Consider the following 72,089-nt stretch of genomic DNA (forward strand, 5'->3'; position numbering starts at 1 on the left):
TTTTTTCTTTTTTTTTTTATTTATTTATTTTTTTTAATATTATTTTATTAGTTGGAGGCCAATCACTTTACAACATTTCAGTGGGTTTTGTCATACATTGACATGAATCAGCCATATAGTTACACGTATTCCCCATCCCGATCCCCCCTCCCACCTCCCTCCCCACCCGACTCCTCAGGGTCCTCCCAGTGCACCAGGCAAGAGCACCTGACTCATGCATCCCACCTGGGCTGGTGGTCCGTTTCACCATAGATAGTATACATGCTGTTCTTCTATCCCTTCTTAATAAGAGTAATAAGAATAATTTTTTCTGTTATTTCTGTTGGTTCTAATTCACTTTAGGTTTGTTTCACACAAGTAGAAATGAATTTTTTTATAGAATGTTGAAAATCCATTTAAATAGGTTGAAAATACATTCCTGTGTTTGGGAGCTCTCTCTCTCTGTTTTGTTCTATTGATCTTCTTTCTCTCTTTCATTATCAACCTCTTACTTTCTTTTGACTCCTTATTATTTGAAACAAATAAACCTGCTCAAATCTCATCTATCTTTTAAATTCCCTTCAAGGACCCATCTCCTCTCCCAATTACTACTCTAGGTCTCTTCCTATTTACAACCAATCTCCTGACATACTCATCTATAATCTCTCCATTTTATTAACTTTCACTCATTCTGCAACCCACAGTGATATTCTCTACCTAAGATTAACTTTGAGCTTCATATTGCTAAACCAAATGGGCATTTGCAATCTTTATATAATCAGAATGATGAGATTTCTTGGTTTGCTCTGGAGAGACTTGACTTATGCTTGCTGTTACAGTGTCATATTCCACGACTTAGTGACCAAACAACAACAACAAATTGTGTCAAATCCAGTTCTATATTTGCCCAAGACTTTTCATCTTCTGGCCAAATCTAACTATTAACTCTTGAATTAAGTATGGCAAGTTGCATTTGGTAAACTGCTCTTGTGAAATGTCCAGCTTCTGCTATCATCTCACCTAGCAGGTGAAAAACATGGGCAATGCACAGACTTCTCATGTTAATAATACTTTAAACATTGTTATTATGATATTGTCATATTAATATATCACTGGACAAGGTCTCATATAGGCTGTAGATTAAATTTATATTCACAAGATATTTGAACAGACCAAAAGATAGAGAGTGCAGCACTTTCATAGCATCATCTTTTAGGATTTGAAATAGTTCATCTGGAATTCCATCACCTCCAACTAGCTTTGTTCCTAGTGATGCTTCCTAAGGCTCTCTTAACTTCTCATTCCAGGATGTCTGGCTCTAGGTGAGTGATCACATCATCATGTTTATCTGGGTCATGAAGATTTTTTTGGTATAGTTCTTAAGTGTATTCTTGCCAACTCTTCTTAATATCTTCTGTTTCTGTTAGGTCCATACCATTTCTGTCCTTTATTGAGCCCATCTTTGTATGAAAAATTCCCTTGGTATCTCTCATTTTCTTGAAGTGATCTCTAGTTTTTCCTATTCTATTGTTTTCCTCTATTTCTTTGCACTGATCACTGAAGAAGGCTTTCTTATCTCTTCTTGCTGTTTTTTGGAACTCTGAATTCAAATGGGTATATCTTTCCTTTTCTTCTTTGCTTTTCACATCTGTTCTTTTCTCAGCTATTTGTTAGGCCTCTGCAGATAGCCATTTTGCTTTTTTGAATTTCTTTTTCTTGGGGATGGTCTTGATCCCTGTCTCCTGTGGTGGTGGTGGTGGTGGTGGTGTCCAGTACAATGTCAAAAACCTCCGTCCATAGTATATCAGACACCCTGTCTATCAGATCTAATCCCTTGAATCTATTTCTCATTTCTACTGTGTAATCATAAAGGATTTGATTTAGGTCATACATCCATCCTAAAGGAGATCAGTCCTGGGTGTTCATTGGAAGGACTGGTATTGAAGCTGAAACTCCAGTACTTTGGCCACCTGATACAAAGAGCTGACTCATTGGAAAAGACCCTGATGCTGGGAAAGATTGAGAGCAGGAGGAGAAGGGGATTACAGAGGATGAGATGATTGGATGGCATCACTGACTCAATGACATGGATTTGGGTGGACTCTGGGAGTTGCTGATGAACAGGGAAGCCTGGCATGCTGTGGTTCATGGGGTTGTGAAGAGTCAGACATGACTGAGTGACTGAACTGAACTGAACTGATACCTAAATGGTCTAATGGTTTTCCCTACTTTCTTCAATTTAAGTCTGAATTTTGCAATAAGGAGTTCATTATCTGAGCCATAGTCAGCTCCCAGTCTTTTGTTTTTGCTGACTGTATAGAGCTTCTCCATTTTTGGCTACAAAGAATATAATCAATCAGATTTTGGTATTGACCATCACGTGATGTCTATGTGTAGAATCTTCTCTTGTGTTGTTGGAAGACGGTGTTTGCTAGGACCAGTACATTTTCTTGGCAAAACTCAATTAGCGTTTGCCCTGCTTCATTCTGTACTCCAAAGTCAAATTTGCCTATTACTCCAGGTATCTCTTGATTTCCTACTTTTGCCTTCCAGTCCCCTGTAATGAAAATGACATCTTTTTTTGGGTGTTAGTCAATATGCAACCCAATTTGGAAAATTCAGCAATAGCCACAGGACTGGAAAAGGTCAGTTTTTATTCCAATCCCAAAAAAGGCAATGCCAAAAAATGTTCAAACTTCTGCACAATTGCACTCATCTCACACGCTAGTAAAGTAATGCTCAAAATTCTCCAAGCCAGGCTTCAACAGTACATGAATCGTGAACTTCCAGATTCAACTTGACTTAAGAAAAGCCAGAGGAATCAGAGATCAAATTGTCAATATCCGTTGCATCCTCGATAAAGCAAGAGAGTTCCAGAAAAACATCTACTTCTGCTTTATTGACTACGCCAAAGCCTTTGACTGTGTGGATCACAACAAACTGAAGAACCAAGAGATGGGAATACCAGACCACCTGACCTCCCTCTTGAGAAACCTGTATGCAGGTCAGGAAGCAACAGTTAGAACTGGACATGAAACAACAAACTGGTTCCAAATAGGAAAAGGAGTACATCAAGGCTGTATATTGTCACCGTGCTTATTTAACTTATACGCAGAGTACATCATGAGAAATGCTGGGCTGGAAGAAGCACAAGCTGGAATCAAGATTTCCGGGAGAAATATCAATAACCTCAGATATGCAGATGACACCACCCTTATGGCAGAAAGTGAAGAAGAACTAAAGAGCCTCTTATGAAAGTGAAAGAGGAGAGTGAAAAAGTTGGCTTAAAGCTCAACATTCAGAAAACTAAGATCACAGCATCCAGTCCCATCACTTCAAGGCAAATAGACAGAGAAACAGTGGAAACCCTGAGAGACTTTAGTTTTTGGGCTCCAAAATCACTGCAGATGGTGACTAAAGCTCTGAAATTAAAAGACCCTTGCTCCTTGGAAGGAAAGCTGTGACCAACATAGCATATTAAAAAGCAGAGACATTACTTTGCCAACACAAGGTTTGTCTAGTCAAGGCTATGGTTTTTCCAGTGGTCATGTATGGATATGAGTTGGACTATAAAGAAATCTGAGTGCTGAAGAATTGATGCTTTTGAACTGTGGTTTTGGAGAAGACTCTTGAGCATCCCTTGGACTGTAAGGAGATCCAATCAGTCAATCCTAAAGGAAATCAGACCTGAATATTCACTGGAAGGACTGATGCTGAAACTGAAACTCCAAATTTTGGCCACCTGATACAAAGAACTGACTCATTTGAAAAACTCTGATGCTGGGAAAGATTGAGGGCAGGACGAGAAGGGGACAACAGAGGATGAGATGGTTGGATGGCATCACCGACTCAATGAACATGACTTTGAGTAAACTCCAGGAGTTGGTGATGGACAGGGAGGCCTGGCATGCTGCAGTCCATGGGGTCACAAAGAGTCGGACATGACTGAGTGACTGAACTGCACTTACTGAAAAGATAGAGATAACATAATTAAGTCTTAATTATTTCTATACCTTCCCCAAATATGATGTTTAAACTCTTCAGAAATGTAATATTAATGAAAATCTTGGAATATTTGCTTTGAAATTCACAATACTTTATAGCACTTAAAAAAGTCATCTCTAGTTTTGTTTTTTTTAACCTCAATTGTTCATCTGTACTCAATGTTTTTTTTTCCCCCCTTATACACACAGAGAGAGGGAGAGAGAGCAAGAGAGGGTAAAAGACTCTCTATTTTACTTGTTCTTGGCTTCTTATACTTTACCGGTGATATCCTGTAGTTGAAGAGCTGAATCTCCACCCATCCACTCATGGCAATACTTCTTAAGAATACTCACTTTCTTGTCAGAAATGCTGGTAGATATATCACGAACTTGCATAGGTCATCTTTATTAGAATTGATGATAAACAAGACATGCTTGTCAGCTTTGGCATTTGTCCTTGAAGATGCTGTCTCTGAATCACTTTTAATACTCAGAGAATACTTATTCTTCTCAGTGTTGGAGTTTACAGTCCTAGAAACTCCAGTGTCTTTCTGTAAAGACTTATGAAACCATTTTAATGTTACACTGATGCACTAAAGAAGCTGAATTGAGATATAGGGGGAAATGTTACTGTTTTCTCTATTGCCCAGAATCTTCAAGGCCCCATTTCAAATGCTTCATATTAATTTCTTAAACAAAATCCAGATCCTTCACACTTCTGTTGTCTTTCCTACCGAGAAACATAATTATTCTGACTTGACTTCTAATTCTGGCTTAACCTCATCTAACATCTCTAAATGATTTGAAAATAGGGACATCTTAAATGATCTTTTAAATTTAATTCTCAGAAAAAGCCTCCAATAATATGTGAATATTATATAGCCTTGGAAAAAATAAAATATTTGTGAAAAATATCTTCAGGAACTTAGGAAAGAGACAAAAATTTTCAGTAGAAAATGTATGTGACTGTACTTTGACAACTTCAAGGTAGTAAGCAAACAGAGAACAATACAGTCATTATGTTACTCTATGAGGCACAAGAATTAGTCTCTCTTTTCAATATCTGTATGTGGAAGCCTAAGAGGAAAGGGATGGCTCAGAATTTAGAGGAGAGCAAACACGAGGTACATTCTGTAGATATTGCATACCCTGGGGAAATGGTCTGGATAGAGCCCTGCGTGGCCTCCCTCAGTTCTGCAGCTAAGCTTCATGCTTCAGTTGCCGCAGTTACTTTGGCCCCATTTTATTAAATTCAACACTAGCACCAGGGTGTGAAGTTGCTAGGGATAAATTTTGGAAAGATACTTATTCATAGCCCCAGTTGGTTTTCTATGGATTAATAAGTAGCTCAGTGCAATTTAATTCATTTCAAATCAATGATGCTACCCATCTCTCTGTGGAAGAAAATTACACTTATCTCTGTGTACCATTTGGTGAGCGAATTACCTATTTGTGCTGCTTGCTGCCCTCAGTACTTAAACGCTAATTTTAACGTAAACAGAATTATCTTTCTGTACAATTCCGGCCTTTAACACCTTGTTAGATTTTTGCAGTAGCTTTCTAACTTTCCACAGCCCCAGCTACTGTCTTGGGGCCGCTGTTGTCAAGAGAACCTGCCTAAGACAAGAATTTCACTGTGGTGTTTTTGGCTCAGAAAAGGTCACTAGATTAAGAATGTCATTGAATCTTTTTCTTGGGCTTCTAAAATTCCCTAGTCACCATCCCTATTGATCATTTTGCGAAATTATGTACTGTATTCTAAAAACTGATTGTGTGTATGCGTGGCATATTTCCAGTTATATTCTAAGCTACTTAAGGACAGAGAAATTAAATTTTACTTTTAACTTCTAGCTATCATTTAAATCATACCTGCAGTATTCTAAGAGCATTGTATATGTCATATATCTAATTACACAGCACCTCCTGCGAGGTGTTGTTATCACCATTTTATATTAGGGAAACTGAGTCACAGAAGATATGTGACTTGACTAAGTCCACACTCCCAAGTAAATGATAAAGCCACTTTTAAGCCACTTCATTAAAGCCACTTCATTCTACAACATATGCATTTAGTAATTTGTTTTTGTTTTTAATGATATTTGGCCTCAAGAGAACAAAATTGTCAACCAGGTGATACATGCTGGATGAAAGAAAAACCACTGAGATTGCTGATACCTTTCTGTTTGCTTATTGGAGTCAGATCAAAGAAGCAAAGTGAAGAATCATGAAACAGATGTCAGGGCAAACATTCAGCAGGACTGGGGACACACCACATTGATCTTGTATGACACAGTTCCCCTCATTCAGTAAAATATACAGAAATAGTAATGTCCTCCTTATTTAAACACCAAGGCAAACTAAAAAGAAAAAAAAAATATGATGAGAATTGGCACCTGTTCATTAACATTCTTTCTGGACTAATGAAAAAAGAATCTTTAGGCCACCTTCCTTGAGTGTTGAAATGCATGCAAAGTAACTTTTCTGAGCCACTGGTTGCTGGGAATTTTTGGTAATCATGGTCCATAGACATGTAGAAGGCAGTATATACAGTAATAGTACTTTCCTGAGACATACGTCCATTCCCGTTGTGTATATTGAATGTTTTGCCTGATTTCATGTGCACTCCATTAGGAAAAAAAAAAAATCTCTTTATCCCAGTGGCAAAACAGTAGAAATCTTTTTCATTCTGGAAAGTTGTAGATATGAATTCCTTAATTTAGAAAAAGGAATTTTTTTAGTACTCAGTTTCTGTGCTACCTAATCAGCTCTTGACAGCAAGACAAAGACAAAAAAAACGTTTTTTTGGTAGAAGACATAACATAAAATGAGTTATCTGTCATTTTAAAAATGTTGGAATTACATTTAAAGTTCATGACTTTGAAAATCTCCATTGAAAACCTAAACAACGTATTCCATCGAGAGTCTTTCTTTGACAACCAGGTTCTCAATGAAAATCATCTTTTTCACCTGGCCATGCACTGATTTTCCACAATTAGCTCAGTTCTCCTCGACAATAATTTTAGCAATAAGTGTGTGTGTTCCTTTGTGAATGTACGTTACAAGGATTTTACATGCGTACAAAATTGTAAACATCTTAAAATTCTTTGATGGTAATTTTAGGTGAAAGTCTTTTATGAGAAGGAAGGCAAGCGTTATCTACCAGGGACAGTGCTTCAGTAAATTTTATCCGTTTCTAGACCTATAGAAAAGAAAACATAAGAGAATCAAGTGGAAGAGGGAAGATTAGGGATACACCATAATAAAATACAATTTTTAAACATAAAAGTACTGATAGTTCCCTTTGAAGGTGCAGCATTCATTTTTTTCAAAAAGAAATGTCAATATAAAAGATAGGCAATTCTTACTATTACTGTTTAGTCTGATCAGTATTCTTTGCTGGACACAGTAAAACACACTGCCTCTTAAGTTAAATTATGTAAATTGAGAGGAAAAAGCAAGGAGGTCAAATAAGTAGGTCAAACAAGTAGGTCAAATAAGACAAATCCTACTTTGTAAATATTGATACTAAATAGCAAGTGACCTTCTAATTAAATGTGATTTAATAACAATATGAATATGATGTAGCAAAAAAGAACTAATTATCAAAGGTAAGCCCAAATCAAATATGTTCTAGGATAATTCTCACATGTCTACATTTTAGAGAAGTATAGTAGACTGGAAATATGACATAATTTTATTTTTGTAATGAATACATTGCTGTAGAGCTAGAAATCATTTTTTATTGTTTACTGAAAATGCAACTGAAAAATATTAATAGCACATTTAACTGTGCAGATATTAAGTTAGAACTGCAAACGCAATATTGTTCCCATGGTCATCGTCTCATTTATTTTTCCCATCCTGGGTAAGAATGTTTACCCTTCCCCAAAGTAGATACAATTCTAGAAAGCAATAATTGCAGTGTACATTTTACTGAAAATGGTAATTTATTGCAACCATATAGCAGAACTTCCGAAAAGTCTTTCTAATCACCTTCTATTCCTTGTCCCCCTTGAACAGGAGCTCTCCTTTCCACACAGGCCTCTCCAGCATCAAGACTAGCGCTCTTCAACCTCTGGAATCCACTCTCGGGGTCTTCTTATTTCACAGCTCTTCTTCAGCAGAAAACAGCTACCCCTCATCTCCTCAAGTCTTGCAATTTCCTCATTCTTATCACCCAGTTCAGCAAGCAACACATGTTCTTTATAAAGCTTTGGTGTCTTGAAATATTTTAATATTTTCCTGCCATGAATGTGTTTTTATTCACAAGTAAAATAGATATCTGAAAATCAAATATATTTAGGGATGGGAACAGGAGAATAAAGGGAATTTGTAGCACAGATTTACAGGAATTTATGGGCATGAATTGGTTAAATAGGCAGTCAGAAAAGGAAAGGGGAGGAGGAAATACTGACGAATGAGACAGGAACAGTCCTATAGAAATTTTTATTAAGTTCTGCTGCATGGTAGTAATATCCAGTTGCAATGCATTTTTTTAAAAAATTACTTATCAAAAGGCACTATGTAAAGCCAAGCTTCCTAGAGATGATGTTTGTAATACTTGTAACTAAAGAGAACTTTCATTCAGAATATTTCAAATTCAAAAATCCAGCAATAAAGAAATAGATGACCCTTTCAAAATCAAAACAAAAAATGATAGACAAATGATTTGATCAGGCTCTTCACAAAAGGGGAAATCCAAATTGCCTTTAAATGTATAAAGTAGTGTTTCACATCCTTAATCCTCAGGGAAAAGTAAAATGAAAACCAATAACGAGATATGACCCTACACCCAAAAGATGGCCTTAAAAATAGTAGGCATAGCTGGCAATGCTGTGTCCTTGAGAATGAGGAAAAATTTGAACTCTCATATACTGCAACTGGGGTATAAATTGGTACAATCTTCTTGGAAAACTGTTTTGTAGTTTCTAAAAAAACAGACTGTAATCATCTCTTCAATTCCATCCCCAGGTAGATATAACATACAATACACAGTAGAATTGTGACGAGAACCATGTAATATGAATATGGTGCTGTATATTTATAACAGCACTCTTCATAATAACACTCAGCTGGAAAAGAACAAATAATCATCAGCAATAGATTAAGCAAATAGTGTTAGATACTTAAAATGGAGTACTACAGAGCAATAAAAAAAATCATTGTCACACACAATGGCACGGGTCATGTCAGATGTATTATGTCCTACAAAATTAATACAAGCAAAAAACAAGCTCTATGATTCCACTTCTCCCATAAAATGCAAGTTCAGTTCAGTTCAGTTACTCAGTAGGTCTCACTCTTTGTGACCCATGAACCACAGCCCACCAGGCCTCCCTGTCTATCACCAACTCCCAGAGTCCACCCAAACTCATAGCCATTGAGTCAGTGATGCCATCCAGCCATCTCATCCTCTGTCATCCCCTTCTCCTCTCACTTTCAATCTTTCCCAGCATCAGGGTCTTTTCAAATGAATCAGCTCTTCTCATCAGGTGGCCAAAGTATTGGCGTTTCAGTTTCAAAACCAGTCCTTCCAATGAACGCCCAGGACTGATTTCCTTTAGGATGGACTGGCTGGATATCCTTGCAGCCCAAGGGACTCTCAAGAGTCTTCTCCAAGACCACAGTTCAAAAACATCAATTCTTCAGGGCTTAGCTTTCTTTATAGTCCAACTCTCACATCCATACATGACCACTGGAAAAACCATAGTCTTGACTAGATGGACCTTTGTTGGCAAAGTAAAATCTCTGCTTTTTAATATGCTATCTAGGTTGGTCATTACTTTCCTTCCAAGGAGTAAGCGTCTTCAAATTTCATGGCTGCAATCACCATCTGCAGTGATTTTGGAGTCCAGAAAAATAAAGTCAGCCACTGTTTCCACTGTTTCCCCATCTATTTGCCATGCAGTGATGGGACCAGATGCCATGATCTTAGTTTTCTGAATGTTGAGCTTTAAGCCAACTTTTTCACTCTCCTCTTTCACTTTCATCAAGAGGCTCTTTAGTTCCTCTTCACTTTCTGCCATAAGGGTGGTGTCATCTGCATATCTGAGGTTATTGATATTTCTCCCAGAAATTTTGATTCCAGCTTGTGCTTCTTCCAGCCCAGCATTTCTCATGATGTGCTTGCTCTGCATATCAGTTAAATAAGCAGGGTGGCAATATCCAGCCTTGACGTACTCCTTTTCCTATTTGGAACCAGTCTGTTGTTCCATGTCCAGTTCTAACTGTTGCTTCCTGACCTACATACAGGTTTCTCAAGAGGGAGGTCAGGTGGTCTGGTATTCCCATCTCTTGAAGAATTTCTTCAGTTAATTGTGATCCACACAGTCATAGGCTTTGGCATAGTCAGTAAAGCAGAAATAGATGTTTTTCTGGAACTGCTGCTTTTTTGATGATCCAGCGGATGTTGGCAATTTGATCTCTGGTTCCTCTGCTTTTTCTAAAACCAGCTTGAACATCTGGAAGTTCACAGTTCATGTACTGTTGAAGCCTGGTTTGGAGAATTTTGAACATTACTTTACTAGCATGTGAGATGAGTGCAATTGTGCGGTAGTTTGAGCATTCTTTGGCATTGCCTTTCTTTGGGATTGGAATGAAAACTGACCTTTTCCAGTCGTGTGGCCACTGCTGACTTTTCCAAATTTGCTGACATATTGAGTGCAGCACCTTCACAACATCATCTTTCAGGATTTGAAATAGCTCCACTGGAATTCCATCACCTACACTAGCTTTGTTCATCATAATGCTTCCTAAGGCCCACTTGACTTCACATTCTAGGATATCTGGCTCTAGGTGAGTGTTCACACCATCGTGATTATCTGCATCATGAAGATCTTTTTTGTACAGCTCTTCTGTGTGTTCTTGCCACCTCTTCTTAAAGACTAGAGGTCTCTTCAAGAAAATTAGAGATACCAAGAGAATATTTCACGCAAAGATGGGCTCAATAAAGGATAGAAATGGTAAAATGCAAAAAAGCAACAATAATAGTTTTTGGTGAGTCAAGTCAGAGTAGTGGTGATCTGTGGAGTGAACATTGGAGGGTGATATGGCAGAGTCTTTTCAGAGTGCAGAGTCTCTAGTGTATGCTGGTATAGATGGTGGTTACATAGGTGTGCTTATTTTACTACTTAAGCTAGACAGTTTGATTTGTGTACTTTTAGGTATGTACCATATCGTTTGGTTGTAAAAGTTAAAAAAAAAATAATGAATTCAGTGACCTTTTGAATTTTTTTCCAATCTTTTCATTCCAACAAAAGCAAATGTAAAATGTCTACTGGTTCAGTTTCTGTGTTTTTGAGACATAAATGCTTAAATTTATTTACTTGTTATTGGCCGTGATGTCCATATCCTAGGATCCATGTGAAATTTAATTGTAAGGGAGAGATTACTTATATCGGTGCTTTCTTTACCTAGAAGTATTACAGAGCAGAGTAATTTGTAGAGGTTTGTCCAAGCAACAGAATAAGATGCTGCATCTTGAGGGATAATAAACATGAAATATTTTAAGTCATGACCTAAACAATATACCCACAGAGACTACATGAAGGATCATTTCTTTTTTTTTAATATTTGTGACTAATATGAAACTTTCATGAGGAAGTCATCAAGGAATGATGATGTATCAAAACCCATTTTTTAACTGTAATTAATAGAATGTGTTGGGGCTGGCAGTCAGGAAAATTATGGACAGTTGATCCCCTGTTGGTCACTTATTCTACAGAATCATAGCTCTTCCCTACTAAGACTTGCCTTCATTGGGGCCACCCATGTGGTACATTAAGCCTGTGTCCATGCTGATGAAGGGAACAGGGTTATCAAAATGCTGAGAGGGAACGAATAGCATTGTCAAGTAAGTATGAGTTATTAAGTTTATTCGAAGTAGAGGCTTAGGAAAAGACATTGAGTCTCGTAAGATCAAGATCAAGGAAGTCAATTGGGCTCAGATCTTGGAAGATCTAAATATAATGGCCATGAAAGAAACTGGGCTTCCCAAGTGGTGCTAGTGGCAAAGAATCCACCTACCAGTGCAGGAAACATAAGAGACATGGGTTTGATCCCTGTATTGGGAAGATCTCCTGGAAGAGAAAATGGCAACCCACTCTAGTATTCTTACCTGGGAAATTCCATGGACAGAGGAGCCTGGCGGGCTACAGTCTGTGAGGTCACAGAGAGTTGGACACAATTTTGTGACTACTAAACACTACCAAACCAACTTAGCATGCATCCATGAAAGAAATTTTATTTTTAAAAATAACCGTGATTGGAATAAAGAAAGACAAGCCATTCCTAAAGTCGCTGATTTTGCCAGAAAGGAAAAAAGGTTTCATTCTCCACCCACGTCTCTATACACACAAATGCTGTTTGAAAAGATATATTATAGGACTTTCAAAACAAATGTGCTAATAAATGCATAGTCACATCCTGAGAGTAATCATTTGATGGTGGAAGGATTAGATTGATGGTTTCTCTCCACCACTATATTATTTGGAAATCCAAAGTCTAATTTCTAATTTTAAGAAGATGGTATATAACATTTAAAGGGCCTCTTAAGGGAGATGATTAATATCACGAGTGTACTTAATAGCGCTTGAAGCTTGTGTGGAGGAGTACAGAAATCTGTGGTCCCCACACAACCCCAAACAACCAAGGTACTTTCAACTCTCCCCGTGGTGGAGAGCTCTTTGTTTTTACATCTTGAAAACTTACCAGCTTTTTACACTCCCCTATGAAAATGAAAAGGAAGTACTATATGTGTATATATTATATGTAATTAAGTAAATATAATTATACTATATTTAGTTAACTAAAATCTCCCTAACAGCAGAAGAGGAACAAGGAACCCAAAGTTTGTAGAGGTATATACTAAAGTGGTCATGCCAAAGACATCTCTTTGTATTATCAAGCTCAAACAAACCATGATATTTTTACTTTGTACCATTCAGTACATCATATTCATGTTTCTTTTAATGTGTACTTTAGTTTTCTAAATTACTTAAAATTGCCTACCAAAAATTTAGAGCAAACGTTTAAAATTGTGTAAAACTGATGCCATAAAAGAGGTATCCATGAGTTTTGGACTCAGATGTTGCCTACTCACTTGATTCTTTCCTTCTGTCTTACATCACAACTCTGATTTTGTTTTTAATAGCAATATTTCAATAGACATATTCTCCACGCTAGACCTTTTCCCAGTCATGAGAGGCCATGTGACCCATTTCAGTTTCATGTGCTATAAAGAGTCTAGTAGCTGGAGGTTCTGGAAAAGCTACTATTTTTCTGGAAAAAAAAATGAGGCTAGAATCAGCTGTAATCAGCTTTTTGGCACTTACTCTTTCCCTTTTTCCTGCCTGGAGCATTGACAGGAGGCCTGAAGGTGAGACAGCCACTCTGAGCTGTGGAGTCATGGACAGGTGTACACAGCCTGGTAAGAGTCTCGTAGGAGCCCGAGTGCCACCCGTGCTGACTGCCGTTGTCCATTGGAGATTTCTGCTCGGTTAGGCGCTGTCCAGTACTTCAGCCATTGTCCTCCTGGAGTTACAGAGTGTCTGAAGTGCACCTCGTAAGACCGAAGAGTCAAGTTTTAATCTAGTGCATTTTAAAATTTAAATAAAAGCCACATATATCTAGTGGCCACTATATTAGATAGCACAACTAGACTATATCTCTATTTAGTTGAGTAGATAGGCAGGTTCTTTAACATGAAATTAACTTCACTCCTAATTATGTTTATTCTGGAGCTTCATATTCTCTCTTTTTCCTCTTGGTGCACACACACACATACATACATACTTGTAGTCTGAAAATCTGTCCTTTAAATTACTCTCGGATCAACACCTTAGTGGGACTGACCTACAAATAACTGAGATTTTCTTTATAGTGGGACACAGGATGGAGAAAAAAAAATGGAGATGTGCAATACTGAAAAGAGAATGATTTACCACAAGCAAACTCCAATCCCTGAAGAAAATGTCCCTGATTCCGAATGTAATCAAGTTTCTTATCTGTACTACTCAATGAAGACAACTACATCACACAGAAGGACATTTGTTCCTTGCAGGTTAAGCCTTTCCTTCTCAAGGAAAATGGGCTCTGCCTCTCCTCAAGGGATATGTCACACCCTGCATGTTCTGCTGCTCTAATTGTCTCAGTTCATATTCAGACATGGTACCTCTTCTGACGTGGGCTTGTTTTACATTAGGGCAGAAAAGGAAAATGAATAGACGGAATGCCCTGACTGATGGCTAGCAGTACACGTATGTTCAATTTCTTGTGTCTGAATCATTCACACAGACCCGAGAAAGAGTGGCGATCAGTGTGACAGCCAGCAGAAGGAACAGAACGCCAGCTTTGGACAACTGGAAGGATTAGCTGCTGCTACCAGCAGGCAGGAAACAGTGTAGGAAAGGTCTTGTCTTTGAAGACTGTGAAAAACAGAAAGATCTGAGTCTTGGAATCCCAATCATAACCGTAAATAAGACTTTCTGTGAACAGAAAGTATTAAGAACATTGCTGTGGTTGTCATTTTCACCCTAGGTTGCTAATGGAAATACAGCCTGATAGTGTTTCATACAGAGAAACTGTTAGGCACCCTCTGTAAAAACTGTCTTTGGGAAATGAATTATTATACACTTCCATTTTAAACATTAGAAGATTTAGAAATTACCTTTACCCAATTATGGCCTTAATGTGTGCCTGGTACTAACTGAAGCCATGTTGTTACACAGCAATTGCTTATTTTCACAGAGCTTCATTTGATATACAAAATACGTAAGAAATAGTAGGGCATAAAAGTGTTTTAAACTTTTTTTTTCAAACAGAAACTATGACAAACATTATAACTGGACTTGTGAGAGTGTATTTCTTTCCCTCAAACACAGTTCTGTACCTGGCTGGTTCATTGCAGCATTCAAATACTGCTGCTGCTGCTAAGTCGCTTCAGTCATGTCCGACTCTGTGCGACCCGATAGACGGCAGCCCACCAGGCTCCGCCGTCCCTGGGATTCTCCAGGCAAGAACAGTGGAGTGGGGTGCCATTTCCTTTCCAATGCATGAAAGGGAAAAGTGAAAGTGAAGTCACTCAGCCGTGTCTGACTCTTCGCGACCCCATGGACCACAGCCCACCAGGCTCCTTCCTTCATGGGATTTTCCAGGCAAGAGTACTGGAGTGGGGTGCCATTGCCTTCTCCAGCAGCATACAATTAAAGGAATTTAAATAAATTAAGAAAAAAAAATACCACTCTGATGTGTAAATTCTAAATCGTTTGATAATATACAGATATTTCAATTATACTGGAAATGATAGTGGGTAAATATAATAAGCCTAAGGAAAATATCAAAGCCCCAGAGTAAATCCAGAACAATTACGCAATGTGCTTCTAAGGCTTCCTTAGCTATAGAGTGAATAGAAGCTTACCTGGCATCTGTTAGCCACTTGAAAGATAATAATAGCAAAGACTGATTGAGTACTTACTATGTGCCAGACCCTGTGCTAACCACTTATATTTATTATCTCATTTACTCCCTTTAATCAGTTGTTATAAAATTTAATATAATGAAGGCAGTTATTTTATTAGCTTTATGAAGGATTCACATTATGTCATAGTTTATCAAAATATAGTTCATATTAATTTGTAATCATTATCTTTAATATGAATGACAACCTCCAATGAGGTAATGACTATATTGCAAAGAATTTTAAACTGCAGATTCACAAGATTCACATCCTTACATCCACTTTGAGCTCTACCACTGATATATCAGTTATATGACTATGGGCAAGCCACTGAAAACACTCCTAATAATTTGCCTTACATTTTGAAAATTGTTTCAAAATAATAACTGAGGGAGGAGGAGGAAACAAAATAGAAGATACTCTTAAATCACAAATTGTTGATCCAGGTGAATAGGAACAGGACTTCATCATGTGTGCCTCTTAAAGATAAGTAGAAGGAATGGAAAATGATTTGGATGTTTTTTTAGGGCCAGTGTAACTTATCTGAATTTTCATGAAGAAAAGCATAGTAACTAATTAGGAGTGATTGGAAACTATAGAGCAAAATGGTAAGAGAGGGAAACTTGACTCTGAGAAGTCAACCTACAACCACTGATTATGTCTCACAAAGACATTATAGTGCTGGGTTCCATGAAGAGAAATAGATAGGAAAAAGTACAAAGCCTGGGCAAGAAATAGGCAGAACTTATGCATTAGTTTGCCTGAAATCATGAACTACAACAACAGTTCTCAGGGAAATGGATTGAAAGGATGTGTCACAAGTTTGTAGCTCTTTGTAGTTTGTGTAATATTAGAACTCCTATACAAGTATGGCTTTTGTTTTATGTTGGTGACTGACACTTTTCTATGATTGACTCACCTGCCTCCTCTACTTTCTCTTCAAATTACCCATGAAATCGCAAGTGTCTGATTCACGATGGCTCTAGAAGGGAGAATACTGATTCTGATTTGCCATATTCTGGGAGGCATTCCCTCTGCTACACAGCAGATATACCAGACTCTGCAAATACTCAGAGCTGCTCTATATTTTGGTGGATGGAACAAACACCACCACACAGGGAAGTCATGAATTTGAAATTCAAGTCCAGTCACATGAATGGTGGTGCCCTTGGAGCAACATGATCTGCACCAAAGCTGAATCTGTTTTCTTCAATGTTAGGTCATTGCTAGACCTGTCTCTAAGTATTTGCCCTGGAGACTAGTTACCCAAGATGTGGCTTGGCCAACTAAGAAATTGTCCTGACAGGGATTCAGTCCTGGGACATGAATGGCATTGTATGTTGGGGCAGCCATTCTGGGGCTAGCAAAAAATATCATTTATCTCAAAATATCCAGGGGGGGAAATGCCATCATTCAGAGTTGGAAGAACAAGCAAAATGAGAAGAACAAGACCATTCCTTAATCCTATAGGCCCACACTGGCTGCTAAGTCGCTTCAGTCGTTTCCGATTCTGTGCGACCCCATCGACGGCAGCCCACCAGGCTCCCCCGTCCCTGGGATTCTCCAGGCAAGAACACTGGAGTAGGTTGCCATTTCCTTCTCCAATGCATGAAAGTGAAAAGTGAAAGTGAAGTCACTCAGTCGTGTCCAACTCTGAGCGACCCCACGAACTGCAGCCTACCAGGCTCCTCCGTCCACAGGATTTTCCAGGCAAGAGGACTGGAGTGGGTGCCAGTGCCTTCTCCGCCCACACTGGCTAAAGGCTGCCAAAGACGGAAATGCATACACTGAACTGTGCCTGAGCTGAGGCTCTGGGAGGAGTGTCTAGCCGCATCCAGGTGGACCCGAAGAGCCCAAGGGGAAATGCACGCCTTGTCTTTGCTGAAGAGCTAACTGCTGAGATGTAGCTTCATTATTCATGAAAAAGGAAACTATAGGAAGTGTTGAGGGAAGGAAATGGCCTGAGGGTGATTAAAAGACTATTGCAAGGCATACTGGGGACATTGCTTTAAAAATGTAGAAGACAAAAAAAAAAAAAATGTAGAAGACAGTTAACTCTGAAAATGTAGTACCTCAATAAACGTGAGAAGATGTTAGACTGTGCTTACTATGTGCTGTCACTAAAATATATGAACAATACGTGCTATCTGAAATAAGAAGGAAAGGAAAGGAAGGAAAATAAAATGGAGACAGACAGGCATGATGATAGCTACATGGCATTATAGCTTGAAAATTTGCATTCAAATCCAGGTTTGGCCACATCAATTATCAACTCTATGATTTTAGTTGGTTATTTAGCTTTATTAAATCATAAGTATCCTTGGAGATAATAAAGGAAAATTAAAATACAAAAATTTAGAAAGATAGTACAAAAATATTAAAAGAAAAGTAGAGGATAATGTCTGTAATATAGGCTTAATTAAAAGCCTTAATAAGAACTACTGAGAAGAAAGCAATACATGGCATAGCTACAAAAATTTGAGGGAAAAAACCTCGTATTCGAACCTCATGCCATGTAATAATGCCAAGCAGTCTGAAGAATTATACGTGAAACATACAACTGATCTTGGCAAGGCAGCAGTGAGTGGACTTTACAGCTTCTACTGTGAAGCCAGATCTGAATTCTCTGCCCAAGAACTGAACCTGGGTAGCCTAGATGAGAATCAGAAATCCCAGCCACCAGACCAGCAAGGGCTAGAAGCCAGAAGCTGGTTTTATCCTGGATCTTAGCTGCCAGTGAGAAATGCATTTATCACGGAGGCAGAAACTGCAAATGCAGGTACAGAGTTTAATCATTAGAGGCATAGCACAGCAACAAGTACGCATAGAGACACAGTTTGTTTAGTTAAGACAGAAGCAACCTGGAGAGAAAAGGCGTGGGCATCCCCGTCTCATAAAGAAGAGCAAAATAAAAGGTGATGAAACCATTTTGGTCAGTTCTTTCGGGTCTTCATCTTCCTTCAGGCAAATTATCTGATTTCATTTCCCACGCCTGGCCTGCGCTGGGAGCCTCCTGAGTGTGAATGCGCCCCTCAGCCAAGATGGATCTCGAAGTGAAAGTTTTTGGGAGGAACAAGATTCTTTATGATCTGGCGTTGTCCCTTGACTTCTGACCCACAAGGAGCCTTTCTGTACATGTGTAGTGCCTCCCTTGTCCCAAAAGTGGGAGGAGGAGAGATCCCTTAACCCTTTAGTCAAACCCTTTAGTCTTTGTCCTTGGCATGACTATTACCTTGACTATCACTGTGACTATTACCTCAAAGAGTTTACAAGTGACAAACACTTGCTATTTACCCTGTTTCTGCATCCATTTTGAAGGGCAGACAGGAGGCTGATTGTAAATGTCTTAACTAGAGCACACCCATCTCTTGTCCTAGAAAATGCTAACAGGTGCAAGTATCCAGCCTGAAACCCTCTTCTTCATGCCCCATGAAATATAAACTAGAGGCCAGTTATAAATGTCTAAGCTGGAGCCCATCTATCTCCTACTCACAGCTACAAAGGAACAAGATGAAACTATAGACGAACATGCATGTGTGTGATCTAGGGGAGGGAGATAATAAAGTTTCCTAAGCACAAAATCATGAAATAAATCATGAAGGAAAAACTAATGTGAATATATTATTAAATATAATTACCTTTTAAAACAAGAAGACCATCATAAACAAAATGTAAGCATGAGAATTTAAGCAGATACAAGCTACCATACATAAACTAGATAAGCAACAAAGATTTACTGTATAGCATATGGAATTTTAAATTGTTGTGCAAGAGAAGACTCTTGACAGTCGCTTGGACAGCAAAGAGATCAAACCAGTCAATCCTAAAGGAAATCAGCCCTTAATATTCATTGGAAGGGTTGTGGCTGAAGCTCCAATACTTTTGGCCACCTGATATGGAGAGTTGACTCACTGGAAAAGACCCTGATGCTGGGAAAAATTGAGGACAAAAGGAGAAGTGGGTGGCAGAGGATAAGATGGTTAAATAACATCACTGACTCAGTGAAGATAAATTTGAGCAATCTCTGGTACATAGTGGAGGATGGAGACGTCTGGCATGCTTTACAGTCCATGGGGTCACAGAGTCAGACATGGCTTAGAGAATAAACAACAACAGTGAAGATATATATATATATATATATATGTGTGTGTGTGTGTGTGTATATGTATATATATATATATGTATATGTAGTTAGAATAGGGAAAAGGAGTCCAGAATGATGGTGGCTAAAAGACAATGCAGAGAAAAGTCCATGAAAATAGAGCAAAGGAAGGTTTGAGTTATGGATATTTCTCCTGGCAATCTTGATTCCAGCTTGTGCTTCATCCAGCCCAGCGTTTCTCATGATGTACTCTGCATATGAGTTAAATAAACAGGGTGACAATATACAGCCTTGACGTGCTCTTTCCCTGATTTGGAACCAGTCTGTTGTTCCATGCCCAATTCTAACTGTTGCTTCCTGACCTGCATACAGATTTCTCAGGAGACAGGTATTTCCATTTCTTTCAGAATTTTCCAGAGTTTGTTGTGATCCACACAGTTAAAGGCTTTGGCATAGTCAATAAAGCAGAAGTACATGTTTTTCTGGAACTCTCTTGCTTTTTTGATGATCCAACAAATGTTGGCAATTTGATCTCTGGTTCCTCTGCCTTTCCTAAATCCAGCTTGAACATCTGGAATTTCACAGTTCACATACTGTTGAAGCCTGGTTTGGAGAATTTTGAGCATTACTTTACTAGCATGTGAGATGAGTGCAATTGTGCGGTATTTTGAGCATTCTTTAGCATTGCCTTTATATGTGTGTGTGTGTGTGTGTGTGTATAAAAGATATGAGTAGACAATTCATAGAAGATATATGAAGGGCTAATACACATACAAAATTTTCATCCTCATCATGAATTATTTAAATTAATGTTATAAATTGCTTAAATTAATATTTTGTTACCTGTTGAATTCACAAAGAGAAAAGAATAGTAGTGTGGGTGAAAGTGCACAAACTAAACACTCTCATGCACCCTGGGAGTATGGCCCAGAACAACTTTTCTGAGAAACAATCTCATCTCATATATTAAAAAAAAAAAAAAAAAATCTTTAAAAATACTACATACCCTTTGACCTAGTGTGTTACTTTGTACTATTCAATCTAGAGGCAATAAAAATTCTGACAAAGATTAATGTACATGTGTATCATTGTGGCATTGCTTTTAACAGCAAGATATTAGAAACAACCTACATGTTCAATGTTTGGAAAATGATTAAAAGCATATTGGCACATCCTTCTGCTGTTGGGAGATTACATAGGCATAGATTTAAATCCTGATTCTCTGCTTTATCTGTGCCTTTTTCTGAGCTACCTACTTATCTTCACCTTTGTTTCTTCAAATGCAAAATGGGGTTAATAATATCTATTCCAGGGTATTTTTTCTAGAGTAAATATGATGATGCATTCTAAGTGTTCTACACATATGCATATGTGACAATGGAATGTCACACTTAAGACAAGTTATCAAAATAGTATTTGTCAAATCAAATTATATGAATTGCTATGAACATTTTTGAAAAAAAAGTCATCCATAAAATTCAGAATATTTTGTTTGTTTCTTTCCAGGTGTGATTCTGGTATGCTCCTGTAGGGTACTTTTTTCTTCCCCATGCCAGACTGAATTAGGAGTCTGGACCCCATGTGAGCTGAGCTCCATTAGATATTTGCCTGAGTCATCATGGTGAATGGCATGATAAATTGGAGAAGGAAAATGGCAACTTCCTTGGAGTTGGGAGTTCCTTCCTTAGAGAAGGAAATGGCAACCCACTCCAGTATTCTTGCCTGGAGAATTCCCTGGACAGAGGTGTTTGGCAGGCTATAGTCCCTGGGGTTTCAAAGAGTTGGACACGACTGAGTGACTGTCACTCTATCATGGCAAACAAGGCTCCTTTCCCAAAAGTAGAAACAATTTTACACACAAGTGGCAGGCTTGGAGATGTTGCCCCCAGGCAAGCTTTCAGAATTTCAAAAGCCTCCTTATCACCGAGTACTGTGTATGTGGGTTGAGTGAAGGGAAAGGGAAGTCGCTCAGGCCCAACTCTTGGCAACTCCATGGAAAATAGCCTGCACTAAGCTCCTCCATCCGTGGGATTTTCTAGGCAAGAATACTGGAGTGGGTTGCCGTTTCCTTCTCCAGGGAATCTTCCTGACCCAGGGATCGAACCCAGGCCTCCCGCATTGTAGACAGACACTGCTCTCTGAGCCACCAGGGAAGCCCGGGGTTGATAAAGGGACCGCCTAACGGGATTTTCCCCAGTGGTTTATGGGATCCAGGCAATGCTGTTTGGAACACACAGTGTTGTGACAAAAGTGATGTGACAGGCTAAAAGACACAGAAGCATCACATCAGATTACTCAGGTCTTAGCCACTGCTAACTGAAAGGGACGGCATCACCAACTCAATGGACACGAGTTTGAGTCAACTCTGGGAGTTGGTGATGGACAGGGAGGCCTGGCGTGCTGCAGTTCATGGGGTTGCAAAGAGTCGGACACGACTGAGCGACTGAACTGAACAGAACTGGACTGAACTGAAAGGGAAATGTGCAACCTAACAGCTGCAAGTTAAATTGTATTCAGGGACCTAACTTAGGAGGATAGCTGGGAAGCAGCCTCTCAGATAGCTCTGAGGCTACTCCAAAGAGGTCAAGGAGGAGCCAAAATGCGTATGAATTCTTTTGATGAAGAAAAGAATGTAGTCCAACATCAAATGATTACTGCTAATCACAAAGAACAGACAACTCCAGATAATGATTTTAGTGCTTTATTGTGTGTGGGAAGATGCAAGAATCTGGGTCCATTGAAATTGTTTTCTTTAGATATGCATCTTAACTATCTGGGCTTCCCTGGTGGCTCAGACAGTGAAGAATTTGCCTGTAATACAGGAAACCTGGATTTGATCTCTGGGTCAGGAAGATCTCCTGGAGAAAGAATTGGCTACCCACTCCAGTATTCTTGCCTGGAGACTGCCACGGACACCATGGGGTCTCAAAGAGTTGCAAACGATTGAGCAACTAACCCTTTTACTTTTTTTCAGTTCAGTTCAATCTCTCAGTCGTGTCCAACTCTTTGCAGCCCCACTCTGCACAGAAGGCCTCCCTGTCCATCATCAGCTCTTGGAGCTTACTCAAACTCATGTACATCCAGTCGGTGAGGCCATCCTGTTTTGCCCGATGTCCGAATCCCCGAGCGGGAAGAGAGAAGGCTTCCAAGACAATGCAATTCGCAAAAAGGGAAGTTGATTACTGACTCGAGCCAGGGCTTTTGCCGCAACCAACGCAGTGGTGCAGGGTCAGAAAAAGCCCTGAGTCCCAGCTGTTACATAAATTTATAGGGTATGCATAAGCGGTTAGTAGCTGGCTTAAGCGGATTGGTTACATGTTTGCAAAGTAATTTTATTGGTACAGACTTTCGCGGGCTTTTGTTCAGACTTAGGCGTTCGCGGGCTTTTCCGCTTTCCCTCGTGTTCCTTTTGTTCCCTTTTGGGCGCCTGTTGATTGGCTGGCTCCAGGCGGCCCGATGGGGGCGGGGAATCTTACCATTTCAGGGAAAACCGAAACTTAGGTCCAGGCCGCCTGTCATAGTGTTAGCCCTGGCAGCCTCACAACCCAACCACCTCATCCTCTGTCATCCCCTCCTCCTCCCACCTTCAGTCTTTCCCAGCATCAGGGTCTTTTCAAATGAGTTAGCTCTTTGCATCAGGTGCTCAAAGTATTGGAGTTTCAGCTTCAGCATCAGTCCTTCCAATGAACACCCAGGACTTCTTTACTTCACTTAATTACGTAGGGCCAGTATCCATAGCATAGAAGGCTTCCTGTTTTTCCTCCATCCTAAACTCCCCTCAGGGGCACTGTCAGTGGATAATATTGTCACTGCTAATAGATTCAGGATTTCTTTTGGGGGCGGATAACATCTGATTGTTGTAATAGTTACATGACTCTGTAAAACTACTGAAAAAGACTGAATTGTAAGCAACTAAAATGTACATGGCTAATACATTTTGATCCATGTAGAACTAGAATGGCAGCCATGTGGGTTTGTTTACAGTACTGACATATACACAAAACTCTCCAGACAGAAAAGGTGAGACCCTCCGATGTGATAAGGTAGAGAATTTAAAGCAATTCTTCGTCGTCTTTGTTTTCTGTATATTTTTTTATTTTTTATTTTTTTTCCCAATTTTTTTTTTATTAGTTGGAGGCTAATTACTTTACAATATTGTAGTGGTTTTTGCCATACATTCGCATGAATCAACCATGGATTTACATGTGTTCCCCATCCCGATCCCCCCTCCCACCTCCCTCCCCATCCCATCCCTCTGGGTCATCCCAGTGTACCAGCCCCGAGCACTTGTCTCATGCATCCAACCTGGACTGGCGATCTGTTTCACACTTGATGATATACATGTTTTGATGCTGTTCTCTCAGATCATCCCACCCTAGCCTTCTCCCACAGAGTCCAAAATCTGTTCTATACATCTGTGTCTCTTTTTCTGTTTTGCATATCGTTATCATCTTTCTAAATTCCATATACATGCATTAGTATACTGTATTGGTGTTTATCTTTCTGGCTTACTTCACTCTGTATAATAGGCTCCAGTTTCATCCATCGCATTAGATCTGATTCAAATGTATTCTTTTTAATGGTGAGTAATATTCCATTGTGTATATGTACCACAGCTTTCTTATCCATTCGTCTGCTGATGGACATCTAGGTTGCTTCCATGTCCTGGCTATTATAAACAGTGCTGCGATGAACATCGGGGTGCACGTGTCTCTTTCAGATCTGGTTTCCTCAGGGTGTATGCCCAGAAGTGGAATTGCTGGGTCATATGGCAGTTCTATTTCCAGTTTTTTAAGGAATCTCCAAACTGTTCTCCATAATGGCTGTACTAGTTGCATTCCCACCAACAGTGTAAGAGAGTTCCCTTTCTCCACACCCTCTCCAGCATTTATTGCTTGTAGACTTTTGGATAGAAGCCATTCTGACTGGCGTGTAATGGTACCTCACTGAGGTTTTGATTTGCATTTCTCTGATAATGAGTGATGTTGAGCATCTTTTCATGTGTTTGTTAGCCATCTGTATGTCTTCTTTGGAGAAATGTCTGTTTAGATCTTTGGCCCATTTTTTGATTGGGTCATTTATTTTTCTGGAATTGAGCAGCAGGAGTTGCTTGTATATTTTTGAGATTAATCTTTTGTCTGTTTCTTCATTTGCTATTATTTTCTCCCATTCTGAAGGCTGTCTTTTCTCCTTGCTTCTTCAATAAATAACTTGGGGTATTAAAATTTACAAAGTCTCTAGGTGCTTCGCTTGGCATTTTTCAGTATTCTTTATTTTTTAATTAGTTTTTATTGCAGTATAGTTACTTTACAATGTTGTGTTAGTTTCTACTTGCAGCAAAATTAATCAGACATACATATTTGTATACCTCCTCCCTTTGGCCTTCCTCCCTGTTCAGATCACCACAGAGCATTAGGTAGAATTCCCTGTGCTATACAGGATGTTCCCTAAGCTTAGTTGTCTGCTTTATACATACATAGATACCAAGGAGGAAAGGGAGGGAATGAGAGGAATTAGGATATTGGGATTGATACATATACACTGTTGGTACTATTTTAAAATGTTTACCCTGTCGAAAACTGGAACCCTTATACACTTCTTGTAGAATGTAAATGTTACATCAACTTTGGAAAATAGTCTGTTATTTCCTCAAAAGTTTAAACATATAGTATCATATGACCCAGTGATTCCACTCCTAGATACATGCCCAAGAGAAATTTAAAACACAATCCACACAAAAACGCTTACAGTAAGGAAGAGTAAGAACAAGTAAAATGTAAATCAACTGATGAATGGATAAATAAAATGTGGTAGATCTATACAGTAGAATATTATTATATGACAATGAAGGAGATGAGGTAGTGATAAATGTTATTATATGGATGAACCTTGAAAGCACTATGCTAAGTGAAAGAAGCCAATCACAAAGGATCACATATTATATGATGATGCCATTTATGGTAGATACTCAAGAATATGCAAATCCATAGAGATAGAACCTTGATTAATGATTGCCTAGGGCTAGAAAAATTGTTTGAGGAAAGTGGTGAAAGTGGTGAAAGACTGCTAATAGGTTCAGGGTCTTTTTGGGGGTTTGGATAAAAATGGATTGTTTTGATGGTTGCATGACTCTGTAAATCTACTGAAAATGATTGAATTGTTTGCCCATAAATGCATGAATTGTAAATTATATGAATTATAGAACAATGAAGCTCATAAAAAAGTACTTGCCTAGACTTTCACTTATATCAAAGTCTACAATGGCAATTAGTCCTTGACTATTAAGAATAAGAATCACTTAAATTTTAGAATTGAAAGAGACATTAAATATTTTATATTCTAATCTCTGTTTGTGTATCATAAAGTATAGTATTGTCACTGTCTCCCTCCACATGTCAAAGTTAGATGTCCAAACTGTTTTTTTAAACCGAGGATTATTTTCTCCCACCTACTATTCATTTTATATGGTTAGCAGGCAGTTTCAACCACCTTGGTTTATATACTTTTTAGGAAGAAGAGCTCCCAAATCCTGTTGATACCTGGAAAAGAAAACCATCTGATATAATTAAAACATAACAAAACAAAACATGCTTCAGTTCATTTCCTTCAGATCTTGGCTCAACCATCATTCGCTCAAAGGCATTTTATGAATACTCAATAAAGTAGCTTAATACATACTGTTGTTACCAAACTCAGGTCTAGCTGCTTGCCACTCAAAAGCCAATACTCAAGAGAAAAATGCCATAGAAAGGAAAAGTTGCTTTATTCAGGAAGTCTGCAACCTGGGGGGAGAGCCAAGGTCCCCTGTCAATCAAGGGGAAGGAGTTTTTAAAAGGGAGTTTCAAGTGTATATGGGCAAACAGAGGAAGCTACATGCATAATGGTGCAGTCAACTCTTGACAGTTATCTTGAATTTAGTCAGGTGGTGGTCTGATCAGCATTATCTTGATTTTTTTAAGTGCAGTTAATCTTCACAACCAAGGATTGATTTTTGCCCCATTTGTTTGAGGCCAAGTCTCAGAACTGTGGCAGTGTGTGTCATGGCTACAGTCTAGTCATTATGCAATTAATTTCTTCCACCTGGTGAGGGTTCCACTCTCTACAACACAGCTCCAAGGGTATGGCTCAGAATATTATCTATAGCCCTTGAAGAAGAACTAAAGGTCCTTGAATTTCTTTAATGACTAAACTATTATTTTGACCAGTTTTGACTGTTTTTCTTTTGATTCTGCATGTCCCCACTTCTCTGACTAAATTTATTTTTGACTAAACTTTTCCTACAGACAAAATGCAGGCTGAGGACATGAGGTGGGGCACAGATCTGTCCTGGGAAGGCTCCATAAGTCTTGCACTGTTTCACTATATTTTTGTGTATATTCGTTTCTCTTAGAATATAAGGTCCATAGGGTAAGATATTTTTCATTGTCATCTGACCTAAGTAGATTTTGTCTTGCACAATGTTTAAGTTTTTATTCTTTTAATTTTATATTTGTAGATTACAGCACCTGGCAAAGAGGTCTTTGAAGTAGGCTAGCCTTCCTCTGCAGGCTTCCTTTTCTTCTCCCAGATGTCCTCTTAGAGACGGCAGCTACACATTGCACAAAGGGCTGATAAAACAGTGTTCTGTCATAGTTATGGTCATCTTCAGGCAGCAAGCCAGCACCCTGCCTGAGGTCGATTGTAAGACACAAGATTCATGATTTGCTAGCCTTTAATGTGCTATTGTGCAAAAGAGGGGAGGAGCTCTCAGACATTTTAGCCTGTGGATATTTCTTGAATATTGTTAGGTTTTTCCACTAATCTCCAAATGTAGCATTCACATAATAGCCAAGAGCCACACTTTTCACTAAAATAAATCCACTTCTGAAGTTCACTATGGCAACTAGAAAACCACGAGTTTTTCAACAAACTGATATCTAGACCTTTTACTGTAGCCAGTGCTAACGTGCTGTTCCTGTATCACAATGGAGATCCACCACCCCAGACTGTGATTCTTGATTATGCTAGCTAATGGCCCCTAAACTCAGTATGCATAGTAATATCATGTTCGGTAGGCTGAGAAGTTCAAAGGATGGCTCACAGATCTTGACATCTCTCTCCTTTGCTACTGTATTCTCCTCACTAGGTGTCTGTCACTGTACAGCCAGTTGTTTTAGACAAATTTAAGATGCCATCTGACCCTTATCCTCAAACTTCTCATCCTGTCATAGTTATAGTGCATCAGTTCAGTTCAGTCACTCAGTTGTGTATGACTCTTTGCAACCCCATGAACTGCAGCACGCCAGGCCTCCCTGTCCATCACCAGCTCCCAGAGTTTACTCAAACTCATGTCCATTGAGTTGGTGATGCCATCCAACCATCTCATCCTCTGTCGTCCCCTTCTCCTCCTGCCCCCAATCCCTCGCAGCATCAGGGTCTTTTCCAATGAGTCAACTCTTCGCATGAGGTGTCCAAAGTATTGGAATTTCAGCTTCAGCATCCGTCCTTCCAATGAACACCCAGGACTGTTCTCCTTTAGGATGGACTGGTTGGATCTCCTTGCAGTCCAAGGGACTCTCAAGAGTCTCCTCCAACACTACAGTTCACAAGCATCAATTTTTTAGCGCTCAACTTTCTTCACAGTCCAACTCTCACATCCATACATGACCGCTGGAAAAACCATAGCCTTGACCAGATGGACCTTTGTTGGCAAAGTAATGTCTCTGCTTTTTAATATGCTGTCTAGGTTGGTCATAACTTTCCTTCCAAGGAGCAAGCGTCTTTTAATTTCATGGCTGCAGTCACCATCTGCAGTGATTTTGGAGCCCAAGAAAATAAAGTCAGCCACTGTTTCCACTGTTTCTCCATCTATTTCCCATGAAGTGATGGGACCAGATACCATGATCTTAGTTTTCTGAATGTTGAGCTTTAAGCCAAATTTTTCATTTTCCTCCTTCACTTTCATCAAGAGGCTCTTTAGTTCCTCTTCACTTTCTGCCATAAGGGTGGTGTCATCTGCATATCTCAGGTTATTGATATTTCTCTCAGCAATCGTGATTCTAGCTTGTGCTTCATCCAGCCCAGCGTTTCTCATGATGTACTCTGCATATAAGTTAAATAAGCAGGTGACAATATACAGTCTTGACGTACTCCTTTTCCTATTTGGAACCAGCCTGCTGTTCCATGTCCGGTTCTAACTGTTGCTTCCTGACCTGCATACAAGTTTCTCAAGAGGCAGGTCAGGTGGTCTGGTATTCCCATCTCTTGAAGAATTTTCCACAGTTAATTGTGATCCACACAGTCAAAGACTTTGGCATAGTTAATATAGCAGAAATAGATGTTTTTCTGAAACTCTTGCTTTTTCAATGATCCAGCGGATGTTGGCAATTTGATCTCTGTTTCCTCTGCCTTTTCTAAAACCAGCTTGAACATCTGGAAGTTCACGGTTCACGTATTGCTGAAGCTTGACTTGGAGAATTTTGAGCATTACTTTACTAGCATGTGAGATGAGTGCAATTGTGCCGTAGTTCGAGCATTCTTTGGGATTGCCTTTCTTTGGGATTGGAATGAAAACTGACCTTTTCCAGTCCTGTGGCCACTGCTGAGTTTTCTAAATGGCTGGCATATTGAGTGCAGCACCTTCACAGCATGATCTTTCAGGATTTGAAATAGCTCAACTGGAATTCCATCACCTACACTAGCTTTGTTCATAGTGATGCTTCCTAAGGCCCACTTGACTTCACATTCTAGGATGTCTGACTCTAGGTGAGTGATCACACCATTGTAATTATCTGGGTCATGAAGATCTTTTTTGTACAGTTCTTCTGTGTATTCTTGCCACCTCTTCTTAATATCTTCTGCTTTTGTTAGGTCCATACCACTTATGTCCTTTATTGAGCCCATCTTTGCATGTTATAGTGCATAATCTGGTATAATTACTTCAACTGTAGCTCTAATAAAACTTTTTACCTATAGGAAACAAAGCAGCTAAATATGATGTTCTCCTGAATAAGTTCATCCTCATTCATCAATTTTGCCTTTTCCTTTTTTAATTTTTGTATTCCTTTGAATATGCTGACCAAAGGATTTTTTCACTGAGGCTCAGGTAGAATTTCAGTTGAAAATCAATTGCTTTTGTTTGCTGGGAAAATATGAATATTGAGCACCTTAACTTTTTACTATAACTGAAAATATTGTCAACTTACTCTGTTTTTAGCTGAGAATTTTTGTCTCAGTCATGAAGAAACTTTTGCCATGATAGATCAGGATTAGTTTTTAATTATACTAGATGCTACATAGCATGTAAAATGGTACAGTCAGTCACTAGTTAATGTACTCTTTACCCCAAATCATAAACATTTGCTATAAATAAATCTTTATTGTAGAAGTGTGATTTGTAATTTCAAAGATCTTTTAAGTTTGAACTCACGCCAAAAGACAGCCTTCTGCCAGGGTGGCTGCTGGCAGTTGGCTCACTTGTAACTCACTGCAAACCGTTCTTCTTCTCTTTACTATCGACTGGGAAGCAAAACACTCCTTACTCCAGCCTCTTTACAAGTCCCTTACAGAGTTGGTCAGGGTATAGAGTTTTGACCAGTAGAATGTAGAAGGATACTCCAGGATTTACCTCATGAATGAAATGTCAGAATCTCTTGAAAATAAGGCTTTTGCTTTTGACCCTCTTTTATCACCTTTCTCATCTCTAGAACTTGAAAATGATGATCAGAAGTTCAGTACCTTTCTTAAGGTCAGGGAAGAAAAGTTATATGTTAAGGGCAGAAGAGAAGGATAGAAGCATGGATTCCTTAAGATATTCTTTTTTTTTTTTTTTATTTTATTTTATTTTATTTTTAATTTTTATTTTTCAGTGGGTTTTGTCATACATTGATATGAATCAGCCATAGAGTTACACGAATTCCCCATCCCGGTCTCCCATCCCACCTCCCTCTCCACCCGATTCCTCTGGATCTTCCCAGCCCAACAGGCCCGAGCACTTGACTCATGCCTCCCACCTGGGCTGGTGGTCTGTTTCACCACAGATAATATACATGCTGTTCTTTCGAAACATCCCACCCTCCCCTTCTCCCACAGAGTTCAAAAGTCTGTTCTGTACTTCTGCGTCTCTTCTTCTGCCCTGCATATAGGGCCATCGTTACCATCTTTCTAAATTCCGTATATATCTGTTAGTATACTGTAATGTTCTTTATCTTTCTGGCTCACCTCACTCTGTATAATGGGCTCCAGTTTCATCCATCTCATTAGAACTGATTCAAATGAATTCTTTTTAACGGCTGAGTAATATTCCATGGTGTATATGTACCACAGCTTCCTTATCCATTCATCTGCTGATGGGCATCTAGGTTGCTTCCATGTCCTGGCTATTATAAACAGTGCTGCGATGAACATTGGGGTGCACGTGTCTCTTTCAGATCTGGATTCCTCAGTGTGTATGCCCAGAAGTGGTATTGCTGGGTCATATGGCAGTTCTATTTCCAGTTTTTTAAGAAATCTCCACACTGTTTTCCATAATGGCTGTACTAGTTTGCATTCCCACCAACAGTGTAAGAGGGTTCCCTTTTCTCCACACCCTCTCCAGCATTTATTGCTTGTAGACTATTCTTGAGTAGCTCTGCTGTACTTGGACCGTGTAACCTCCAGATTTTTGATCTTAAAGAAAATTAACAGCCTCATTATCCCAATAGAGTAAATATCTAATATAAATAGTTGCAGTGATTGAAAAAATAATTTTAATAGTGATTTTCAAGACAGAATTCTTCCCTTTCTTCCTATCACAGAAAATATGACAAAAGCTAAGGGATGTTTTTACTATATTCCTTTTAGGCATCAGAATAACAGAATTTTCTGTGAGATAAGTTGGGACTCTGTGTTACCATTTGGTACTCTGTGGTACCATTTGGTACTTTGGTAGTTTATTTTTTATTAAATATGTATTTAAAAGAAAATAAAGCTGAGATGTGATTTGAGAGTTATGCTGTAAGTTTTGACAGAGTACTGATAATATTATTTTTATTCATATGCATAAAAGTTTCAATACTCTTATGTAGGCATTGTTTCTTGGACTTTGCTCATGAAAGTTCTTTTATCTCAGGAAAATAGAATTCATAGTTTCAAAGGGTGCTAACAATGGCTGGAGCAGAGATTTTCTTTTAATTTAAAACTATCAGTTTTATATTATATACTCTTAAAAAGTGCCTCAGGGTTTATTTTATCATTTTTCTGTTTCCATTCTGAAAAGAAGGGTTATGAACAAGATAAGTGAAAAAGAAAAGCTGCTTAAAGACATAAGCTTGTGTACCATGATTAATATTTTGCAAATGATGACCCACATGCATTTTAATTTCCCCCTTAAATCATGTTTGAGTTTTCCACCTCCCACTTGCAGAACTAAGTCAGGAAGTTTATAGATTCTGGGAAGGAGAGGGTAGAGCCTTCCTCTTTTTAGCAAGATTTTGAACATGATAAACAGGCTCTGTGAAGAGAGAGAGGAAAAAAAAAAAATGACCAGACTGTTGCAGCTCCCACTTAACATTTTGCGGGCTTCCCAGGTGGCTTAGTTGCTAAAGAATCCGCCTGCCAATGCAGGAGATACAAGACATGTGGCTTCGATTCCTGGGTCAGGAAGATCCTCTGGAGTAGGAAATGGCAACCCACTCCAGTATTCTTGCCTGGAAAATCTCATGGGCAGGGGAGCCTAGCAGGCTACAGTCCATGGGGTTGCAAAGAGTCAGACAAAACTGAACACACAATAAAGTACACAGCCATAGCAAACAGAAGATGCCTCTTCCTCCTGTGACAACGAGGCTTTAAAGGAGTTAAGATATAGAGAATGGGAATAAGCCAGTCGTTCTCTGTCCATGCAATTGTGGAAGCAGGGAGACAGAAGAAAGCAAAATTGCTAAAACTCCTTCGGATTTTTCTTTCTAGTCTTTGACATGGAATGTAGAGTCAGATAATGACATAGAGAGGATGCCCTAATCCATTTCCTTTCAGATTAGTGTATAAAACTGTCTCCCAGGTGTTTTCTCCCACATCAATCTTGGGTCCCAATATCAGAGTAGATGGTCATATAACATAGGCAATAATGGTAGGGCTTGATTTTTCAAAATTCTTGCATGAATTGAGTTGGGACCTGCAAGGTAGTGAGAGTGCTGACTGCTAGGTTCTGAGGATGGTATTGAGGTCACCGAGGAGGTGAGTCACCCAAGTAGGAAGTCACAGAAAGTACTGAAATGAGATTAAGTCTATAAGGAAGGACCATCATGCTTTAACCAAACTGAAGGGAAATGGATTTTGAGTATTACTGGTCTCTGATTTCAGACCTAACTCTTGGTAGTGTTGCTGCAGGTTTGTACCCTACAAAACTGGTCTCTGATCAATTCTATGTCAAGCATAGAATTGTTCGACATAGAATCTCATATATATTGAGAGAGAGACAGAGACAGACAAAGGCAGACACGGAGAGTGGAGGGCGGACAAAGAGAGACAGAGAGAAACTCCCTGGGCAATTTTATGATTTGATAATTGCAAGAAATTTTTTAACAGGTTAACTTCTGGCTCTGAACATTTAATACATTTTGGACTTTTTCTCTTCCATCAATACCCACACACTTCTGATCTCTGATGCCATCAGACATGTTCATATGATATTAAATCCTCTTGCCCTGCATCCTCATGTCTTGAAGTAGGTTGAGCTATCACAGTAGAGGGTAGTAGGAATAATTCTGGGGAGCCATTGCTGCACTGATATAGCTAGCATAACAGAACTCTATATGACAGTAAGGGTGATATTCAAAAATATATCACCTTTAACCTAAAGCAAGGGAATTCTAAAGATACATCTACTTCTGCTTCATTGACTATGCTAAATCCTTTGACTGGGTGGAAAGGCTTTCCACACCTAACTGGAAAATTCTTAAAGAGATTGGAATACCAGACCACCTTAGCTGTCTTCTAAGAAACCTGTGTGCAGAACAAGAAATGACAGAACCAGGCATGAAACAATGAACTGGTTCAAAATTGGGAAAGGAGTATGTCAAGTTGCATATTGTCATCCTGCTTATTGCAGAGTACATCATGTGAAATGCTGGGCTGAATGACTCACAAACTGGAATCAAGATTGCCAGGAGAAATATCAGTGCAGATGATACCACATTAAGGACAGAAAATGAAGAGGAACTAAAGAGCCTCTTGATGAAGGTGAAAGAGGAGAGTGGAAAAGCTAACTCAACATTCCAAAGATGAAGATCAGGGCATCCGGTCCCATTGCCTCATGACAAATAGAAGGGGAAACAATGGAAACAGTGAAAGACTTTATTTTCTTGGGTTCCAAAATCACTCTGAATGGTGACTGCAGCCACAAAATTAAAAAACAAAACAAAACAAAAACACTTGTTCCTTGAAAGACAAGCTATGACAAATCTAAGTAGTATATTAAAAAGCAGAGACATCTCTTTGCCAACAAAAGTCAATATAGTGAAAGTTATGGTTTTTCCACTAATCACACATGAATGTGAGAGTTGGATTGTAAAGGCTGAGTGCTTTCTTTTTTTTTTTAATGCTTTTGAACTGTGGTGTTGGAGAAGATCTTGAGAGTCCCTTGGATAGCAAGGAAATCAAATCAGTCAATCCCAAAGGAAATCAACCCTGAATATTCATTGAAAGGACTGATGCTGAAGCTGAAGCTCCAATACTTTGGTCCCCTGATGTGAAGAACTGACTCATTTGAAAAGACCCTGATGCTGGGAAAGATTGAGGCCAAGAGGAGAAGGGGACGACAGAGGATGAGATGGTTGGATGGCATCATCGACTTGATAGACATGAGTTTGAACAAACTCAGGAAGATGGTGAAGTACAGGGTAACCTGGCATGCTGTAGTTCATGGGGTCACAAAGAGTTGACATGACTTAGCAACCAAACAATAACAACAACAGCATTTTCAGCGAAACCCCTAAATACCAGCAGCCACTCTCCTTTCACTCAAGATGAGGAAAGTGCAATGGAAATATTGTTGGAGTGAAAAATATAGCAGTCTTAACTAATTAGAATTAACCGAACAACGAAATCAATAGAACTACTTCTTAAAATTCTAACAAAAGATCAACCATGTTAAAACATTGCAAATAGCTCACAGTAAATATTCTTCTGAATGAAAGAGTGAAACAAGTGAGAGACTGAGCCCTGTGTTCTATTGTGTCTGTCTCTTGATTAAATTGTCTTCCTGGGAGAGGGCTGAAACTGAATAAAACTAAAATCTAAAATTTCTCCCACTGAATAGTGGCTGCAAGGTCAGTAGTAAAGAGAAACAGATTTGTTATTTTAAAAAATCCATATTTAACCTACATTCAAACTTTAGTGTGATTTTCCTACATTCAGTATATACACATTTTGAATAAGCTTCATTCCACACATCTTATCTCTATTGAAATCTTCCTCTTTCTTTAAGATCTGACATAATTGCCGCCTCTGCTTTGAAGCCTTCCCTGGTCTCCAGGGAGAATTGAACTCACCCAATTATGAATTGCAATGGTCCTTGCTTTGTGCTTATTTCCTAATAGTTATTACTTACCACTTTGTATTTTAATTATTGGTTTATATAAAATTATCTCCTGGGTGACCATATGATTTATTGACATAGCAACACCACCTTTAAAAATAAGCAGAACATCTTGTTAACTAAGCCAGGAGCACAGGTATAAATTCAGGCTGCCTTGAGGAAACTGGGAAGGATGATTATTCTTTATCACTCTTATTTGAATGAAATTTTCTGAACACATAAATTGGAGCTTTGACTTTTTTTCCTTTAGGGTTAGTAATTTCATTAAAGGCACTACAGAGGAGTTTAATAGAAATTGTTAGATGATTACTTTAGTTGATAATTTTAAAAACTTCCCTTTATTGACTTATAAACACTTACCTTTCTGGTTTATGGACAATCAAGTCATGACATAGACACAGTTCATATAAGCAAGAATTTCATAGGCAGTTTAAATTAATAAAATTTACTCAATAGCTGGTTCAATAAATACATATTCTCATATATAAAGTGGGTAGACATACATCATTATGTACAGAGATCACTGAATCATAGAACAGATATTTCTGCTTTTTAATCTGATGGGTCACAATGCAAATTTGAAAGATGTAGATTTCCAAAATGGACTAAATCAACAAAGTTTATTAGACTACAAAGAGGAAAATCCAAGTGGTTCATTCCTCATTCTAGAAAATTGTGATTATTAACTTAAACATCTGGATCATGCATCATTTTAATTGATAGAGTTGACTAGAGTATTCTCATGTTTTTGTTATTGATCATGATTACTTTTTATGTCATATATCTCTAAAAGATTATATAAACAAAATTTGAAAATTGTCAACAATTTTACATTATATTCATTTTCATATTATTTTTAATTTAGCTTAGATGCTTAGATTTTACATAAGACTTTTGGATCCTCTATGTATTATCTTCTGTAGTTTTTTTTTTTTAAACTAGATTTTGTTCATTCAATAAATATTGATTGTTTATTATAATTCATGAAAAGTAGGTCATTCACTGTGCTATACCCTGAAGAAACAGTGAGGATGATACATTTAATCAGAAACTTCCCTGATAGCTCAGTTAGTAAAGAATCTGCCTGCAATAAAAAAGACACCAGTTCAGTTCCTGGGTCAGGAAGATCCCCTGGGGAAGTGCTGGGCTCCCCAGTCCAGTATTCTGACCTGGAGGATCCCATGGACTGCAACCCATGAGGTTGCAAAGAGTTGGACACGACTGAGTGACTTTCACTTTCCTTTTCCTAAGAAAATCATCTTAATTATATTTTAAAAATGTTTGAATTGGCCTCTAGTTTTATATTTGGGATTATAAAATTTATAAATAGAATTGTTAGTTTTTAAAAATAATCACATACTAAGTCAAATACATTAAGATACATTAAGTGTACAATGATTTGTACCTGCATATGAGTGGAAAAAAATGCAAATATAGAGAGTAATTCAATTAAGATTATTGTCCATCAGTTGAATAGTATGTACGTTACCAAGCAGTCTTCTGAAAACAAACTTGGTTTTCAATAGAATGATGTCTTACCCTGTTATTTTTCAACTTATCATGTCAGATTGTGTTCTGTTTTTTACACGCTAGCAATTAATTTTATAGTTTTCAAGATTAAGATTACTTTCTTTGGCTCCCCCAGTTTAGCTTTAAATACCATGTTATAGGTAGTATGACTAACATAAGTTTATGATCTTGGAATTAGGCTCATATAAACAAAAATATCAGTATGTCAGAGTTAATGTATAAGTCAAGGTCTCAACAGGATAAAGATGGTATATTCATTTAGCATAAATTGAGGAGGATTTATTAAAGAGATTGTTTTAAGAGCTAGCAGTGTGAAAACCTGTGAAGAATTCCATAGGGAGGGACTGGTACACTAAATACCCAGAGTGTCTGTCTTCCTTCCCTCCGATCATCTACCTGGGATTCTTTATTGGCAAAACTCAGCTGAAAGAGGACAGGAGAGCCTTCTGAGATGGTCAGTACAGGTGTTCTTTCCAGGAAGGAGAGTAGAGTGAAGAGTGAATCTAACAAGACAAACAAGATACATGGCACCATTCATTCTTTTATTTCTCAGCATACACTGTAGTCTTTGGCCTGAATGTGCTGCAAATAGAGGAGACACATAAAGACCCACAGCATGTTCAGGCAGTCAAGCTCCTATCTGACATCTAAAATATTAACTGCAACCAGTTTTCATATAAGGAAGCAGGAGAAAAAGAGAGAAAGAAAGAGTTAAATAATATTAAATATGGCTAAGTCACCACTTCTTTACCTGGTTAAAAGATCTAGGTTGATTATAACTGCCTTAATTCATGATATATTCCATATTCTCCTTACCCTCTGCCAGTGACTTTCTGGACAAAATTCCTTAGAATGGTAATCCAAATCATCTTCCCTATAGAATCTGACACCTTGCATTGCCACAGTATTTCACTGATTAGGGATACAGCATATTGAAAGGCAGAGACATTACTTTGCCAACAATGGTCCATCTAATCAAAGCTATGGTTTTTCCAGTTGTCATGTATGGAGGTGAGAGTTGGACCATAAAGAAAGCTGAGTGCTGAAGAATTGATGCTTTTGAACTGTGGTGTTGGAGAAGACTCTTGAGAATCCCTTGGACAGCAAGGAGACTCAACCAGTCCATCCTAATGGAAATAAGTCCTAAACATTCATTGAAATGACTGATGTTAAAGCTGAATATTCATTGAAATGACTGATGATGACTCCAATATTTTGGCCACCTGATGCAAAGAGCTGACTCATTTGAAAAGACCCTGATGCTGGGAAAGATTGAAGGTGAGAGGAGAAAGGGACAACAGAGAATGAGATGATTCGATGGCATCACCGACTCAATGGACATGAGTTTGAGTTAACTCCGGGAGTTGGTGATTAACAGGGAGGCCTGGCATGCTGCAGTCCATGGGGCCGCAGAGTAGGAAATGACTGAGTGACTGAACTGAACTGAACTAATTCACAATATATTCCATATTCTCCTTACCCTCTACCAGTAACTTTCTGGACAGAGTTCCTTAGCATGGTAATCCAAATCATCTTTCCTATAGAATCTGACACCTTGTGTTGCCACAGTATTTCACTGATCAGGGCTATTAACAAGCACAAGAAAGTGTAAAGAGACACCCAGTGAACCCGTGGATTCCAATTAGTCTTCTTTTTGTCCAGTACATCCCAACTAAAGGGATCAATGACCCCAGTTAGTTCTCTTCTTATTGATTTAGAGACATGAGAAGCCCCCAGTGGCCAGGAGTAAATTTAGCCTCTAATTTGTTGGAATCATGACTGTGTTTTTTTTTAACTAACATTCCTAACATTCCTTCTTTGAGCTCTAGGGTCCCCACACCTACCAAGTTCAATGTTCCATTGACAAGAATAAAAATTTCTCAAAATGTTACTATACGTTATATTGAGAGAGGCCATCTTCACTGTCATCTCTTGGTTCCCATATCTATGCATTCTGGGTATACATAAGCTGAGGTTTAAGGCATATATCACATATCCTGTAAGGCTACTATATCCTGTTCCCTCCCCAAAATTGAGGTCCTTGATGATGTGAATATGAAAACCTTAAACCCCATTAGGCTACTTATTCTTTTATTGCTTTTCCATTCATCCTCAACAGGGGTATCCCTAAGTGAGGGATGTTGAGTTTTGAGTGTAAAAAAAAATCTGGAGTATCAAAATAGTATTTGATTGAAGGAGAAGGGCAGGAAGTGGGGGTGGCAGAAATAGGAAAAGGAAAGTCTAAAAAAATTCTGTAGGAGAGAGACAATGAAGAAACATTGAGAAACACTGAATTACTATATGTTGTTGTTGTTAAGTTGGTAAGTCTTGTCCGACTCTGTGACCCCATGAACTGCAGCACGCCATGATTCCCTGTCCTTCACTGTCTCCCTGAGTGCAATTCATGTCCATTAAGTCAGTGATGCCATCCAACCATCTCATCCTCTGTTGCCCCTTTCTCCTCTTGCCCTCAGTCTTTCCCAGCTTCAGGGTCTTTTCCAGAGTCAACTGTTCTTTTCAGGTAGACAAAATATTGGAGCTTCAGCTTCAGCATCAGTCTTTCCAATGAATATTCAGAGTTGATTTCTTTTAGGATTGACTGGTTTGATCTCCTTGCTGTTCAAGGGACTCTCAAGAATCTTCTTCAGTACCACAATTGGAAAGCATCAATTCTTCAGTACTCAGCCTTCCTTATAGTTCAGCTCTCACATTCATACATGACTACTGGAGAAACCATAGCCTTGACTATACAGAGCTTTGTCAGCAAAGTGATGCCTCTGCTTTTTAATACACTGTTTAGGTTTTTCATAGCTTTTCTTCCAAGGAGGAAGCATCTTTTAATTTCATGGCTGTAGTTACCACCCACTGCAATATTTTTATTTAAAATATTTACAACAGAAGCAGAAGGATATTGGAAAACCATAAAGGGTAATGTAATAACCTGAGGGTAGGTACCACCTATTTTTCAAAGGAGACCAAAAGGAGGAATAGTTAAAAGCACATGATCATATCTAAATGACTGATGAGAGGAAATACAATTTTTGTTGAGATAAACAGCCAGTTTAAAGAACCTCTTCAGGAAAGACTTCATGGCAACAAGTTTTCCAACATTATTTTCATTTTTTTTTTTTTCTTATCTTTTACCACAGTCACCAATTTTCTGTACTGCAAGCTATACAGAAATCGAACCCATTGATATAGGCTATCCAGGTCAGTCTCTTAGGTCAGAAAACAGAGTGTACAAAGGTGGATGGGGTAAACAGATACTATTCAATACAATCGCATTTAAGGGTAACCAATAAAGGGAAGATAGTTTCTAAAATTTGTTGCTTTCTTGAAAGTGAAAATATATGGATGAATCATTATCTTTGAAATATGTTTCTAAGTAAAATCTTGCATTAATCTTAATCTAATTAATATGGGAAGCAACTGATGAAAGTATGGTGAGATAGTGGTATGATACTGGATAAAACTGTCAGAATTTCTAACAAGGTATTACAGAGCTATCACCCTCTAAGTTCAAGGTAATCTTCATTATCACTTTTATATAAGTGTATATAGAAGTCTATGGAGAAAAAAAAAGTCTATGGAGAAAGTCTATAGAGAAAACAAGTTTTTTCTAAAAATAAGCAGTTAGTTTGTTTTTTAGCCTAAGGTTGACTAAAGGTTGATACATTGAGTAAATTAATCAATACTAAGTGAAAAATATATCCTTATAAAACACCCCCTCTGATGGTCTGAACACTTGGTAGTTATACCCTTCTCAGTGTACTGCATGTCTGTCCACAGTTAAAGGAACCGGGGACTATCAGGAGGGATCCCACGCGGATCACCAGGGTTTCACATGTATCACTCTCTGCTCTCATGTGTAAAACTGTCTTAAAGACTTCTGCTGATTAGGGTCATAGCCTGATGATTCTTAAGGAGTAACCTCACGTGGAGGGCTCAGTCTTGGCTTCTGTCTTTTAAAGTTAAGCATTCAAAGGCAACTGTAGTAGATATTCATTGGTAAAAATACTTTGTAAAATTGGGCCCATAAATAGCCTCCATGTCTGCCATTTTGGCCACTTTTTTATTGTGCTTAACATCCCAGTTTTGGGGTGGTCACTGAAGAAATTTGGCTAAGTCATCTTGTCTACTTCATTATTCAGTGCCTCTTCCATGATGGATGTTTTCTGGTGTAAAGTAAATATAGTTTTTTTTACTTTGTGCCCTGCACCATATGTCCATTTGCACACCTCTGCTGGAGATTTTGTCTCTGACCTTTCAGGCTTTTTTCACCTAGGTTGCTGACCAGTTGACCAAGTCAGTGATCAATAATATGGATCCATATAAATTCTCGACTCGGGTCACTTTTTGCTCACTGTGTCATATTGGCATTGTGTCCATCAATGTAGTTTGGTTTATGTCATTTTGGTTTATATGGAATTGATCTATAGCCAAAATCTTTTTGACTTAATTATGATACAGGTAGTAAAGTTGAGACTGTCCTGTGAAAAAAGTCTAAGTAATTTTTTTCCATCCCACGTGAATGCAAACTCTTTCTGATTTATTTTATAATTGGAATATTAAAAAATGCATTTGTGAAATAAATAACCACATACCATGTGCCTGAAGTATTATTAATCTGCTCCAGCAGTGACACAACAGCTGCTATTGGAATTGCTACTTGGTAGAGCCTGAAATAGTCTATGGGTAATTCTCTTAATTCTGCAATGACCACAACAGCAAATTAAATGCTAATCTTCATCATATTCCTCAAGAAAAACATATTGTTTTCTTGGATAGAAGTTAGGGGGGTAGCTTCAAAGTATTCCATCTGACTTTCCAAATTTCATTAGCTCTTATGCCATAGACTAGGGGGGGCTTCCCCGACGGCTCAGTGGTAAAGAATCCACCTGCAATGCAGGAGATGCAGGAGACACAGGTTCAATCCCTGGATTGGAAAGATCACCTGGAGGAGAGCATGGCAACCCACTCTAGTATTCTTGCTGGGAAAATCCCATGGACAGAGGAACCTGGTAGATTACGGTCTGTGGGGTCGCAGAGTCGGATGGCTGAAGCGACAGAGCACACACACACGCATAGACCAGGGACTCAGTGCAGAGTCACCCCTACAACCAAGTATGCTAATTCCACATACATGGATAAGAATTGAGAAAACGAGTGCTAACCGCGTGTGCAGACCCAGTGGACTCACTGCGGGGCAGACTCTCACCAAAACTCTGCTTATTACCTGGCTCCCATAGGTTCCCATCTACTCAAGAGAGAAAGGAGAGGAAGACAGTGCTTTGGGGCTCTGAGTATTGATGCCAACTCATATTCTGTTTGCCATAGTCCTTGAAATGTTTGTGTATAAAGAAATAGAGGGAACTATGGAAGGATGAGAAAGCTGTCAGACTGGGTTAAAATGAGTGAAAGAGAGGGAGAAGGTTGGATGGAGACAAAGCCATTTGTGAACTTGGACCAAAAGTGGTCAATTGAGTCCTGTGTTTATTTCCTAGAAGCGACTGACCTTGGCATTCCTACACACTTAGTCACTTAATCCTCACACCTTTTGTTTAGAGATTCAATTTCTCTCCTCTATTACAATAGTCTTGAATAAAGTCTTCCTTGTTTCTTTAACTTGTCTTGTGCAATTTTCTTTACATATAGGAAGCAACCACTAATCTACTCTGTATCTCTATTTATTTGGCTCTTCTGGACATTTCATATTAGTGGAATCATACCATACTGAAGTGACTGACTCACGTCTTTCCTTTGACATAATGCTTTCAAGTTTCATGATGTTATAGTATATATTAGTACTTAATTCTTTTTTGTGTGTGCTTAGTCACTCGGCCTTGGGCGACATTTTGCACCCACATGGACTGTAGCCTGCCAGGCTTCTCTGTCATGGGGATTCTCCAGGCAAGTATACTAGAATGGGTTGCATGCCCTCCTTCAGGGGATCTTCCTGACCCAGGGATTGAACCCAGGTCCCACATTGCAGGTGCATTCTTTACTGTTTGAGCCACAAGGGAAGCCCTAATTCCTTTTTACTGCCAAATAGTATTCTATGATATGTTTTGTTTATCCATCCATCAGGTGATAGATGTTTGAGTTCTTTCTTTTCTGTCTGTTGTGAATGCCTAGTATAAGCATTCATGTTCAGGTTCTATGTGGATGTATTTTCATTTACCTGGGATACATACCTGAGCGTGAAATTGCTGCATAACTTCCTGTGTAATATTTGGAGTAACTGGCAAACTGTTTCCCAAAGTGCCTGCACCATTCTGTTTTCTGACCAAGAATCTATGAGGATTCAAATTTCACCCTAACCTTGCCAATACTTTTTATGATCTATTTTTTTCACAATAAGTCTAGTGATTATAAAATGGTATTTCATTGTGGTTTTGATTCATATTTCCTAATGACTAATGAAATTGAGAATCTTTTAATGTGCTTATCATCTTTGGAGAAATATCTGTTCAAATCCTTCACATAGATCTAAATTTAATATGGCCTTGTCTTAATATTTCAAGTTTAAAAAGATTTTCAAAAGGACATTTCATTTGTCCTTTTTTTGCTGTTATATACGATGCAAAGAGCCAACTCATTGGGAAAGACCCTGATGTTGGGAAAGATTGAAGGCAGAAGAAGAGGGCAACAGAGGATGAGATGGTTGGATGGCATCATTGATTCAATGGACATTAACTTGGGTAAACTCTGGGAGATGGTGAGGGACAAGGAGGCCTGGCATGCTGCTGTCCATGGAGTCACAAAGAGTCAGACATAACTTTGCAACTGGACAACAGCAACAAGTATTTAGCAAAAAACAACAAAAGTTTTCATGTGGGTCATGAGGTAATAGAAGCTTTTTTTCCCTTTTTTAGTCATGCTGTTTACTTTTTGGATCTCAACTAATATTGACATTAAACCATGAAGCATGTCTTCAAAACTTGTGCTTGTTCCCTAAAATATACAGAGTTAAAAAGCTGATATTCAAGTTCTTGGTTATTGAATGTTGTTTAATGTTCCTTTTTATAAATCCAAGTATGCCCCATCTAAAATGTACTGGAATAAAAAAAGATTCTGCCTTTATAAAACTAACAAATTAGGGTAAAATTATATATACACTATAAAATATTCTTTTGCCAAGACAAGGAAAAAAGAAATGATTAAAGAATTCTTTTAAAACATTTGTCCACTGTTTAATCATCATCTGACTAATTATAATGAGTCTGTACAATACATTTATGAAACATTAAAGGATAAAAGCAAGTATATAAATAGTCACGTTCAAATAGCAACAGATGTGGGAATATAGACAAGTCAATCTTCCTAGTATAATTAAATCAATTTAGCTAAAAGTATATTGCTCTTCCTCCTATAGAATAGTGGAAACAACACTGGAATTCGATTCAGAAGAATTGCATTTGTGGTGTAGATCTATAGCATAATGGTTGCATGAACTTGAGCAAGAGAAGAGAAAATATTTCATAAACTTTTCAGTTTTATGCATACATAAGGCATTAATAGTTCTAAACCTGACAGTTAAAAGTAATATATACATACCACATATTCTTTATCCATCCTCCTGTTGATGGACATTTAGGTACAGCAGGAACTAACACCACATTGTAGGGCAACTATACTCCAATATAAATTCAAAAAAAAAAGAATATAAAGAAGATAGGGATGCTCGTCTGAGTAGAGGGGAGCTACCTATGTTTATCTGCATCTTATCTACCTATATAGATATAGAATTCTAACTCTAATTCGGTGATAAAAAGCTGCAATGACTTTAAAATGACTTTTAAGTAGCTGATAATCAGTCATACAAGTAATGATTGACAGTTATTTTCCTTCTTTACCACAGACAGAACAAGAGGTTTTATAATCTAGGAACATTAAAATAAAGACTTTTCTTAAAACTTCCAAGTATAACAACATTCAGTACCAAAGAATGTTTCCCTATGAAGTCAGAATGTCTAGACTTGTATTGAAATAAACTTCTGTGAGATAACACTTTGAAAAGACTTTTAAAAACACAATAACTTATGGTGACATAAGAGGACAATTTTGCACTTGCTTCCGGCAAGAATTCTGTAGTAAGCAAATGTATGATAACAAAAGTAACAGTAACTTTGGATCCCACCCAGCAACTGATCTACAAAGTTTCTCTGGTCAAATCGCTTCCTTACTCTATAGATTATTTGCAAACTTCTCCACTCTCTGCATCCTGTCCTCAGGCGCCTTCCCTGTCATCAAGTGATCTCCCTTGCTGTTTCACAGAAGAAAAGAAAGAAAAAGTCATTTAATATCCTTCCACCAGTCTTGCAAACCATCTGTCCACATTCTCCCATCTATCCTTCCCGTTTCAGTAGAGGTGTCCCTCATCACATCCCAGCCCAATTCTATCTTTGCTTCTATCCTGCACCTTCCTGCCTTCTTGGGAACCTCAGCTCACACCACAGGTTATCATTTCTCTTTGTGTTACATTCAAGTTTTCCCTCTTAAATGTTTGCATTAAAGCATGATCAAACCTATAATCGAGCAAACAAGAGCAAAGCCTTCCTAAATCAAGCAAACTTTTCTGGCTAACATTGTTTCCTTTCTGCTTTTGCTGAGAATATATGCAGGAATTTTAAAATTTAAAAAAAGTTTTTGAATCTTAAAATCTGCATAAAGGATCTGTTCAAATTGCATTAAAACAAAATCACAACCCTATCATAGTATTTTTCTAAAAGCTTCAACTGTTGAACTAAAAATTTCCTAGATAATTCTTTGGAATTTTAACTCAATGACCTTTGTTTCAAAATGAGGTCAGATACACTGTGAATTTCTTATTCTTTCATATCTTTTGATGAGTCTAGATATTCTGGAAATTTTCATTGGCACATTTAAAAATGTATAATTGCCCATAATAAAAGCTACATATCACTGCTGCTTTCTCCAGTTTTTCTATGGAAGAATTTCTGCTAATGAAAGAGCAATAAAGTGATATTATAGTAAAATAACAAAGTCTTGCTTACTGTAATAAGGATGTACAGGCTGAAATATGAACTGGTCTTTCTCTAACCTAATTAGAGTTCCCAAACAAAATTTATTGAAAAACCAAATAAGTTTCAACATTGAAGACAATTTTTAGAAAGTAATTTTCAACATTGAAGACAATTTTTAGAAAGTAATTTTTAGAAAGACCATCAGATTATAAGGATTACTGTAAAGCTGTAATAGTTCAGACAATGTGATGTTAGCATAAGGCTCATCAAATAAACCAATGACTAGAGTAGTCAAGAGTGAACCTATACATAGAATCATTTTATTTATACATAAATATGCCAGTGTCAGGCGGTGGTCTTTTCAATAAATGGCACTAGAAAATATAAAAAAGAAAGATCTATCTGCTCTTATGTTTACCATAATAAAGAAGAAATTCAATTACAAATATTGATACAAAAGAGAAGGGTAAAACAATAATACTGATAGAAGGAAGCCAAGAAGTATATCTTCATGATCTTAGAGTAGGCAAAGACTTCTTTAGTAAGACACACAAAAAATTCACTAAAAATTTCTAATTTTACATTAAGTTAAACTTACTGTTCATAAAAAATTATTGTGTTAATAAGTAAGACATATTCAAGAAATTGTTCACAGTAAATATATTATACAAAGGGCTCATAGTGAGACTATAAAGAACTCTGCTAAGCAAATATATTTAAAATCTCATTTTGATAGAAAAGTTTCTATTTAATTGAAAATGGCCAAAAGACTGATCAAATATCTAACAGAAGGAGATGTTCAAATTGTCAGTAACCATATGAGAAGTTTCAAATCGTTAATCAAAGAAATGCAAATTAAAACCATAGAACACCCAGCAGAGTGGCAAAAATTAAAATGAGAGAGTATCCCAAGTGTTAGAACAGAGGAGTGAGGAAAACCCACATATGTTGCTGAATATAGTGTAAATCAGTACAACTACTTTGGCAAACTTTTAGGTAGTATTTAAGAAAATTAAACCTACACTTACCTTAGACTCATTACTTTAAAATTCTTTGGTGTTCCCAAGACTGTGTATCTCTTATAAATGATTTATTTGTAGCAGCTTTATTTACAGTACCCAACTATTTGAAAAAACTTAAATAACTGTAAACAGTAGAATGGCTATATAGATTGTGTATTATACATACATAGAGGAATACTACTCAACAATAAAAAAGAACAAATCAGTGACAGCCACACATAAATAGATCTCACAAACTGTTGATTAAAAGAACTCATGTATAGTGGACAACTCAATTTACATCAGTTTCAAGGATAGGTGAAACCAGTGGTGATAGATATCAGAATATTGGTTAATTCTAGAAGAAGGACAGTGGGGTGAAACACAGAATGAGGGAACTTCTAGAATTTAATATCTTGATCTGGGTTTGTTGTTAAATGACTGTATTCATGTTAAAAATCACATGTTAAAATTCATCCATCCATGCACTTAAAATTAGAACAATAAGCTGTATGGATGGAGATTTCAGTTTTAAAATAAACACACACACACACACGCACACTCAAGCTCACACAAGTATGATCAAATGCTCTGAAAACGTAGAGGAGAAAGTCATTACTTTTTCCTGTGACACATTCAACTGAAGAGGTGCCTAGTCATCCTGTCACATGCTTCATGCCTAAGACTGAGCATAAGCAAGTCTGAAAAAAACCTAGTCGTAAAAATCTTTTATGCTGATGCATAATGACTCCCTTCTATTTTCTTCATGCTTTGTAAGACTTTGCTGACAAGATACTGAATCTTTTACAATGAATATCCTGACATGATGAATCATAATAAAGCCTTTGTTGGTTATCAGCCCTAAGAAATAGAGGGAAAAAATAGGATGGGAAAGACAGATCTCTTCAAGAAAATTAGAGATACCAAGGGACCATTTCAGGCAAAGATGGGCTCAAAAAAGGACAGAAATGGTATGGACCTAACAGAAGCAGAAAATATTAAGAAGACGTGGCAAGAATACACAGAAGAACTGTACAAAATAGATCTTCATGACGCACGTAATCATGATGGTGTGGTCACTCACCTAGAGCCAGACATCCTGGAATATGAAGTCAGGTGGGCCTTAGGAAGCATCACTATGAACAAAGCTAGTGGAGGTGATGGAATACCAGTTGAGCTATTTCACATCCTAAAAGATGATGCTGTGAAAGTGCTGCACTCAATATGCCAGCAAATTTGGAAAACTCAGCAGTGGCCACAGGACTGGAAAAGGGCAGTTTTTATTCCAATCCCAAAGAAAGGCAATCCCAAAGAACGCTCAAACCACTGCACAATTGCACTCATCTCACACACTAGCAAAATAATGCTCAGAATTCTCCAAGCCAGGCCTTAACAGTATGTGAACTATGAACTTCCAGATGTTCAATCTGGATTTAGAAAAGGCAGGGGAACCCAAGATCAAATTACCAACATCCATTGGATCATCAAAAAAGCAAGAGTCAGAAAAACATCTACTTTTGCTTTATTGACTATGCCAAAGTCTTTGACTGTGTGGATCACAGCAAACTGTAAAACTCTTAAACAGATGGGAATACCAGACCACCTGACCTGTCTCCTGAGAAATCTGTATTTAGGTCAGGAAGCAACAGTTAGAACTGGACATGGAACAACAGACTGGTTCCAAATTGGGAAAGGAGTATGTCAAGGCTGCATATTGTTACCCTGCTTATTTAACTATGTGCGGAGTACATCATGAGAAATGCTGGGCTGGAGGAAACACAAGCTGGAATCAAGATTGCTGGGAGAAATATCAATAACCTCAGATAAGCAGATGACACTACCCTTATGACAGAAAGTGAAGAAGAGCTAAAGAGTCTCTTGATGAAAGTGAAAGAGAAGAGTGAAAAAGTTGGCTTAAAACTCAACATTCAGAAAACTAAGATCATGGCATCCGGTCCCTTCACTTCAGGGCAAATAGATGGGGAAACAGTCGTAACAGTGGCTGACTTTATTTTGGGGTTCCAAAATCACTGCAGATGATGGCTGCAGCCATGAAATTAAAAGATGCTTACTACTTGGAAGAAAAATTATAACCAACCTAGATAGTTTATTTAAAAGCAGAGACATTACTTTGCCAACAAGGGTCCATCTAGTCAAAGCCTTGGTTTTTCTAGTAGTCATGTATGAATGTGAGAGTTGAACCATAAAGAAAGCTGAACACCGAAGAATTGATGCTTTTGAACTGTTGGAGAAGACTCTTGAGAGTCCCTTGGATTGCAAAGAGTTCCAACCAGTCCATCCTAAAGGAAATCAGTCCTGAATATCCATTGGAAGGACTGATGCTGAAGCTGAAACTCTAATACTTTGGCTACCTGATGCAAAGAACTGACTTTTTGAAAAGACCCTGATGCTGGGAGGGATTGAAGGTGGGAGGAGAAGGGGATGACAGAGAATGAGATGGTTGGATGGCATCACTGATTCAACGGACATGAGTTTGAGTAAACTCTGGGAGTTGGTTATGGACAGGGAGGTCTGGCATGCTACAGTCCATGAGGTCACAAGGAATTGGACACCTCTGAGTGACTGAACTGAACAGATGATGAATCACATTTGAAGATGGAAGGTTTTTTTTAAAAAATATTTCATTCTTCATAATGATTAGCAATTTTGCCTCATAATAATAGTATCCTTAAGTTGTTACTTCCTTTTTCCTTCAAAATATGAGACCCATAGTTAATCTGGGTGTGCTTTTCAAATAGAAACATAGTGTAGAGGTTTTCTCTAGTAATTTGTAGTTTTCAGGATGCCTACCATTCTCCCATCTACTCTCATATTTTGACATCTCTTTAAAAATGCTTACATTAACTTATTTTGTTTCATACTTGATTTTGTAGTACTGACAGTTTCCTATTTATGTGATACAAGTGAATGAATTGAATGTATTTCATGTGTGTATTTAATGTGTGTTAGTTGCTCAGTCATGTCCGACTCTATGCGACCCCATGGCCTGTAGACCACCAGGCTTCTCTCTCCATGAGATTCTCCAGGTAAGAATACTTGAGTGGATTGCCATGCCCTCTTCCAGGGGATCTTCCCAACCCCAGGATCGAACCTGGGTTTCCTGCATTGCAGGTGGACTCTTTACCATCTGAGCCACAAGCTACAGGTGTATTATTTCACATAATACTTGATGTTAAAATTTGAATTGATGTACAAAAAAGAAATAAAAGATAGTTTATTAACCTGATTACATTTATATTTATTTTTCTGAGTTGCACAAGAAAAACTTTTAGAACCACGAATGTCAATTATCAAGTGAAATATGTTGAACTTCTTAGACATGTAAAGCTATATGTTCTATCTCACATAAAATGTTTGACTTCATAAAGTTTTTTCTTTGATACAATCAAAGCAAAAGACTTTGCAGAATAAAATAATTTAAAGGGAAATTATTAAAACTATAAACATAATTTAAATGATAATTATTCTCTTCTTTTAAGATATAACTTCTATTTGGCTATAATATACATGAGATGAGTTGAAAAGTAAGCAATACATTTTTAAATTGCAAGTTACTTCAAAAGTGATAAATTATACTTGAAAACTAAATATGATCTGAGTTTAGCAAAAATAATTAATCAACTGTAATGTGGTTTATTTTCAGCTTTGTGAGTCAACATAAAAATTCACACGTCCAGAATATCATTCAAGATTAAGTGTTATCATTTTAAAATAATTTTTCTTACTATTTGTCCTACTTGTCTCTTTACCTCTACAAACTGTTTTCTCCTTCAGTCAATATTTAAAATAGAATATTAATATAGAATTAATTCCTAACATTTATCATACTTTTCTGTTACTAAGCCAAAGATCTTGCCAAGAAATAGAAATTAAGTGAAATTTATTTTAGCAGTGACTTTTAAGGCTCTGGGTTTTGAAACATTCACTGTCTACCACTATTGCATTCATACTCTGTGGTCCCTTTGGTTATGCCCCTGCCTGTAAGTAATTCCACCTTCCCTAGACTGAGAATCCATTTCTTGATTCTTTCTCCTTTGATGTTCTTCTATATCTTGTCTTGGTAAGTGTAACTTTAATAATGGAGATTCAGGATTTTTTGCTTAAACTGGGAGAACAGGCAAAGAAGGAGATCTAAAATCAAACTGTTGGTAAAATAGTAGACTGAACTTTTATACTGACCTTTAGCTTACTGTTTTTTCCTTAATTCAGTCTATTCCACTCAAATCATGTTTAAATGGAAATATGATCATGGTATTTGAAAGGTTTTCAGTCTTTCTTTTGATTCAAGGGTTGAATTCAAAATCCTCAACATGCCTTACATCATTTGGTACCTGCCTAACAGTCAGTATTCTACAGGCTAAGTAGTTTTTTCTCAGAAACACGTATTCAGCTAATCACTTAAATGAAGCAAACTAATTGGAGTAAAGTGCCAGATGCCTTCCATATTCCAAAAAATACTAAATAAAATGCTTTAAAATGAGATATGATTCTGACCAACTCCTCCTTCTTTTCATGCAAATTTTATACCTAATCCTGCTGGGCTTCTGGAATTAAAGTGCATTTAGCATAGCAAGGGTGTTATGGCTATGGAAATCTCTTCAAAAAATGGATGCTAAACAAATAAGGAAAATTTTTAAACCTGCTTTACAACAATATATATTTAAATAAATCAATAGCTCCATGATATTCTAAGATATTCCATTTCAACTAATAATTTATTTGAATGAAACACTAAGTAAATAAATATCAATATATGTATATATTTGTTTAGTATATAATATTTATTACATATAATGTTTAAATAATTGTTTCTTAGGTATCGTTTCCTTGCAGGTGTTCATAGATGTATTCAGGACTTAAGAGCTATATATAGAACTAAATAATATTTGTTCATGTCAACTACCAGTAAATATCATTGACTTAAGTCCTTCAGAATTCAATAGAGACTTAGCAATCTGTTTTTTTTTTTTTTCCTTCCAGATATAGTCTAAAGTATACCTTTAGCTATTCTCCTGTGACTAAAATTTTCAAATCTCTTTTTAGTGTTTGGTGATATAGACATATTTTCCAATAAGCCTCAAAATGCATATCATGCATCAAAAACTTACTATGAGTTTTAATAAATGCTTATGAAATATATATGTGAAATGTCAAATACCATACTAGGAAAGTTTGGGGTTAAATAAAATTAAATAGGTTTCTGTGCTGCAGGACTTCTTAGATACTTTAATAGTGTAATAGCTTATGTGTGTCCTACACAATAGCTCAGTTGTGTCCTACTCACTCCTCTGTCCATGGAATTTTCCAGGCAAGAATGCCGGAATGGGTTGCTATCTTCTGCTCCAGGGGATCTTCTTGACCTAAGGATCAAACCTGTGTTTCCTTTTTTTTTTTTTTAAACCTGTGTTTCCTGAATTGACAAGCAGATTCTTTACCACTCTGAGATTTAATAATAGTAAAATAAAGTATGCTACAATTTCCAAAGTGATTTAATAAAAAAAATCCACTGGGAAAAAAAAAAGAGCACTACTTAATGAAACTTTGAAAGAGCTGGCAGAAATGCACATTGATAGGTAATTTTCTTAATTGTACACTTTCATAACTAAAATTAAATATCGTTTCTTCTTACTGATGATTTACTTAGTATATGAATAGAATTATCTTGTTATATCTGTTCTCATTGAAATAACTTGGAAAATTGAAATCATCTTTCACTTGAAAGTTCTCATCGTAAATGTTATTTCTTATGTAAGACGTATTACTCTCACCATACAGTAAGTACATAGTCTATCTTCTCTTGCAGCACCATTTTAAATTCCTCATAACATATATTAAAACATCCTCGCATCTGTTTCCTCTCACTAGAGTTGTCTTCTAACTTCACTACTATAGTCCAGATACCTAGTCAATGGTTGACACAAAGTAAGTTCTCAATTAATATTTACTAAATAAATGAAAGGATTCATTAGGCTTTATGGCTTGTAGAAATTTAAACCAAACAGTTGTATACTTTGTGTGATTAGTTGCTCAGTCATGTCTGAATCTTTTGTGACCCATGAACTGTAGCCCACCGGGCTCCTCTCTCCATGGGATTTGCCTGGCAAGAAACCTTAAGTGGGTTGCCATTTCTTTCTCCCCCAAATCTTCCTCTATCAGGGATTGAACCCACATCTCTTACCTCTCCTGCATTTGCAGGCGGGTTCTTTACCGCTGAGCCGCCAGGGAAGCCCAGTTAAATACATAAAAGCAGTCTAAATCGGGATTAATGGTCACACGCCCTACTAACGGATAGTGTCATTTGATTTAGTTACACTTTTACTAATATTTTAGTGAAAAACTTCAAGTCAATAGGCACGATATCAAAAGATGTGTTTCTGTGGAAAAAGTCAAGAATCTGTAGCAATCATAGCAGGTTGTTGGATGGGAGCCTAATGCCTTCAACGTGATAGTTCATCGTCCTTTGACAGTTCACCATTTCCTTTAAGGCCAATCAGTACTGACAGCTATGAAGTAACTGGAGAAAGCTGTATTTGCTATTTTTGGAACCTGTTGACAATAAAAATTTAAAACACACATTTAAAATTTACAAACCCAAAGCACTTCACTTTATAGGAAGAAGCTTAAAACTTGGATATTTATAATGTACTTAGTTATATAATATTATCTCAAAAAAGTATTTATTTACTAATGGGGAAGAAAGCTTTTAAATATTAAAAAAAGTAATTGCAAAGGTTTTTAAGAATAGTTAGCCAAAATCCTCAAATAGGACTCTTTCATTCTATAATACTTCTATGTAAAAAATTATTGAATGCTATACAAAAGCAGTAGTACTGTGTTAAATAACACTTGCACAGTAATATTTTAAGCTATAGTTTCAAATATGGAAAATTTTAGTATTCAAAATATTGAATTATGTTACTATTTCTTTTTCAATATTATTTGCCCATTAAATAAAAGAGATTTTAAAAAATGAATCATTTTAGTTTTTAAATCATTTTTTGTGCTTCTGATTACTCACATGAAATTGGATTTGGTCACTATTTGAAAAAAAATTTAGTAATGGCAAGGAACATTTTATTTTCTCTTAATGCTCCCATTTTGAACTGTATACAACTTGAGTTACATTCAAAGAAAATTTTAAATTGCTGGTAAATTTTATTCACAGTAAATAATTGTTTCCTTTTACTTGGGGAAGAAAAAGCACACCCAACAAAAGAATCATTTCTTGTTTGCAGACTGATAAAGTAGAAAATGTTATTATTAGTGTGGTCATTTATTTTATTGTTGAACTGGGACAGTTTTGAGAGGATAAGAAGACCTAAAATTAAATCAATATTTATATATTGACTTACAAAATTCTTTTATTATTTGTGGTGGATATATAAAATGATTATAACCATAACTACAATCATATGACCTTCTGACTTCTACTTATATACTCAACAATAAGCCATTAATATATTTTCAAAATCATACATTAAAATATTCATAAAGCACTTTTATCCACTAGCCCAAATGAACATTACCAATATGTCCATCAAAATTAGAATGTACAAGTAAATTTAGTGTATTCACATAATGGAAATCTGCAGCGCAATAAGAATGAAATAACCACAAGTCTAACTATTAGGGGACATGGAAAGATTATTATCAATATTTTGAGATAAGAACCAAATAAAGACTACATAGTATATGACTCCATTTATGTAAAATTTGAAAACTGGCAAAACAAATGTATAGCTTAATCACAAGTAGAGCAGGGCATAAATAGTGCTCATGTCTTTTGGTAGTGTTCTGTTTCTTGATTACATTGTTGGGTTCAATTAGTGAAACTCTTTGGAGATGTACACATATTTGTGAACTTGTACACATATACTTCAAATAATAGTTTCTTTAAAATCACTGGTATACTCCATAAGCAAAGTTATTCTTGGTGAGTGTGCATAATCTTTAATGTGATCCATAAATGTGTCTTATTCTAATGTCATGTCTGCTATTTTTCTGAAGAATAATGAGTCTCTTTTTAAATTTTTCATAAAGTTGTCTTTTGGAATTATCTTCAAATTGCATTTATGGTTAGTACATTTGCTATGGTTGACATATTTAACTGAAGCTCTTCTAGAGACCATAATCTTCTTTGAGAAAATAATCTCCATATAGGCACTGAGGTAAAGGAAGCTCAGAAGGTTCTAGTAAATGGAGGCTCTCGGTATTTTTTTAATACCGAAATAGATAGTCATTTCAACCCACACATTTTCAAATGCCTCCACTCACAAAATTTTTTTCTTGCAGTTTACAGCAGACATACAATAAATGGGCTTCCCTGGTGGCTCAGTGGTAACAAATCCACCTGCCTTGTAGCTCAGTCGGTAAAGAATTTGCCTGCAATGCAGGAGACCTGCATTCGATTCCTGGGTCGGGAAGATCCACTGGAGAAGGAAATGGCAACCTGCTCCAGTACTCTTGCCTGGAGAATCCCATGGACAGAGGAGCCTAGCAGGCTATAGTCCATGGAGTCACAAGAGTTGGACATGACTTAGTGACTAAACCACCACCAAAGCAGGAGACATGGGTTCAATTTCTCAGTCAGGAAGATCCCCTGCAGAAGGAAATGGCAACTCGCTCCACTATCCTTGCCTGGAGAATCCCATGGACAGAGGAGCCTGCTGGGTTATAGCCCATGGGGTTGCAAAAGAGTCGTATATGACTTAGTGACTTAACAACAAACAATAAATAAACTCTATATTTACTTCTTTAAAAATGTCACAAAATTTAGATGCTACAAAATCATTAGGCTTTTCCAGTTCATTCAGTTTTGGCATAGAATATAAGTTTATTCAGTTAAGTATACTAATTCCGTCAAAGACCTTTAAGACAAATCAATATATAATAATAATGGCCCTATTTCAAAACTACATCTCATATACTCCTTATGTTGCTGCTGCTGCTAAGTCGCGTCAGTCGTGTCCAACTCTGTGTGACCCCATAGACGGCAGCCCACCAGGCTCCTCCGTCCCTGGGATTCTCCAGGCAAGAACACTGGAGTGGGTTGCCATTTCCTTCTCCAATGCATGAAAGTGAAACTGAAATCGCTCAGTCATCTCCAACTCCTTGCGACCCCATGGACTGAAGCCCACCAGGCTTCTCTGTCCATGGGATTTTCCAGGTAAGAGTACTGGAGTGGGGTGCCATTGCCTTCTCCCACTCCTTATGTTTCCATCATACAATTTGTTCACTTCCTCGCTTGTTTTGATAGGAAACATCCATTCCTGTTTGCAGGTGTCAATTTCAGTAATTGTAACTTATTAAAATTTCCAAAAGCTGTAGATTGTTATTGCATCATTTATTAGTTTTAGGCTTCTAAATAATTTTGGCCAAATGCAACCAGTTTAAAACACAAATTCATAAAATAAGCTCATTATTATTCTAAGGCACTTAATTTACAAGGTAGTTTCATCAAAGGCTCAACATTTTAAAAATCCAGTTGGTGATGGGCAGCAAAGAAAGCAAGCACGTAATGCTATGCTGAAGTATCAGTATTTAATATCAGCTTCTGGCTCAGATGGTAGAGAATCTGTCTGCAATGCAGGATAGCTGGGTTTGATCCCTGGGTCCCAAAGATCCTCTGGAGAAGGAAATGGCTACCCACTCCAGTATTCTTGCCTGGAGAATTCCATGGACAGGGGAGCCTGGTGGGCTATAGTACATTGGGCTACAAAGAGTTGGACACGACTGAGCACCTAAGACTCTCATTTGTCATTGTAAAATAGTTTAAGTAGTATAAACAGTGTATAATAAAAAAAATACTTGTGAATGTTGACAATTTTATTTCAGTTAGTAGAATATCACAGCTTATTTCTATGCAATTATAAATTGGGGTGTTCTGCAATCAAAATCAAATCACATTGTTCCTCGAAGTGTTCTAAATTTGATAAGAAAACAAGTTTTCCATGACTGTACTCCATCAAAATTTGTGCTTAACTTTTCACTACAAAACCACTAATTTTATGTTTAATGTTGAATTTTAAACTGAATTACAGTAGTATTAATAACTATGCCAGCTATTTCACTTTGTACAAAATGAACTAATGTTTTACTTTGATTTCATGAAAACTGTAGATTAACTCAACAACTGATTTTCTCTCTGAAGCATCAGATAACACTGACAAAAAATTAATTGTTGGTATGAAATAATTATCCATCCTTTACCTGTTTCCAAAGTTCTGCTAATGAACAACACATTAACAGTGTTTCACTTCTGCATGTAAAAGAAATTTGGGGCAAAATATGAATTTAGAAGAATAGTTACTTTAAATAAAAAATCATGGTTCAGAGTGAAATCCAAAAACACATCATCTACAGCTACATGAATTAACTTCTCGTCTTGTGGAGTACCATCTTCTTAAAATGAACACTTATGTTTGAAGTAGATGCTCATACCTTGTAAGCAGATTTTACGGCTTTTAATTTTCATGGGCCACTGATATTATCATGAGGCCCATGGCAGATGTTAAATGTAAGCAAACAAAATTTCAAAATGTTAACAAACATGAAGTAAATTCATATTTTATACTATGTATTTATATTAAATAATAAATGGCAAAACTATAGAAGCAGGAACATTCATTATCTCCGTGCTGTCTAAACCACAGGGTTCAGACTCTTTTTCTTGCTCATATTTCATATAGCTAACCTATAATTTCCAACGGATAATGCTGTTTTCATAAAGCTTCACACATCTGACAGACCGTGAATAGGCCATGACAGAACTGATGGTCACATTAGGGCCCAGCGGAGGCCCAGAATATCTTCATGTGTTGTTGTTTAATCACTAAGTTGTGTCAGACTTTTTTGTGACTCCATGGACTATAGCCCGCCAGCATCCTCTGTCCGTGGGGTTTCCCAAGTGAGAATACTGGCATGGGTTACACTCCTTCTCTTAGGGATATTCCTGACCCAAGGGTCGAACCCGTGCTTCCTTCACCACACAAGGATTCTTTGCCGCTGAACCACCTGGGAAGCATTGTTCATACTGCCCGCGAAGAAGGCGCTTATTCTCTTGTGCCTGGAGAAAGGCAGTGGGAAAGAGGTAGATTGATACTCATTGCTTTTTCCATTTTGTGTGCACGTTAAAGTGAAAGCTCTGTACTCTGCACATGTATTTCAGATACTGCTAGAAAATATGATGGCAAAAAATGGGCAGCATATGGTCAACCAGTTGCTTGTCAGTTTATTTTAATGTACTATTGGTAATAACTAAAAAGTGAAAACTCTGGGACATATACTAGATCAGTTGAGATTCCAGATCAACAGTCATAAACTGAGAAGAAATGTTTTGCTGACTGTGATAATGAAAGAATTCTTAGAAGTAGCACTAAGTTTGGGATTTAAAAGGTGAAGAAGTGTTTAGCAGGCAGAAATGGCAGTGAAGATACTTGAGGCAGAGAGAATGGCTGTAGCAAAAATTCATGACCTATTTTACTGTCAGTAAGTAAACCAATGTTCTCATTCTCTGTAGCAGTAACTCAAAAACTCAAGATGTAGTCAAATCCCCTTAGAAACACTGATGCTTTCCATACCAATAAAATCTCCAGTACATTTTCCTGATACATCCCAATTGTGGATCACACCACTGGTGGTAAAAGATGATTTCATTTATCTGAACACACTGTTAAAAAATTAAATCAAATCTAAGACAAATATTCTCTTCAATCTTTATAATTATTTCAAAAGGAAAATCTCACCTTACTGCGTGTCTTTAACACCTTTCTAGACTTGATATATATGTTTTTTAAGTAATAATTATCTGGGAAAATTTTGAATATTTTTTATTTTTAATAAATTTTATTTTTATTGATTAAAATTTTTATTTAGATTTATATTTTTTGCAAAAAATAATGCTTTTTTTAAAAGACATGATATAAAGTTTTCTTTTAAGTCTAAAGGGAGAAAAAGGTCAATTTAAATATAATAATTAGTAGAAAATAGTTAATAGAGTTTGCAAAATGGTAAAAATTTCAAAGGTCATATGTAAGTGCCTCTATTTGGGGAAATAGCATGTTAAAGATTTGAAAACAATCTATAAAGAAAATTTTAAATTCAAAAAGCACAGTGACCAGGCATTTCAATGTGTCAAAATAAGGACCGCTTAATTTGTCTTTTGCAAGGACATTACTTTTCTAGATGTCCTATGTAAAATTCAATGTTCATTTAATTCCAGGCTTTATCTCTATCTTCTCAACATGTAGTCACCCTATAAAATTTTAGAATGGTTCATATAATTTTGTTTAATAATTCCATCAATTCTACAAATACAATAAGATCATATTTAATCTGACCTCTCTCTTCCAAAAGAACATATTCAACACATTTGCCCATTTAAGTCTAGATTTATAGTGTTCTACAGAAATTGAAAGGGAAACATTGTATTAATATAAAATATTTTAGAGACTATTCAGTAAGTTAACAATATACTTACTGTGGCATATTTTTACTACTACCTGAATAATAAATTTGGTTCCTTTATTGGAAAAATGCTTCTGTTGTTTCTGAAAAAATTACAAGTGTATAGTTATTATTCATTTAGTCAGACCTTGATGCATTTTAAAAATAAGCGTAAGCATTCTAGAGCAATCATTCCTTTATTTATCATACAGCATAATAAACAGCTTATTTAGAAAGATCTTTTCAAATGATACCAAAAGAAAAAGAAGTTTAGTTGTGTTTTGTGTCAAATGCATCATATCCTTGGTTAGATCAGAAATTGTGCTAATAGTTTAACTTGGTACATTGTAATTTATTTCTGAAAATTTGCCAAGACACTTCAGTTCAGTTCAGTCTGTCAGTCGTGTGCGACTGTTTGCGACCCCATGAACCGCAGCATGCCAGGCCTCCCTGTCCATCACCAACTCCCGGAGTCTACCCAAAACATGTCCAGTGAGTCGGTGATGCCATCCAACCATCTCATTTTCTGTAGTCCCCTTCTCCTCCTGCCCTCCATCTTTCCCAGCATCAGGGTCTTTTCCAGTGAGTCAGCTCTTCCCATCAGGTGGCCAAAGCATTGGAGTTTCAGCTTCAAAATCAGTCTTTCCAATGAACACCCAGGACTGATCTCCTTTAGGATGGACTGGTTGGATCTTCTTGCAATCCAAGGGACTCTCAAGAGTCTTCTCCAACACCACAGTTCAAAAGCATCAATTCTTCAGCGCTCAGCTTTCTTTAGCCTCCAACTCTCACATTCATACATGACCACAGGAAAAACAATAGCCTTGACTAGATGGATCTTTGTTGTCAAAGTAATGTCTCTGCTTTTTAATATGCTATCTAGGTTGGTCATAACTTTCCTTCCAAGGAGTAAGTGTCTTTTAATTTCATGGCTTCAATCACCATCTGCAGTCATTTTGGAGCCCAAGAAAATAAAGTCAGCCACTGTTTCCACTGTTTCCCCATCTATTTGCCATGAAGTGATGGGACCAGATGCCGTGATCTTAGTTTTCTGAATGTTGAGCTTTAAGCCAACTTTTTCACTCTCCTCTTTCACTTTCATCAAGAGGCTCCTTAGTTCCTCTTCACTTTCTGCCATAAGGGTGGTGTTATCTGCATATCTGAGGTTATTGATATTTCTCCCGGCAATCTTGATTCCAGCTTGTGCTTCATCCAGCCCAGCATTTCTCATGATGTACTCTGCATATAAGTTAAATAAGCAGGGTAACAATATACAGCCTTGATGTACTCCTTTTCTTCTTTGGAACCAATCTCTTGTTCCATGTCCAGTTCTAACTGTTGCTTCCTGACCTACATACAGGTTTCTCAAGAGGCAAGTCAGGTGGTCTGGTATTCCCATCTCTTGAAGAATTTTCCACATTTAATTGTGATCCACATGGTCAAAGGCTTTGGCATAGTCAATAAAGCAGGTATAGATGTTTTTCTGAAGCTCTTGCTTTTCAATGATCCAGGGGATGTTGGCAATTTGATCTCTGGTTTCTCTGCCTTTTCTAAAACCAGCTGGAACATCTGGAAGTTCATGCTTCATATATTGCTGAAACCTGGCTTCGAGAATTTTAAGCATTGCTTTACTAGCATGTGAGATGAGTGCAATTGTGCGGTAGTTTGAGCATTCTTTGGCATTGCCTTTCTTTGGGATTGGAATGAAAACTGACCTTTTCCAGTCCCGTGGCCACTGCTGAGTTTTCTAAATTTTCTGGCATATTGAGTGCAGCACTTTCACAGTGTCATCTTTCAGGATTTTAAATAGCTCAAATGGTATTCCTTCACCTCCACTAGCTTTGTTTGTAGTGATGCTTCCTAAGGCCCACTTGCTTTGCATTCTAGGATGTCTGGCTCCAGGTGAGTGGTCACAGCATTGTGATTATCTGGGTCATGAAGATCTTTTTTGTACAGTTCTTCTGTGTATTTTTGCCACCTCTTCTTAATATCTTCTGCTTCTGTTATGTCCATACCTTTTCTGTCCTTTATTGTGCCCATCTTTGCATGAAATGTTCCCTTGGTATCTCTAATTTTCTTGAAGAGATCTCTAGTCTTTCCCATCCTATTGTTTTCCTCTATTTCTTTGCATTGATCACTGAGGAAGGCTTCCTTATCTCTCCTTGCTATTCTTTGGAACTCTGCATTCAAATGGTAATATCTTTCCTTTTCTCCTTTGCTTTTTGCTTCCCTTCTTTTCACAACTATTTGTAAGACCTCCTCAGATAGCCATTTTGCTTTTTTGCATTTCTTTTTCTTGGGGATGGTCTTGATTCCTGCCTCCTGTACAATATCACGAACCTCCGTCCATAGTTTATCAGGCACTCTGTCTAGTCCCTTAAATCTATTTCTCACTTCCACTGTATAGTCATAAGCAATTCAGTTTAGGTCATACCTGAATGGTCTAGTGGTTTTCTCCACTTTCTTCAATTTCAGTCTGAATTTGGCAATAAGGAGTTCATGATTGTGCCACAGTCAGCTCCCTGTCCTGTTTTTGCTGACTGTATAGAGCTTCTCCATCTTTGGCTGCAAAGAATATACTCAACCTGATTTCGGTGTTGACCATCTGGTGATGTCCATTGGTAGAGTCTTCTCTTGTGTTGTTGGAAGAGGGGATTTGCTATGACCTGTGTGTTCTCTTGGCAAAACTCTATTAGGCTTTGCCCTGCTTCATTCTGTACTTCAAGGTCAAATTTGCCTGTTACTCCAGGTGTTTCTTGACTTCCTACTTTTGCATTCCAGTCCCCTATAATGAAAAGGACATCTTTTTTGGGTGTTAGTTCTAGAAGGTCTTGTAGGTCTTCAAAGAACTGTTCAACTTCAGCTTCTTCAGCGTTACTGGCTGGGGCATAGACTTGGATTACTGTGATATTGAATGGTTTGCCTTGGAAACGAACAGAGATCGATTACTATCCTTCTTTTCTTACATTAATTCCTACATCATACCCTATGTTTCTAAATTAGCTTCAACATTAACCTGTAGTCTTCAGATAAAACTTATTGAACATTAATTATGAGGTGATCTCTGAACCACAAGGATATTAGAATGTTCCAAAAATTCAAAGAAGCAGAGTCTCTGTTGTTAAATATAAGTACTAGTTAAGGAAATGCAAAATATAAACATGAGAAAACTAAAGAAATTTAAAAAGCAACTTGCAATTAACTATAATTAAAATAGTCATTGAGAGTTAAAGAGATAGGAAACAAAAAGGCAGCAGGTTCTCAATAAAATCACTTATTAGCCTGTAATCTTGAGCAAGTTTCTTAACAATTCTATAACTCAGTTTCCTCTTCAGTAAAATGTGGATCACATTAACACATGCTAAGCAAGCAGGTTGGGTATTCAACTCTCTCCAATTCCATGTCAGTCAGGTTTTGACGGGCAAGATTTCCCAATTATAGACTCCATTTCTCAGCTACTCTTGTAGCCAGCAGTGGCCATGTCATTTGTGTAGGTTTTCCTGAAGAAATAAGGACAGAAGTAATGCTTGTCTCTTCTGAAGCAAGATTACTAGAAAGAGAGTGTTTTGCCCTAATGCTTTCTCTCTGATTTCACTGTCTGTTGGCAGGTCAGTGTGTGGAGTACTGCTTTCCACCTAACATAATAATCTCCTTTGACTATTTAGCAAAGTTATTGGGGCGAGTTATCTGTTAAAGTAGATTGTTTTCTACTTTGTGTGTGTGTGTGCTTGATTATGTCCAACTCTTTGCATCCCCATGAACTGTAGCCTGCCAGGCTTCTCTGTCCATGGGATTCACCCAGCAAAATACTGAAGAGAGTGGCTGTGTTTCCTACTCCACGGGATCTTCCCAACCCAGAGATCTAAATTGTGCCTCCTGCATCTCCTGAATTGGCAGGCAGATTCTTTACCACTGAGCCCCCTGGGGAAGGTTACCCTACTCGAATACAAATGACCTAAGGTTGTTGTGAGGAACAATTTAACATATAGCCTCATCCATAATAAAAGCTCAATAAATGTTATAAACAGTGCTTTTACTGTGAAATATTTCTGATATTTGCTTAGTTGCCTTATCAATCAGTTCTTTCTATAAGATAGCTGAAAAAATGTCAATCAACTCTAACTTGAGAGAATTAAATAATAAATCCAACTTTTTAGGCCCACGTTACCTGTATGCAATTTGATCCAAAAAGTATTTTGTATTAGTCAAAGAAAACAAGCTATTCTGACAAAGGGGAATCTCCAGGGTTTTGCACAATGAATGTCTGCTTTTTTATGTGGTTATTGTCATTATTTTATAAATGAACAAATGCTTAATCCAGATTGATAATCATCTCCAAAGCTAGCAGGTAGCAACTCTACTTACTAGTCTCGTATAATGCACTAAAAATGGCAGGATAGGGGGTTCAGCAACTGTTTTGCAGGCTTCATGTATGTAGAAGAAAGTCAGTTTCTAAAATAACCTTATGGTTACTTTGACAAAGTGGTAACACTACATTTTTCTGGTTGCCCTTTCAGTGGAGTCTAATCACATCTTCAGTGATTCATTTCATAATCAACAATCTATCAATTTTGCTGGATGTATACATCCTACCTAGTGTAGAAGCTGTTATTTGGCAGCTTATATCAGACATGTTACTTCTTAGGAGTTCTCTTTGCCTTGGCTGTCACTTTCTTTGTCACTTTGGGAGCATCTGTCATCAGTTTCTTGTTTTCACAGTAGCACCCTTTTATGACAAACCATTATTCTCTAGCTCCTTCCAATCATATAGGATTCCTGTCATCCACAAACCAGATATTTTCCACTGGCTCAGAGTATTTCACAACCAATATATTGACAAATGATCATTACTTTTTTGTTTTAGTCTATAGAAAGGATTATAAATCCAAGCGAGTGATACTGAGTTTAAGTTCAAATTAAGCATCTGCTTTTGCACTGTATTGAACAACTTAAACGCACCATATTTGTCCCTTTGATACTTTTTATAAATTAAAAAAATTAAAACTTTTTCCACAGATATACTCATAGAAGACAATAGTCTGAAGACATATGGATTAAATATAAGCATTGAAAATTCTTTGTTCTGAGTCAAAACTTGGGAGTTGAAGAACTAACTGTTCTCTATCAATAATCAGGGTGGTTTCATCTATAGATTTATCAAAAGTATCTGCTATAGATGAATGTTTAGAATGGGATAGCAATGATAAAAAGACAAACATAAGTCAGCAATTTCTCCAAAATCCTCCCATAATTGATTTATAAATGAAGAAATAATTATAAATACCTTGGTAACTTATCATCCTGAAATAAATAATGAACTTTCACACAGACATATTCAAGAGTGATTTTCTCCTGACCAATTATGCTTCTACTACTGATGATGTTTCCTGAGAAATTTAAGTAAACTGTTTCATATTTATTATGATTGAATTCTCCATGCATAAATTAAACAACAAACTTGTGTTTCCCACAAAGAAAACGAGAGTTTTATTTCTTAAATTTTGCTTAACATCTTGAAGATTAAAAAAAAGGAATCCCCAAATCCTATCTTATTATAAAATATGAGACACGAATACATGAAATAGTATAGCCCTCTGGTGTTGACCGTGAGTGTAATACATATAATTTCCTTTCAATTGTGAGTTTATTCAATCTGACAGTGATTTACCTAAGATAAATGAGTGAATGCTATTCTAAAACAAGAGGCCTACAACACCTATATTAACTAAAGCACTATACTTTTAACCAGACAGATTACCTCCGTCTTGCAGTTCTCATGACTCAAAATCTAATTCCTTCCTCACATGAAAAAAAATTGTATTACTATATTCTTGACCAAATAATGTCTGAATGTTATATTTTTTCAAAGTCTTTTGTTCAGCATAACCTATCCCTACTGAAATCAAACACCAGGAAAATCCACCTGCAAGGTGAGCATCATTTCAAACGACTCCAGGTGGTCTGGGTGATTATTTGGCTTCCCATTTACACAGAAAAATCAGGTGAAAATTTGAACACAACTATAGAAAAAGGTATCTGTGATAGGCCAGAGCTTCTGGATCCATTAAATGCTGTCATTTTGCCTAATTGAGCAGCTTTTGCCCATCCATTCTTTCCATCGGAATTAGATAATAAAGACTAACATTTATTCATGTGCATTTTATGCCACGTTCCCCTCTAAGCACATTACATACAGAAAATTCTTTTAATCCTAGCAACCTATAAAAGTAGATACTATTATTATCCTTTCTTATGTTTGACAAATAATGCTGCCAAAGTTAAATATTGTCCGTAGTTATAGTTAGTATATAATTTGTTGTCTTTTTTGAGACACTTTGAGAATTAAGGTATAAATAATAAAGATAAGAGAGTAAACATAAACTAGGACAACCCCAGACACATGAAAATATATGGTCATCCCCCTATATTTCATAACGAATTTAAAAAGTAGAAGTTATGCTACATGTTAGTCATTGTTTTTCCAGCATTTAAATATCTATAATTCTAAATTTTTTATTTAACTAATTCCAAATCCTTGGGACTGACTGTATAGTACCTACTTAGTAGCAGCATTGAGAAACAGTTTTCAGCAATGTCTGTTTTCTACTTCAAATAAGCAAGAAAACAGCTTGGCAGAGGAGCGAGATAGGAAAGATAAAAATAATTTTATGTTCCCTTTATATATACAGAAATGTCAAACTTTTAAGCAAAATTGCTTGTCATTTCTTTAACAGTGGTAATTGAAAAACAAATTAAAGCACTGTATGTAAACCTAAATCCATTTTCACAGGTTAATTGTTCATCTCAGAAATGTCAGCATGAAATAATTCTAAAAGATATTACCCTTTCCTTTCCGCATTTGTTCAGGACACACGTGGAAGCTAATATTTTAGACTTGGTCTAAGTACTGCACTATACATAGTCTCAGTTATTTAGAGAATTTGATTTAACTGGTATTTATGGACTACTTACTGTGTGCCAAGCAAATAGGAATGGTAGGAACTAAATAGTCAAATTCTATTCAGAGGTCTTTAGGGGGAAAACGAGAAAAAGACTAATAATTAGAAATAATCACAGCATATCAGATATTAATAATTGCTATAAAATACATTATTAGTATAATGATTGAAGGGTACTTTTGTTTGGGTTATTAAGGAATTCCTTTCTCAAGAATAAACATTTGAGCTGAGTTTTTTTATTCTAGGAAGGAACCCATCACGAGACAGGTGGGAGAAGTGTATAATACAAAGGAAAGAGCAGATTCACAGACCTGAGACAGGATACAAGTTGGCAGGTGAAGAGGATGAAGAAACCAGTGCTAGAGTTTAGGCACAGCAGGAAAGCAGAGGATCAGGAGAGTCTAGGGACATCAACCCTGGCCAGGGCACCAAGCTTGTGGGCCCTGGTCCTTGCTGTGGGTTTAATCAGAGTGCAGTGAAATGCCTTTAGAGTTTTCATCAATGGCACCATGAATTGGTATGCCTCTTAGACAGATCACTCTGGCTGCAATGCGGAGAATAGATTATAGGAAGGCAAAATGGACACAGTGATACAAACTAAGAGGTCTTGTAGGTAGCCAAACAGTGGTTTAGGTCTGGGAGCAGGCTTTGGAAGTGAAAAAAGTGGATCAATTTGGAATTTATTTCAGAATTAGAACAAGTGAGATTTACTGGTAGACCTTCTGGTAATACAGCTTCTTTTTTTCTCCAATAATTTTTACTTAATTAATGAGACTAGTTTTTGCTGCTTTGTTCTGCTTTGCACTTGTCACAGGATTCAGTGAGTCAATTAATAAATTTCAGGTTCTTAGTGAGCTGTCTAAAATTGTGTGCAAAATAATCAAGTACATTTCTTAATACATACAATTTTGAAGGGAATTCAGTTGATTTGTTTTGTTGAGTAATGAGATCAATATTTGGCTGAGACATAAGTTCCTCCAGAATATATTTTCTAAACTCCTAAACTCAAGTAACTTTTTTCCTGTATGGCCCCCAAACATATATATTTGTTCTTATTATCAGGATTATTTCATTAGATAAGACCCACAGCACAGATGTTATTAAATCAAAGGTTATTAACATGAAGATTTCTTTTAATCGTTGCCTAACATATTTCTAATACAATTGTATGATTAGAGTGTCACCATCAGTGAAGGATGAAACTATTTTGTATCATATTCTCCTGAATGTTGTTGTTGTTATCCAGTCACTAAGTTGTACCTGACTCTGCGATCCCATGGACTGCGGCACACCAGGCTACGCTCTCCTCCACTGTCTCCCAGAGTTTGCTCAGATCATGCCCGTTGTGTCAGTGATGCTATCTAACCATTTCATCCTCCGCTGCCCGCCTTCAATCTTTCCCAGCATCAGGATCTTTTCCAATACAGGCCCCTCACATCAGGGGCCAAAGTATTGGAGTTTAATTTTATTTAAAGAGTACATAAGAATTGCTTTTTCATTTTGTGTTTGTTTAATGATGACTGAGGCAGAAGTTTTAAAAATAAACATTTAGGTGCTAATTATGTTTCCTCTTTTGTTTGCCTACTTTTATTATAATTATAACTTATTTTATCTTTTCTCATTAATTTGTAAGAATTATTTATAAAACAAACAATTATTTCTGCCATATTTGCAACTTTGTTTTAAAATTAGTTAACACTTATTGAACACTAATTGAACTAGTTTATGTCATAACCACCATGCCTAGGGGTTTACATACGCTAGCTCATTAAATTCTCAAAGCTAATTATGAGAAAGGTGCTATCGTAGCCTCATTTTAGAGATAGGAAACTTATGTATAAAACAGTTTAGTAGTAAATTCTAGTAAGGGAAACCAGAAATCAGATTAAAACAGACTCCAGAACTATTTCCCTAGAAAAATCTAAGCTATTCCAGTTGACATATTGCTTTTGGTCTGTCTTTGAACATATTTAAAGCCCTGACTATGTAAGCTTCCCTGGTGGCTCAGATGGTTAAGAATCTGCCTGCAATGCGGGAGGCCTGAATTTGATCCCTGGGTTGGGAAGATCCCCTGGAGGAGGACACAGCAATGCACTCCAGTATTCTTGCCTGGAGAATCTCCATGGACGGAGGAGCCTGGAGGGTTACAGTCCATGCGGTCACAAAGAGTCGGACACCACTGAATGACTAAACACATGTGTAAGATTATATTATTTCTTAATTTGTATTTTAGTTCCTTGATTAGGAGAGGGTAAATACTAATTCCTGATTATATTCTGCTTCAGTTCAGTTCAGTCACTCAGTCGTGTCCAACTCTTTGCGACCCCATGAATCACAGCACACCAGACCTCCCTGTCCATCACCAGCTCCTGGAGTTTACTCAAACTCTTGTCCATTGAGTCGGTGATGCCATCCAGCCATCTCATCCTCTGTCGTCCCCTTCTCCTCCTGCCCCCAATCCCTCCCAGCATCAGGGTCTTTTCCAATGAGTCAACTCTGCATGAGGCGGCCAAAGTATTGGAGTTTCAGCTTCAGCATCAGTCCTTCCAATGAACACCCAGGACTTATCTCCTCTAGGATGGACTGGTTGGATCTCCTTGCAATCCAAGGGACTCTCAAGAGTCTTCTTTAACACCACAGTTCAAAAGCATCAATTTTTCGCTGCTCAGCTTTCTTCACAGTCCAACTCTCACATCCATACATGACCCCTGGAAAAACCATAGCCTTGACTAGACGAAACTTTGTTAGCAAAGTAATGTCTCAGCTTTTTAGTATACTATCTCGGTTGGTCATAATTTTCCATCCAAGAATAAGCGTCTTTTAATTTCATGGCTGCAATCACCATCTGCAGTCATTTTGGAGCCCCCAAAATTAAAGTCTGACACTGTTTCCACTGTTTCCCCATCTATTTCCCATGAAGTGATGGGACCAGATACCATGATCTTAGTTTTCTGAATGTTGAGCTTTAAGCCAACTTTTTCACTCTCCTCTTTCACTTTCATCAAGAGGCTCTTTAGTCTTCACTTTCTGCCATAAGGGTGGTGTCATCTGCATATCTGAGGTTATTGATATTTCTTCCGGCAATCTTGATTCCAGCTTGTGCTTCTTCCAGCCCAGCGTTTCTCATGATGTACTCTGCATAGAAGTTAAATAAGTAGGATTACAATGTACATCCTTGATGTACTCCTTTTCCTATTTGGAAACAGTCTGTTGTTCCATGTCCAGTTCTTTTTCTTTCTTTCTTTTTTTTTTTCTGCTTAGTGAGATACATAGAAAAGGTATGGGTTGCAGTGCTAACTCTTTGAATCAAAAGTCTAAAATGTGTTGGAAGTACGTATACAGAAGTTGGATATTTATTTAATAGTGCTTCATGTCAGTTACACAGTATGCAACATGAATAATGCCCACTAGAATTGTGTGTGTACAGCACCACAACTGTACATTGTTAACCCTGAGTTACTATAGTTAGGTATACAACTACTAGCTTATAAGATCAGGTAAAATAAATATTTAAACTTATCTGCTAGATATTTTTAGTTCTGTCTTTGGGAATATTGGGCTTTTTACATATTCATGCTACTATATTGTGGGTACAATGCTATATGCCCATATAGACAGTTGTTATGTTTCTCTTGAAAATATTCCTTAAACAAAATAAGTTATGTACATATTAATTCCTCATCGTAAATAGTGGTTTAATAATGAGCATATAGTAAGTCAGCATCACAGGGGTGAAAAATCTCAGGCTCTGAATTAGAATGACTGTAGAAATTCATGTTCTGTCATTTACTGTGGGACCTTGGGCAAATGAATAACCTCAGTTACCTTACATTTAAAATACGCACCATAGTAGCATCAACCTCTGTCAGGTATATTTTGGTGATTAAATGTGGTATTTAATGTATAAGAAAAACAAGTTAAAGTGATACTGTTAGCTATTGATATAAGATAAATAATAAGTATTAATCTCAAAACAGTGCTATTAAATAGTATCCAGCAACTTTCAATGTAGAGCTTTGTGAGTTTTATTCTTAGGGCTCTGCTTTCAGGCCCTCTGAAGTCTCCTTCACTCCAGTGGATATGCATACCAATAAATTAGGCCATTGTAAAAAATACACATTTGACCTGGTTGTCAGTGAACTACAGCTTTTTTCAACTGGGAAAATGCTTGCTCCTCTCCCATTAACTGTTTTTCAGTTAAATCAAAATTGAAACATAATTATTTCAGTTTATTTTCCAGATTGTTGAAAGTGATGATTTCATTTATTATTAAGAGCAACATCTGGTAACATCTCAGAGCATGCAAATCAGTTAACCCCCTTTGATTTGGTTTTCTTCTCTCTTTTCAGGAGAGCTATAGGTTTATTGGTCCAAAAAGGAATTATGTTTAATACAAAAGAAATAATCAGCAGGTTGTTTATCAATATCAAACAGACCATGCACTGTGAGTATATAGATAGTTTTGAGTGGATAGAATAACTCCTCACATATTACAAGAACTCTAATATAATGTATTTAATTTTATCATTAGAAAACACTTCTTTAATGTGAACATTTAAATGCTGATTTGCTTATCACTGTCACCTGAATGAGTTATATTATAATAATGGTCAAGGCTAATTTTGGTTAACATCTCTAGGAAAACACAATAAATGAAGCTGATTTATTTTGGGGCATTGGCTTCATATGAAATATTATTATTTAAAAAAAATTTAAAATATAAATTGGCTTTAACTAGAGTTTTAAAATCAAGATGGAAAATTTTGCATAAAAGCATCATACTTAATAAAATCACAAACCATTTCTTCATTAAAAATTTTTACTAAGTCTTTAGTAATGGCATTTATATTTTTATCACTAGAGACAGTTTTTCATATTCATTTTATCTAGTCTTTTTGCAGTGTAAAGAACCAACAAAGTGATAAACTTTATAACTTCTTATAGAAAGAATAAAATATTTCCTACTCAAAAAACTTGGATTTCCTATTTATCATCTACTCTTTTATTCCAAAATAATTGTTTCTACAGAATTCGCAGCATATTATTCATTTATTGCTAAGCATGTTTGGAAATACAAAAGTCCTATCATTCTCCTGGAACTATTATAAATATTAGATATATATTTCATAAGTCTGTTCCAGTAAGAAAAATATGACTAATAATGACTAAAACTCTAGCTCTTTCCTAAATTATGCCAATTACTTGATCCAGATTTTATTTTTAATTTGATTTATATTGCATGCACTCATGACAATATTTTTAATTATTATTTTTAGAAAGTATCATGGATAAATAGCATATTATCTTCATCATCATCACATTTACTGTATTATGTCTATTTGATAAAATAAAATTCATAACCTAAGATACTGCTGAATTTTAAAATACATAGAAATATTTTAAAAGCAATAAAATGATCATCTGCATTTGGAGAGCCAAGTGAGAGTTCTTAGTGTCCAAAACATCCTGAATTAAATTTAACAGTATTTCAAAGAAATTGGTTTTTAAACATTATTTCATCATGTTGGTAGCTGTTTTCATTTTAATTCATCCATTTAGTTAATTACTCACATTTCTACTTTTTTCATAAATTAGTTCAAAAACCAGAGAATCTGGTGTCATTAAAATTACGCTACTTTTGCTTTTGACCACTTTTAAAAAGAATATATTGCCAAACCAAATTCTCTTATCTACATGCTCAGAATATATTTCCATTTTTGAAACTACATGAATAGGGAGATGTTTTGAACCTCTGGTGTTCTGGATCATAGGACTTCCTTGGTAGCTCAGCTGGTCAAGAATCTGCCTACAGTGCAGGAGACCCCAGTCTGTTTCCTGGGCTGGGAAGACTCCCTGGAGAAGGGAGAGGCTGCCCACTCTGGTATTCTTGAACTTTCTTGGAGGCTCAGATGGTAAAGAAAATGCCTACAATGCAGGAGACCTGGGTTGGATCTCTGGGTTAGGAAGATCCCCTGGAGGAGGGCATAGTAACCCACTCTAGTATTCTTGTCTGGAGAATCCCCATGGCAGAGGACCCTGGTGGACAACAGTCCATGGGGTCACAAATACAGGTTT

Source organism: Muntiacus reevesi, chromosome 4 (genome assembly GCF_963930625.1).
Source record: "Muntiacus reevesi chromosome 4, mMunRee1.1, whole genome shotgun sequence".
NCBI lineage: Eukaryota > Metazoa > Chordata > Mammalia > Artiodactyla > Cervidae > Muntiacus > Muntiacus reevesi.